The sequence below is a fragment of the Oncorhynchus clarkii genome, unplaced genomic scaffold, assembly GCF_045791955.1.
Source record: "Oncorhynchus clarkii lewisi isolate Uvic-CL-2024 unplaced genomic scaffold, UVic_Ocla_1.0 unplaced_contig_13405_pilon_pilon, whole genome shotgun sequence".
In the NCBI taxonomy this organism is placed as follows: Eukaryota; Metazoa; Chordata; class Actinopteri; order Salmoniformes; family Salmonidae; genus Oncorhynchus; species Oncorhynchus clarkii.
Window position 1 is genome coordinate 5,434 of NW_027258214.1, and position 72,089 is coordinate 77,522.

Below are 72,089 nucleotides of genomic sequence, written 5' to 3' on the forward strand. Positions count from 1 at the left end.
ATTCCAACAACATCGTTGCACTGAAGAATACTGTTATATACACTATATCCTGTTTACCTCACATAATGGGCCTTGTGTAAATTGGTGACTCCAAATGAGAAAGACACAGGGTATATCCTACATGTACTGCTACATGTTGGTTCCTTCAACAAACTCTCACAGTCTCACGTCACAATTAGACTTTCATCATTTTGAAGTTGTTCCAAACGCACAATGTTGAAGTGGTTAAGGTTAGACATGAACTTTGAATGATTAAGGGTAAAGGTTTGAGATAGGCTTAAAACAAAAATCAAAAAAATAACTTTCTATCATTGGATTCGAACATGCAACCTGTTGCACTAGAGGGAGGTTAGTCATTAACTTCAAATGGTTAACGTAAGGGTTAAGGTTTGGGACAGGCTTAAAACAAAAGTCTCAAAAATTACTTTTATCACTGGGTTCAACTTTCTGCAACAGTAGCAGATGCTTACATCCCCATTCACCATCCCCAACACCCAAACAAAACGAAACCTACTTAAAAGGTAACAGCGCAGGGCCTCCCGGGTGGCGCAGTGGTTAAGGGCGCTGTATTGCAGCGCCAGCTGTGCCATCAGAGTCCTGGGTTCGCGCCCAGGCTCTGTCGTAACCGGCCGCGACCGGGAGGTCCGTGGGGCGACGCACAATTGGCCTAGCGTCGCCCGGGTTAGGGAGGGCTTGGTCGGTAGGGGTGTCCTTGTCTCATCGTGCACCAGCGACTCCTGTGGCGGGCTGGGCGCAGTGTACGCTAGCCAAGGTGGCCAGTGTTTCCACCGGCGCATTGGTGCGGCTGGCTTCCGGGTTGGATGTGCGCTGTGTTAAAGAAGCAGCGGCTTGGTTGGTTGTGTATCGGAGGACGCATGACTTTCAACCTTCGTCTCTCCCGAGCCCGTACGGGAGTTGTAGCGATGAGACAAGATAGTAGCTACTACAACAATTGGATACCATGAAATTGGGGAGAAAAAGGTAACAGCGCTCACAATTGCCCCTAGTGGCCTTTTCACGTCATTTCCGGACTTCCTCAGACATGGATGGATGTCGAATACTGACTTGTATCACGGGTGACCTGGTGCCTTCAAAGCAACTCCAAGGTCTGTGTTTGTCTTTCTAAATTCTTTGGTCTTTTACTTTAGTCACACGTAGAGTATATGGTATATGTATATATATGGTATACACGTAGAGTATATGGTTAATGCCTATAACCGAATATAGCCTGGTTTCCCTGTCTATTCGAGGAGCCCACGAAAACGACTAGACGTTTATGCTCTAACTTAGACAGTCCGAGATGAGCCGATTACCATATTTATTTAGCCTCGAATAAATAGCTCACCTTTCAAACGTATATATGGCTTGAGTGACAGGGAGGGAGAGCCTATTGTGGTCCAATGATTTGCATATCTCCTCCTCTTACACACCTTAACCTGTCAAATCGCCCCTTTGGCGGGATCGTCAAAGCCATTTACCTTATATAGCCACGCACGAAGTTGATTGACAGTATGTACACGCCCCTCCACTCGCTACTCTCCTTCCCGTTTGTCTTGCGATGCCTGTAGCCTACTACCATCCTGCCCGAACATTTTCCTACGGAAGCGGAGCGCTGGGGAAAAGCCTAGTGGGGATTATCCAAGGTTACTACCTAGCAATATCCTACGGATACACATGGAGCCTCCATCATCTCTGCAAGTTTGCGTGTATCACCAAGTCTAAACTCGTTCATTAGAGTCTCCAGCAAATAGTGAAACTATATATTTCCTTCTTTCGGATCTGTTTATGTTTTTTTCTATGCATTATATTTCCTGAAAGGACTGGCATGAACGTGGATTTGGACATTTGATTAGGCGCAGCCGGATTCATTTTTTTCGTGGAACAGTCTCCTTTCTGCGCTCCGCATACAGAGCATCACCATGGACGTTTTGGCGAATCACGGTATTTTTCAGGAACTCCAGCTCGTGCATGACACCGGCTACTTCTCTGCGATGCCTTCGCTGGAGGAGAACTGGCAGCAGGTGACTCGAGTTTCGATCGTTAGCTATATTAATCGTTAACTGTAGCTATATTGCTGATGGTGGTTTGGCAAAGCCACCGAAGTGCGCCCGAATCACTGACATAGGCGTCAACTTTCCTCCAATATCTTGCATCACAAGTTCAGAGAGAGAGGTACTATAGCCTAAATATAATAGTAACTTGTAAAATAGATGAGTTTATGAAAGGAAACCGCTGCGCTATTGCAATTAAATCTTCATACTAGGCAATTAAATGTGCACGATGTATTGTTACGCTATTGTTAAGAATATTACCCTGTGTGATTAACTTGAAGCATGTAGTCTAATATTAAGTGTCGCAATGTAAACTTGTACTAAGTATGATTGTGTTATGATATTAGATCATACCAGCGGAGTGCTGTTCTGTGTTGAGCCGAGCGCAGGTTGTTATTCGCTGCCGCTAATGTATCCTTCACCCGTGCGCATGGTCTCAGCTGTCAACAGCAATTAGGGAAAAGCGGTCATAATTTCGACAGGGATGATGTAGATCTCTGAATAATAAAACCAGTGCTTTGTACATAAATAATACATCTGCTTCCGTCGGATTACTTGTTTTGAAACCCTCGGCGGCATGAGGCGAGGAGGTTCCCCATTCAAATGCATAATGTATTAACGCAGATGTATAGGGTTGCCGTTCGAGATAAGCAAGTGGTCTTTTTACAAGATGCTGTGGAAATGGGGAATAGGAAGAGGGGGATTATAATGGGGGAATGATGTGGTCCAGGAGTCAAGCCTCGAGGTTTCCGAGTCACATTGTGTCATAGTTTTTATAAGCACAGGCTCTATGGTGAAATGTCACGCCGGGGGACACATGGTGAAACCAACCTACTCTCCGTAGGGCTGCAGGCGTTATTCAACTCTGGTCTGCTGGGAAGTAAACTGTTTCACTTACTATGCAAGAAAGACAACATATACACGTTCAGTTTTCTCTGTATGCATAAAGTCTCGATGTTTCTTGTTTTACGCGGTGCGTGTAAAGGCATTTAAAGAACCACGCGGTTTCCATGCAGCATGCCATCCACCTGCGCTGATGGAAGCAGTTTTGGATGATCGATTTCGCCACCAGCATCGCTGGGCTGCAGACAACAGCAGTGCGTGGTCATTTGATGCTGGCTACTTGTGCCAGTAGAGTTCTTGTGTGTAAATGAAGGCTAGTGGTCCATGACCATGGCTTTACCCTCTCTAGTCACCTTCTTAATTGGCTTCCTGCTGTCAGCCACTCAAACATCCAGACTTAACTCAAGATCACTGTCCAGTCAAACACCAGATATTACTGCAGGCATTTGAAACACTATGTAACCATTGATAAATGTCATGTTACTGTATTACTGACATGGCTCTGCTCTGGTCTGGAGAATACAACCTGTCATCAATCTGAATCCTGGTCTGGAGAATACAACCTGGCATCAATCTGGTAGAATCCTGGTCTGGAGAATACAACTTGTCATCAATCTGGTAGAATCCTGGTCTGGAGAATAAAACCTGTCATCAATCTGGTAGAATCCTGGTCTGGAGAATACAACCTGTCATCAATCTGGTAGAATCCTGGTCTGGAGAATACAACCTGTCATCAATCTGAATCCTGGTCTGGAGAATACAACTTGTCATCAATCTGGTAGAATCCTGGTCTGGAGAATACAACCTGTCATCAATCTGATTCCTGGTCTGGAGAATACAACTTGTCATCAATCTGGTAGAATCCTGGTCTGGAGAATAAAACCTCTCATCAATCTGGTAGAATGAGTGTTAAATCCAGGCTGACATAGGCCTGGTGTAGTTTCAAAATGTTGTACTCTAGAGACACAGCCTATTGTACTTACAATGTATATGCTTTCAATATTTCCTAGATGTTTGTGTGAGTAAATGAAAAATGTCTCAAGGTCTGGAGTTGACATCCCCAGACCAGATAAGTCATTATAACAGACCTGTCTACCTGACGGCAGCCACTCAGGGACAAGCGACTGGCATTGTCCACCTCCATGGAGAAATATTGCCTGTATAAAACACATCAAACTCTGCCTGGCACATGGAACAATGTTGTCTTAATGCTGTGGCCCACAGTAGACATGTGATGCTTTAAGTGATGCTGTGATAGAACCTTGGTTTTAAAGGGCACTGCATGTTAGTCACCACTGGCATTGTGGTGGTGTTCCCTACTCCCTGTCTACAGGGCATAAATCAGGTGGTTATGGCATCAGCTGCTAGGCCTACACAAGGTGAGACTGCCCGACCATAGAACATGAATAGGACGTGCAATACAATACACAGATTCAGCACCCAACCATAACCTGAATAGGAGCACATTGCCTATTTTGTCACATGACTGACCAGCTGTCTTGATATAATTTTTAGAGTGTTTTGTTATTCCCTGTCTACCCAGTTGGTAGATGTAGAATTATCACTGGCCACATCACATGGACCTCATGGCTACACTGTAATACTACAGCCACAACACAAGGGCTGGCTGACATTGACCTACAGACAGTCTGTCTGCCCTCCAACACACTCACTTTGTCCTTCAGGGTTCACTCACAATAAGGGATGTCTAGTCAGTACTCAGGCAACATGGCCGAATATCACTCTACTGTATCAGAGATGTGCTTGGTTTCTAAATGTAGTGAAAGGGATATAGCATGTCTTTATAGAGGAGCTGTGTGTGTGTGTGTGTGCATGTGTGTGGAGATCTCCAGCAACCTGGCAGGTAGCAGTGGTGGTTGATGATAATGAGAGGAGGGAGAGAGAGAGAGCGCAAGAGGAGAGGAGATGAGGAGAGGGCAGGAGAAGAAAGCGGAGAGGAGAGGAGAAACGAGAATAGAACAGGAGAGGAGAGGAGAAGAGGAGAAACGAGAAGAGAACAGGAGAGGAGAGGAGAGGAGAGGAGAAACGAGAAGAGAACAGGAGTGGAGTGGAGTGGAGTGGAGAGGAGAGGAGAGGAGAGGAGAGGAGAAACGAGAAGAGAACAGGAGAGGAGAGGATGGGAGAAGAGAGGAGAGGAGAGAATTGGAGGAGAGAGGGAGAGAGAGTAGAAGAAAGAGGAGTGAGGATAGGAGAAGAGGGTAGGAGAATAAAGCAGAGGAGAGGAGAGGGAAGGAGAGGAGAGAAACAAGAAGAGAACAGGACAGGAGAGGAGGAGGGGATAGGAGAGAGTAGAAGCAAGGAGAGAGAGTAGAGGCAAGAAGAGGAGAGAAGGGAAAAGGTAGAGAGGAAAAATGAGAAGAGGAAAGGAGAGGAGAGAAGACGAGGAGAGGGAGTACAGGCAAGGAGGAGAGGAGAGGAGGAGAGTAGAAGCAAGGAGATGAGGAGAGAGAGTAGAGGCAAGAAGAGGCTGGGAGTGGAGAGAGTAGAGGCAAGGAGATGAGGAGAGGGAGTAAAGGCAAGAAGAGGCTGGGAGAGGAGAGAAGGAAATGAGAGAAGAGGAGAGGAGGACAGTGAGATAAAGGAGAGAAGTGCCAAGCATGCACATTTGCTACTGCAGGGTTTCACATTTCACAGTCCACTGGGCCAAGCCTGCAGGAGCAGATAGATGTAGAGATGTAGAGATGTAGAGATGTAGAGATGTAGAGATGTAGAGATAGAGAGATAGAGAGATGTAGAGATGTAGAGATGTAGAGATGTAGAGATGTAGAGATGTAGAGATAGAGAGATAGAGAGATGTAGAGATGTAGAGATGTAGAGATGTAGAGATGTAGAGATGTAGAGATAGAGAGATAGAGAGATAGAGAGATGTAGAGATGTAGAGATGTAGAGATGTAGAGATGTAGAGATGTAGAGATGTAGAGATGTAGAGATGTAGAGATAGAGAGGTAGAGATGTAGAGATGTAGAGATGTAGAGATGTAGAGATGTAGAGATAGAGAGATGTAGAGATGTAGAGATGTAGAGATGTAGAGATGTAGAGATGTAGAGATGTAGAGATAGAGAGATGTAGAGATGTAGAGATAGAGAGATGTAGAGATGTAGAGATGTAGAGATGTAGAGATGTAGAGATGTAGAGATAGAGAGATGTAGAGATGTAGAGATGTAGAGATGTAGAGATGTAGAGATGTAGAGATGTAGAGATAGAGAGATGTAGAGATGTAGAGATGTAGAGATAGAGAGATATAGAGAGTCAAAGAAAAAGAAGAGCATGAAGAGACAGACATGGAGCTGGACTGACTGACCGGCTTTCCCTTTGACTGACCAGGGAATCTGCCCCGGAGTGTCTCTTGTGTTATCCTGACCCTGTCTGCAGCCAGCCGGCTGCGTGCGTGAGTGAGTGTGTGTTGTAATCCTCAGTAGGGCCCCAGCTGCTTTCTCACAGCATGCAGACTGGAGGAGGAGAGCACTTACACTCTCCCTCTCTCCCTCCTTCCCTCTCTCCTTCTCTCCTTCCCTCCCTCCCTCCGTCTCTCCCTCTCTCCTTCCCTTCCTCCTTTTCTCCCTCCTTCCCACCTCCTTAGCTCGTTCATATGAAATGAAGAATCAACTCCCAATGGGATTGTCAGACGGCAGCACTCTGGTTAGTGTGTAAGAGGACGTGTACGCACACACATAAACACACAAAAACGCAAACACAAAAACACACACACACACAAAAACACACACTCGTGTGAGGACATGACCTCTGAGACTGTGTTTCTGATAAGCTCCAGTGTGTTGTGAGTGCATGTTCTGAATGGGGAGATACAGGATATATCTAGCTTATTCTATTTCTGTCTTCACCACCAAGCCAGCAGTCCTCTCTAGCTTATTCTATTTCTGTCTTCACCACCAAGCCAGCAGTCCTCTCTAGCTTATTCTATATCTGCCTTCACCACCAAGCCTGCAGTCCTCTCTAGCTTATTCTATGTCTGCCTTCACCACCAAGCCTGCAGTCCTCTCTAGCTTATTCTATTTCTGTCTTCACCACCAAGCCTGCAGTCCTCTCTAGCTTATTCTATGTCTGCCTTCACCACCAAGCCTGCAGTCCTCTCTAGCTTATTCTATGTCTGCCTTCACCACCAAGCCTGCAGTCCTCTCTAGCTTATTCTATGTCTGCCTTCACCACCAAGCCTGCAGTCCTCTCTAGAATGGCCATGTTTCCTTGCTGATGCTGATTGGTTACTGGTATAGGAGCAGTCTTCAATTCAGCCGTTCACTTATGGAGGGATTCATTCAATTCAATTCTAGTATTTTTCCATACATTTTTCCTTCATTTCTCAATTCGTAGTGAGAAAACCCTGAAATGTTGTCAGACGTGCAGTAACTTGTATGATAAATCACTATCGTCATCTGATATGATGCAGATCTCTACATTTCAAAGTAATGAAGCGACGTAATAGCAATTCTATGAATCCACCTCAAAGGAATCGGCCAGAAGAAAGAGGTTGGTGAGCAAAGCTTTGTCCCAGGAATCCAATAGATCATCAGCATGTGGAGGAGAGGACAGAGATTGTCCTGAGATGACATCACTCATGACACACTCTTTATGAAAGGAGCTTCATGTGGTTGAGCGTCATTTCTCAGGAGGGCGTTACGCAGCGCTCAGGAGCCACTATCTTATGACTGAGCGTCATTTCTCAGGAGGGCGTTACGCAGCGCTCAGGACACACTATCTTATGACTGAGCGTCATTTCTCAGGAGGGCGTTACGCAGCGCTCAGGAGACACTATCTTATGACTGAGCGTCATTTCTCAGGAGGGCGTTACGCAGCGCTCAGGAGACACTATCTTATGACTGAGCGTCATTTCTCAGGAGGGCGTTACGCAGCGCTCAGGAGACACTATCTTATGACTGAGCGGCCATTTCTTAGAAAACAGGAGGACAGAATTCAAGAGGAAATAGGCTTTGGTGACCTGGAGCAGAATAAAATAAGAATTTCCATCTCAGATGGACTAATGAAGTTCTATTCTAGTTGCTGTATCTAAGTCTAATACAGTTATATTCTAGTTGCTGTATCTAAGTCTAATACAGTTTATTCTAGTTGCTGTATCTAATTCTAATACAGTTCTATTATAGTTGCTGTATCTAAGTCTAATACAGTTATTCTAGTTGCTGTATCTAAGTCTAATACAGTTATTCTAGTTGCTGTATCTAAGTCTAATAGAGTTATATTCTAGTTGCTGTATCTAAGTCTAATACAGTTCTATTCTAGTTGTTGTATCTAAGTCTAATACAGTTCTATTCTAGTTGCTGTATCTAAGTCTAATACAGTTCTATTCTAGTTGTTGTATCTAAGTCTAATACAGTTCTATTCTAGTTGCTGTATCTAAGTCTAATACAGTTCTATTCTAGTTGCTGTATCTAAGTCTAATACAGTTCTATTCTAGTTGTTGTATCTAAGTCTAATACAGTTCTATTCTAGTTGCTGTATCTAAGTCTAATACAGTTCTATTCTAGTTGTTGTATCTAAGTCTAATACAGTTATATTCTAGTTGTTGTATCTAAGTCTAATACAGTTCTATTCTATTCTAGTTGCTGTATCTAAGTCTAATACAGTTCTATTCTATTCTAGTTGTTGTATCTAAGTCTAATACAGTTCTATTCTAGTTGTTGTATCTAAGTCTAATACAGTTCTATTCTAGTTGTTGTATCTAAGTCTAATACAGTTCTATTCTAGTTGCTGTATCTAAGTCTAATACAGTTATATATTCTGTTCTAGTTGCTGTAGCTAACTCTTGTATCATCGTCGTCAGACACTTGCATGACAATGAATTGACAGAGAGGAGCTGGTTAAACCTAACACAGACTGGACCACTAGGCTAATCTAATGTATATAAACTAACACAGACTGGACCACCAGGCTAATCTAATGTATATAAACTAACACAGACTGGACCACCAGGCTAATCTAATGTATATAAACTAACACAGACTGGACCACCAGGCTAATATAATGTATATAAACTAACACAGACTGGACCACCAGGCTAATCTAATGTATATAAACTAACATAGACTGGACCACCAGGCTAATATAATGTATATAAACTAACACAGACTGGACCACCAGGCTAATCTAATGTATATAAACTAACATAGACTGGACCACCAGGCTAATATAATGTATATAAACTAACACAAACTGGACCACCAGGCTAATCTAATGTATATAAACTAACACAGACTGGACCACCAGGCTAATCTAATGTATATAAACTAACATAGACTGGACCACCAGGCTAATATAATGTATATAAACTAACACAGACTGGACCACCAGGCTAATCTAATGTATATAAACTAACACAGACTGGACCACCAGGCTAATATAATGTATATAAACTAACACAGACTGGACCACCAGGCTAATATAATGTATATAAACTAACATAGACTGGACCACCAGGCTAATATAATGTATATAAACTAACACAGACTGGACCACCAGGCTAATCTAATGTATATAAACTAACACAGACTGGACCACCAGGCTAATCTAATGTATATAAACTAACACAGACTGGACCACCAGGCTAATATAATGTATATAAACTAACACAGACTGGACCACCAGGCTAAAATAATGTATATAAACTAACACAGACTGGACCACCAGGCTAATCTAATGTATATAAACTAACACAGACTGGACCACCAGGCTAATCTAATGTATATAAACTAACATAGACTGGACCACCAGGCGAACTAACACAGACTGGACCACCAGGCTAATCTAATGTATATAAACTAACACAGACTGGACCACCAGGCTAATATAATGTATATAAACTAACACAGACTGGACCACCAGGCTAAAATAATGTATATAAACTAACACAGACTGGACCACCAGGCTAATCTAATGTATATAAACTAACACAGACTGGACCACCAGGCTAATCTAATGTATATAAACTAACACAGACTGGACCACCAGGCTAATCTAATGTATATAAACTAACACAGACTGGACCACCAGGCTAATCTAATGTATATAAACTAACACAGACTGGACCACCAGGCTAATCTAATGTATATAAACTAACACAGACTGGACCACCAGGCTAATCTAATGTATATAAACTAACACAGACTGGACCACCAGGCTAATCTAATGTATATAAACTAACACAGACTGGACCACCAGGCTAATCTAATGTATATAAACTAACACAGACTGGACCACCAGGCTAATCTAATGTATATAAACTAACACAGACTGGACCACCAGGCTAATCTAACGTATCTAACACTGAACAATAGAGTTCAGAGTGCAATTCAGACCCGATACAAAGACTGACAGCAAGGAGATTCTTAATGAGATTCCTATTGCACTGTCAGGGAGAAAAATGACATTCATACAAGCATTAGAAGGCTGTTGCCAAAAGCAAGCCCTCATTATTCAACTGGCATTCAAGCACTCCACTGTGAATCACTTCATAATCATCATTTTGTGTGTGTCTGTCTGTGTCACCCTCTGACCTCAGAACACATCTTTTAAGTGATCGGACCACAATGCACTCTGCCTGCTCCTCCAAGAGGTGAGCTCGTCATTCAACAAGCGAGAAGATGATTGCGAGTGATGGGTGGGTGATGCATTGAAAAGGAGGCGACGGAGAGGTGGAGTGTTGATGAAGTAAAGAAGAGGATGGAGGGAGGAGACGATGCGTTCATTTGTCTGGCTCTTCTCATTCAGAGGAGTGACTGTCACGTCAGTAGCACCCTCTTGGAGAGACGATGAGAGGAGAGGGGGGAAGAGGGGATGAGGAGGAGGAGGAGAAAAGGGAAGGGAAAGCACATCTTTATGTATGGATTCTGTCATCTCCGCGCTGGACGAGCACGTCGAGCATATCTGGCAACCCTGCCCTGGGGGGATTTGATTAACAGTGGGGAGAGGGAGCCAGTCATTTATTCTCACACCAGACTCACACATGGCCAGGCAATGACTTTCACATCATTTGAGTGGAGATGGGAAGCTGTTACAGTGCTTTAGAGTGATCCGACATGCCTCGTCGCAATTCATCCTGACATTGCAACCAGAGCGAGAGAGAGGGCTCAGACATTTCCGACATGTCCTTAAAATTTGGCATTTTGGCAATTCTTATATCCTCTCTCGGTCTCAGTCTGTCTTCCTGCCTGTCTGTCTTCCTGCCTGCCTGTCTGACTGCCTGTCTCTGTTTCGTTCTCTCTCCCTGTCTGTCTCTCACACTCAGCATCGGTGAGGAACTGGAAGACTGAGAAGGTTCATCATTGTTGTTATCTAAGACCATGGAGTTTTGTTCCAACTGAACACAGTGTACCAAGGATACATGGTACTTTACTTGTCTGCCCTATTCTTCTATAACCTTTTACCCCAGACAAATGTCAGTGGAAGGTGTCCTAGCATGCCAAATCAATGATCAACCACTGTTGACAACCACACATAAAATCAACCTCAGATCTCTCTAGTCTAGCAACACCTGTTGCTAAGCAGCCGGCACCGAGCACCAGGCAGGCTTAGGATCATTTGTTTGTTTAGTCTGGAACAATAATCCCACCTACCCATGGAACATCGAGGTCTAGAGAAGGGAGATGTCAAATCTGTTTTCTCCATCCTCGTTTATTCCATTCCTCACCTTTCTGGTAGTGGATTGGAGGAGAGGATCCCAGGACCCTGCCCTCTAACCTCCTCCTCCTATGCTCTTTGAGAGAGAGGAGAAGAATGGAGGAAACAAGGACAGAGGAAGCAAGGATTGACATCTAGTAACAGCCAAAGAGTCCTTTACTGTGACGTGGAAGGAGAGAGTTAAACAGTAGTGCACTTTAGATCAGAAGTAGTGCACTAGATATGAAAAAGGATGCCCTTTCAGATTCCCCCAGAGACAGAATGGGGAAGCCTTACAGACAGGAGCATAGTGCAGGATAAACGTCTGTGGCTTAGGCACGGTTCAGCCTCTGTCATATTGGTAGTTACCCATGGATGATGGTGAGGGAGATTGGGATATAGAGTTACCCATGGATGAGGGAGATTGGGATATAGAGTTACCCATGGATGAGGGAGATTGGGATATAGAGTTACCCATGGATGAGGGAGATTGGGATATAGAGTTACCCATGGATGATGGTGAGGGAGATTGGGATATAGAGTTACCCATGGATGACGGTGAGGGAGATTGGGATATAGAGTTACCCATGGATGATGGTGAGGGAGATTGGGATATAGAGTTACCCATGGATGACGGTGAGGGAGATTGGGATATAGAGTTACCCATGGATGATGGTGAGGGAGATTGGGATATAGAGTTACCCATGGATGATGGTGAGGGAGATTGGGATATAGAGTTACCCATGGATGACGGTGAGGGAGATTGGGATATAGAGTTACCCATTGATGATGGTGAGGGAGATTGGGATATAGAGTCACCCATGGATGAGGGAGATTGGGATATAGAGTTACCCATTGATGATGGTGAGGGAGATTGGGATATAGAGTTACCCATGGATGAGGGAGATTGGGATATAGAGTTACCCATGGATGAGGGAGATTGGGATATAGAGTTACCCATGGATGAGGGAGATTGGGATATAGAGTTACCCATGGATGATGGTGAGGGAGATTGGGATATAGAGTTACCCATGGATGACGGTGAGGGAGATTGGGATATAGAGTTACCCATGGATGATGGTGAGGGAGATTGGGATATAGAGTTACCCATGGATGACGGTGAGGGAGATTGGGATATAGAGTTACCCATGGATGATGGTGAGGGAGATTGGGATATAGAGTTACCCATGGATGATGGTGAGGGAGATTGGGATATAGAGTTACCCATGGATGACGGTGAGGGAGATTGGGATATAGAGTTACCCATTGATGATGGTGAGGGAGATTGGGATATAGAGTCACCCATGGATGAGGGAGATTGGGATATAGAGTTACCCATTGATGATGGTGAGGGAGATTGGGATATAGAGTTACCCATGGATGAGGGAGATTGGGATATAGAGTTACCCATGGATGAGGGAGATTGGGATATAGAGTTACCCATGGATGAGGGAGATTGGGATATAGAGTTACCCATGGATGAGGGAGATTGGGATATAGAGTTACCCATTGATGATGGTGAGGGAGATTGGGATATAGAATTACCCATGGATGATGGTGAGGGAGATTGGGATATAGAGTTACCCATGGATGATGGTGAGGGAGATTGGGATATAGAGTTACCCATTGATGATGGTGAGGGAGATTGGGATATAGAGTTACCCATGGATGACGGTGAGGGAGATTGGGATATAGAGTTACCCATTGATGATGGTGAGGGAGATTGGGATATAGAGTTACCCATTGATGATGGTGAGGGAGATTGGGATATAGAATTACCCATGGATGAGGGAGATTGGGATATAGAGTTACCCATGGATGATGGTGAGGGAGATTGGGATGAATGAGAGAGTGAGGGACTGATCACATGAGAGTACAGTGCAGTAATGGGAACAAGGAGGCATGTGGTTAGGTTCAGAATGTTAAGTGACCTTGGCTTCCTTTACTGAGAAGAGGTAGGATGCTGAAGATGTGGTGGTTTTAAGTTGCCCAATAAGAGGTGTGTGTGTGTGTGTGTGTGTGTGTGTGTGTGTGTGTGTGTGTGTGTGTGTGTGTGTGTGTGTGTGTGTGTGTGTGTGTGTGTGTGTGTGTGTGTGTGTGTGTGTGTGTGTGTGTGTGTGTGTGTGTGTGTGTGTGTGTGTCTTCAGCTCTGTGTCCCAATATGCAAACCCAGCGGTATTTCCATATGCTCTGAGTAATCATTTCCTCAGTTCCAACACGACCTGGCCACTCTCCAGTCAGCCAGTGTGTGTCAGGACCTCGATGTAATGTCCTCCCCCCTCCCTCCCTCTGCTGTCTCTCACTCAGAGCAACGCAGGCTGCTGGCTGGACCCGGCTACTGGAATACAATATGCACCATCAGCTGTAGTGCATCAGTGGTGGTTAGGCTACGGCTATACTATAGACAGTAATGCCAAGGCTTTAGCTCAGAGGGCTAAGTTCAGACCTAGATTCGAACCCTGGTCAGTTACATTGTGGTTCACCACAATAGCAGCTACAGGCTAACTCTGCTGGGATTGGAGGAGAGGAGGGTGGCTGGTTTTACAGAAACTAATGCTAGGCTGCTGAACTGGCAAATGGTCTCTATTTAGTCTGGAGACTATCTTCTCCCCCGGTGATTTGATGAATCCTGGGGCATTTCATTCCTCACGGTCTTCTTCTGACATCAGTGGCCTGGTTTTGATCAGTACTATTGGTCTGTCTCATTGCACTACCAGTATAGACCTATAGAAGGCCTATATTTGGCCAAAGAGGACCCCATTCAAGCAGTTGATCCTATTTACTGTAATCTTGTGACCCCAGTCCCTGTCCTGCAGCCATTGTAGAGCAAATGTATGTCTATGATGTTCTGTCTCCCAGGCAATATACAGTAGACTGCATCCCCCACCTCTCCCTGGCCCACTACTGTAGACTCTTGGCCTAGATAGGCCATAAACACTTGGTTATAAAAAGGAGGAAATTAATTACCCAGTCAAACAAATGGCTTCGGTGTAACGTTGGGCGCCTCCCCCAACAGGGGGAAGTTATTTGGGTCGCTAGATATTTTAGTCCCGGTGATGTTGCCGGGAATACCTTAGGGAACAGACTGGGTTTTATAAGAGAGACCATCAATAATTTTGGACTGTGTTTGTGTGTGTGTGTGTCTGTGTGTCTGGAGGGGGAGGCGGTGTGTGTGTGTCTGTGTGTCTGGAGGGAGAGGCGGTGTGTGTGTGTGTGTGAGAGAGAGTGAATGAGAGAGGGAGCTATAGCAAGGCAGTGATCTGTGTACATTATTACCTGTATGCTTCTACATGCCCTACTGTATGATGATGTGTTCTTGTCGTAGCCGGCTGGGACCACTCTGTCTATGAGGTTCAGTGGAGCAGGTCCCAGGTGTCTGCTGGGACCACTCTGTCTATGAGGTTCAGTGGAGCAGGTCCCAGGTGTCTGCTGGGACCACTCTGTCTATGAGGTTCAGTAGAGCAGGTCCCATGTGTTCACTTAAATCGCAACTAGTCGTATTTATTTAAGCCTGAACTGGTGCAACCAGTGAACCCATAGCCAAGGGACTGTGGGCCGGTGTTTCCCTTCCAAACAGTCCCCCATAGCTCCAACCAACCAGGCAACATCAAGCACAACTCTGCACACAGTCCATTATGGGAAGCGTTCATTCAAACACTACCTCAAGCACATGTGACTGATCTCTGTGTGCAAAGTGAATGGCGCTCTCTCTGTGAGTGGTGAACAAACACAGGTAATACTAGCCCAGATATGGCTCGTAGAAAGGTGAGTTGGGGAAAGGTTGTGTTTGGGTTGAGATGAGGTCGTGTGCTACATGACTAATGTGGGTAACAAAAGATCCCTGTACCATGAAAGAGTTGTTTTGTCTTGAGATGGTTTAGATTGGATGGGGCTCTGGGACGGACTTTTCTACCTATATGATTGTATTAATGGATAGATCCAATCCAAATCAGATCAGATTGTATTTGTCACATGCGCCTGATACAGGTGTAGACCTTACCGTGAAACTCTTACAGACAAGCCCGTAACCAACTATGCAGTTCAAGAAATAGAGTTAAGAATATATTAGCTAAATAAACTAAAGTAACTAAATAAAATAACAATAACGAGGCTATATACCGAGTCAATGTGCGGGGGTACAGGTTAGTTGAGGTACTATGTACATGTAGGTGGGGGTAAAGTGACTTTGCATAGATAATAAACAGCGAGTAGCACCAATGTAAAAACAGGGGTGGGGTGTCAGGACGGTGCAGCTGTAGAAATTATCTTTATAATCTGGGGACCCATGCCAAATATTTTTTGCCGCCTGATGGGGAAAAGGTTTTGTTGTGCCCTTTTCACGACTGTCTTGGTGTGTTTGGACCATGATAGTTTGTTGGTGATGTGGACACCAAGGGGCTTGAAACTCTCGACCCGCTCCACATACGGCCCTGTTGATGTTAATGGGGGTGTGTTCGGCCCTTCTTTTCCTGTAGTCCACAATCGGCTCCTTTGTCTTGCTCACGTTAAGGGAGAGGTTGTTGTCCTTGCACCACACTGCCAGGTCTCTGACCTCCTCCCTATAGGCTGTCTCATCGCTGTCGGCGATCAGGCCTACTGTTGTGTTGTCAGCAAACTTAATGATGGTGTTGGAGTCGTGCTTGGCCACGCAGTCGTGGGTGAACAGGGAGTACAGGAGGGGACTAAGCACGCACCCCTGAGGGGCCCCTGTGTTGATGATCAGTGTGGCAGATGTGTTGTTGCCCTTATCAGATAAACTTCAGTCTCACCTTTCATACTATACTGCACTAATTTCCTTTTAAATGGGACCTGCCTGCCAAGCTTGAACCAATCAAATACGAGCTTACAAAACAGGCTTCCAGGCCTGAACCAATCAAACACCGGCTTACAAAATAGACTTCCAAGCCTGAACCAATCAAATAGAGGCTTACAAAACCGAAATCCAGTCTCTTGTTTATTATTACAGTGTCTGACTCATACTATGCCCTTCGTCCATGTGACAGACAGCTCACGCGTGCACACACACACACTCACTCACACAACACACACACACAGAAGCAAAAGTCTGGTTGTAGTGCTTCTATCTTCACTAAAAAGATACTCAGCTATTATGAAGAGGCTCGGCTATTAGGAAGAGGCTCGGCTATTAGGAAGAGGCTCAGCTATTAGGAAGAGGCTCGGCTATTAGGAAGAGGCTCGGCTATTAGGAAGAGGCTCGGCTATTAGGAAGAGGCTCGGCTATTAGGAAGAGGCTCGGCTATTAGGAAGAGGCTCGGCTATTAGGAAGAGGCTCGGCTATTAGGAAGAGGCTCGGCTATTAGGAAGAGGCTCGGCTATTAGGAAGAGGCTCGGCTATTATGAAGAGGCTCGGCTATTAGGAAGAGGCTCGGCTATTAGGAAGAGGCTCGGCTATTAGGAAGAGGCTCGGCTATTAGGAAGAGGCTCGGCTATTAGGAAGAGGCTCGGCTATTAGGAAGAGGCTCGGCTATTAGGAAGAGGCTCGGCTATTATGAAGAGGCTCGGCTATTAGGAAGAGGCTCGGCTATTAGGAAGAGGCTCGGCTATTAGGAAGAGGCTCGGCTATTAGGAAGAGGCTCGGCTATTAGGAAGAGGCTCGGCTATTAGGAAGAGGCTCGGCTATTAGGAAGAGGCTCGGCTATTAGGAAGAGGCTCGGCTATTAGGAAGAGGCTCGGCTATTAGGAAGAGCCTCTGTTATAAAAACAGGTTTAGTTATAGGGAGGAAATTGGGATTAAAGTGCTTGCACTCTGTTTCAGTATTTCACTGAGGAGGCAGACTCTGGGCAGAGAGGGGTTAGCAGGTTCAAGCAGAGTAGCGTGCTTCCTTCCACGGCACAGTCCTCAATCAGCACAGAACACTAAACAGGCTTTTCTTCCATTCTATCTCTGGAGGAAAGCCCACTGCAGTGGCAACAGAGAGGTATGTTGTTCAATATTTAAGCAGCTTGGCTAATCTGTGTTCCTGAGGTTTGTTTTAAAAGCGTTCCTGTGTGAATGAAGACGGGGGAGAATGACACATTATCTCTTTCTTCTGGCTCATACACCCTCCCAGTTAATTCTGGGGGAGGGAAGTTGCGCTCACACACACACACACGTGTAAACAATTTTGACCTCATGAACTTTAACCCGTCACCTGAGGCCCTAGCAGGGTGTGGTTACCTGCTTTCGAAAGATCCCGCCTTTTTTCCCTATTAAAGCTTAATTAACTTCATTGGAAGCGTATCTCAATGCTGTAATCAGTGGTTGGTGGAGTTGACCCTCTTGACCCCTAGTTAACCTCAGTGGGGGCATATCTCAATGCTGTGGTTGGTGGAGTTCACCTTCTTGACCCCCAGTTAACCCCAGTGGAGGCATATCTCAGTTATAATCAGTGGTTGGTGGAGTTGACCAAATGCCCCCACTGAGGTTAACTAGGGGTATACAGTGCCTTGCGAAAGTATTCGGCCCCCTTGAACTTTGCGACCTTTTGCCACATTTCAGGCTTCAAACATAAAGATATAAAACTGTATTTTTTTGTGACGAATCAACAACAAGTGGGACACAATCATGAAGTGGAACGACATTTATTGAATATTTCAAACTTTTTTAACAAATCAAAAACTGAAAAATTGGGCGTGCAAAATTATTCAGCCCCCTTAAGTTAATACTTTGTAGCGCCACCTTTTGCTGCGATTACAGCTGTAAGTCGCTTGGGGTATGTCTCTATCAGTTTTGCACATCGAGAGACTGACATTTTTTCCCATTCCTCCTTGCAAAACAGCTCGAGCTCAGTGAGGTTGGATGGAGAGCATTTGTGAACAGCAGTTTTCAGTTCTTTCCATAGATTCTCGATTGGATTCAGGTCTGGACTTTGACTTGGCCATTCTAACACCTGGATATGTTTATTTTTGAACCATTCCATTGTAGATTTTGCTTTATGTTTTGGATCATTGTCTTGTTGGAAGACAAATCTCCGTCCCAGTCTCAGGTCTTTTGCAGACTCCATCAGGTTTTCTTCCAGAATGGTCCTGTATTTGGCTCCATCCATCTTCCCATCAATTTTAACCATCTTCCCTGTCCCTGCTGAAGAAAAGCAGGCCCAAACCATGATGCTGCCACCACCATGTTTGACAGTGGGGATGGTGTGTTCAGCTGTGTTGCTTTTACGCCAAACATAACGTTTTGCATTGTTGCCAAAAAGTTCAATTTTGGTTTCATCTGACCAGAGCACCTTCTTCCACATGTTTGGTGTGTCTCCCAGGTGGCTTGTGGCAAACTTTAAACAACACTTTTTATGGATATCTTTAAGAAATGGCTTTCGTCTTGCCACTCTTCCATAAAGGCCAGATTTGTGCAATATACAACTGATTGTTGTCCTATGGACAGAGTCTCCCACCTCAGCTGTAGATCTCTGCAGTTCATCCAGAGTGATCATGGGCCTCTTGGCTGCATCTCTGATCAGTCTTCTCCTTGTATGAGCTGAAAGTTTAGAGGGACGGCCAGGTCTTGGTAGATTTGCAGTGGTCTGATACTCCTTCCATTTCAATATTATCGCTTGCACAGTGCTCCTTGGGATGTTTAAAGCTTGGGAAATCTTTTTGTATCCAAATCCGGCTTTAAACTTCTTCACAACAGTATCTCGGACCTGCCTGGTGTGTTCCTTGTTCTTCATGATGCTCTCTGCGCTTTTTTCGGACCTCTGAGACTATCACAGTGCAGGTGCATTTATACGGAGACTTGATTACACACAGGTGGATTGTATTTATCATCATTAGTCATTTAGGTCAACATTGGATCATTCAGAGATCCTCACTGAACTCTGGAGAGAGTTTTCCGCACTGAAAGTAAAAGGGGCTGAATAATTTTGCACGCCCAATTTTTCAGTTTTTGATTTGTTAAAAAAGTTTGAAATATCCAATAAATGTCTTTCCACTTCATGATTGTGTCCCACTTGTTGTTGATTCTTCACAAAAAAATACAGTTTTATATCTTTATGTTTGAAGCCTGAAATGTGGCAAAAGGTCGCAAAGTTCAAGGGGGCCGAATACTTTCGCAAGGCACTGTATATATCTCAATGCTGTAATCAGTGGAGATGACCCTCTTGACCCCTAGTGAACCTCAGTGGTTGGCAATAATCAGTCCCATGACTGGCTGTAAAATAACCTTTCACAACCCCTTTCTTCAAACACTGCACATCTGTAGACATCACACCTCAGCCCTCACTACCAGACTGTGTTTGACCTTGGCAAATCATTTACATGTTAGTCCTTTAGCAGATGCTCTTATCCACAGCCACTTACAGGAGCAATCAGGGTTAAGTGCCTTGCACAAGGGCACATCTACAGATTTTTTAACTAGTCTGCTCGGGATTTGAACCAGTGACCTTTCTGTTACTGTCCCAATGTTCTTAACCGCTAAGTGCCTTGCCGCCCGTAGCACCGTGCAGCAAACAGAAACAAAACCTAACAGGTCCTATCTGTACAGACCCAGTTTAGCCTGTTCTCCATTCTGGACGACGTGACTTGGGTGCCCATTCTGTATCTGCACCAAGCCTGTATGAAGAGGAAGCTGACTTTTTCCAGTTCGCTGTTCCCTTTATCTCTCCCCTCTCTCTCCTCTGCCTCTGTTATTCCCCCCCCCCCCCCCCTTTCTCTCCCTCACAGCTCTTTTGTTTCGCCAAACTCATTTCCAGCCGAGTGCCATTCTCTCTGCCCTGTCATTGTGTGTGGTAATGAAGATTAGCTAGCTTGTGGCTCACAATGGGGTACCCAAATCCAGCATACAAACGACTCCAAATCCCCCCGCTAACTGTTAACCCTGGTGTAAAACGCTTGTCTCCCACCCAACCCCTATCCTAACCCACTCCAACCCTTTCTCTGAGCGTGGGGGGGGGGGGGGGGGGGGGGGTGTAATACTTTCGGCCGGTTCACTGGTTGAATGGGAATGGCTGTTTCCTGATTAGATTAGCGTGGATTTGGCCGCTGAGAGGGGACCTCTTGGCGAGTCGCTACACCGATAAACAGCAGCTCAACCAAAGCCAGTTAAAGAGACAAGGATCCTCTCCCCAGTGAGCTCCACTGCCGTCACGCTAGTCTCTCCAGTCACTGGGATAATCCACTGGGCTTGGCTCCTCTCCCCACAACTTCTCTATTTCCCCAAAACTATCTCCTCTCCCTCTCCTCTTTTCTCCTCTCCCCCTTTCTCTTTCTTGTCTCCCTCCTCCTCTCCTCTTTCTCCTATTTCGCTCTTCCTCTCCTGTCTTCTAATCTCTCCTCTTCTCTCATGTCTTCCCCTTCTCCTCTCCTCTCATTGTCACCTTTGCCTCTCGTCTCATCTCCTCTCAAGTCCTGACACTCTTCCCCCTATCCTCTCTCTTCCTCTCCTCTCATTTCCACCCTCTGTTCTCACTCGTCTGCTCCTCCCTTCCTCTCATCTCCCCTGTCCTCTCCATCCTCTCCTCTCATTTCCACCCTCTGTTCTCACTCGTCTGCTCCTCCCTTCCTCTCATCTCCCCTGTACTCTCTCTTCCCCTCCTCTCATTTCCACCCTCTGTTCTCACTCGTCTGCTCCTCCCTTCCTCTCATCTCCCCTGTCCTCTCTCTTCCCCTCCTCTCATTTCCACCCACTGTTCTCACTCGTCTGCTCCTCCCTTCCTCTCATCTCCCCTGTCCTCTCTCTTCCCCTCCTCTCATTTCCACCCTCTGTTCTCACTCCTCTGCTCCTCCCTTCCTCTCATCTCCCCTGTCCTCTCCATCCTCTCCTCTCATTTCCACCCTCTGTTCTCACTCGTCTGCTCCTCCCTTCCTCTCATCTCCCCTGTCCTCTCATCCTCTCCTCTCATTTCCACCCTCTGTTCTCACTCGTCTGCTCCTCCCTTCCTCTCATCTCCCCTGTCCTCTCCATCCTCTCCTCTCATTTCCACCCTCTGTTCTCACTCGTCTGCTTCTCCCTTCCTCTCATCTCCCCTGTCCTCTCCATCCTCTCCTCTCATTTCCACCCTCTGTTCTCACTCCTCTGCTCCTCCCTTCCTCTCATCTCCCCTGTCCTCTCCATCCTCTCCTCTCATTTCCACCCTCTGTTCTCACTCCTCTGCTCCTCCCTTCCTCTCATCTCCCCTGTCCTCTCTATCCTCTCCTCTCATTTCCACCCTTTGTTCTCACTCGTCTGCTCCTCCCTTCCTCTCCTCTCCTCTGTCCTCTCTCTTCCCCTCCTCTCATTTCCACCCTCTGTTCTCACTCGTCTGCTCCTCCCTTCCTCTCATCTCCCCTGTCCTCTGCTCCTCTCATCTCCCCTGTCCTCTGCTCCTCCCTTCCTCTCATCTCCCCTGTCCTCTCCATCCTCTCATCTCCCCTGTCCTCTCCATCCTCTCATCTCCCCTGTCCTCTGCTCCTCCCTTCCTCTCATCTCCCCTGTCCTCTCCATCCTCTCTTCATTGCCAGGACACACAGGCGTTTTCACAGCACGTCACAACCAAATTAGACTGCTGATCAGAAGAATACATTTGGTTTGCTTTTCTGAGGCACTGCATGATGTTGCCTCAGTAATTCTCCTAATCTTTAATTACTTTTCTTCTAGAAGGATTTACATCTCAAAGCAGTCTGTCCATTTACTGTAGAATGTGTCAGAATGTATACTGAGTTGTTTACTGACAGTTGTATACTGACAATCGGTTGTTTACTGACAATAGGTTGTATACTGACAATAGGTTGTATACTGACAATCGGTTGTTTACTGACAATAGGTTGTATACTGACAATAGGTTGTATACTGACAATAGGTTGTCAGCAAGGTCCCCCTGCTCAAGAAGCACATATACTTGCCCATCTGAAGTTTGCCAATGAACATCTGAATGATTCAGAGGACAACTGGGTGACAGTGTTGTGGTCAGATGAGACCAAAATGGAGCTCTTTGGCATCAACTCAACTCGCCGTGTTTGGAGGAGGAGGAATGCTGCCTATGACCCCAAGACCACCATCCCCACCATCAAAAATGGAGTTGGAAACATTATGCTTTGGGGGTGTTTTTCTGCTAAGGGGACAGGACAACTTCACCGCATCAAAGGGACGATGGACGGGGACATGTATCGTCAAATCTTGGGTGAGAACCTCCTTCCCTCAGCCAGGGCATTGAAAATGGGTCGTGGATGGGTATTCCAGCATGACCCAAAACACACGGCCAAGGAAACAAAGGACTAGCTCAAGAAGAAGCATATTAAGGTCCTGGAGTGGCCTAGCCAGTCTCCAGACCTTAATCCCATAGAAAATCTGTGGAGGGAGCTGAAGGTTCGAGTTGCCAAACGTCAGCCTCGAAACCTTAATGACTTGGAGAAGATCTGCAAAGAGGAGTGGGACAAAATCCCTCCTGAGATGTGTGCAAACCTGGTGGCCAACTACAAGAAACATCTGACCTCTGTGATTGCCAACAAGGGTTTTGCCACCAAGTACTAAGTCATGTTTTGCACAGGGGTCAAATACTTATTTCCCTCATTAAAACGCAAATCAATTTATAACATTTTTGACATGTGTTTTTCTGGAGTTTTTTGTTGTTATTCTGTCTCTCACTGTTCAAATAAACCTACCATTAAAATTATAGACTGATCATTTCTTTGTCAGTAGGCAAATGTAGAAAATCAGCAGGGGATCAAATACTTTGTTCCCTCACTATATACTGACAAACGGATGTATAATGACAAACAGATGTATACTGACAATCGGTTGTATACTGACAAACGGATGTATACTGACAAACGGATGTATACTGACAATCGGTTGTATACTGACAAACAGTTGTATACTGACAATCTGTTGTATACTGACAGTTGTATACTGACAATCTGTTGTATAATGACAATCTGTTGTATACTGACAGTTGGCTGTATACTGACAGTTGGCTGTATACTGACAATAGGTTGTATACTGACAGTTGGTTGTACACTGACAGTTGTATACTGACAGTTGGTTGTATACTGATAGTTATACTGACAAACGGTTATATACTGACAGTTGGCTGTATACTGACAGTTGGCTGTATACTGACAGTTGGCTGTATACTGACAGTTGGTTGTATACTGACAGTTGGTTGTATACTGACAGTTGGTTGTATACTGACAGTTGGTTGTATACTGACAGTTGGTTGTATACTGACAGTTGGTTGTATACTGACAGTTGGTTGTATACTGACAGTTGGTTGTATACTGACAGTTGGTTGTATACTGACAGTTGGTTGTATACTGACAGTTGGTTGTATACTAACAGTTGGTTGTATACTGACAGTTGGTTGTATACTGACAGTTGTATACTGACAATCGGTTGTATACTGACAGTTGGCTGTATACTGACAATCTGTTGTATAATGACAGCATGTGTCAAGTGGAAGTGTATAACTCCCTGCTGTTTTTATTGGCATTGAATTATGATGTAAGCCTAACTGTGAGATGGGGTTGTGGCAGTCAGAGCACACCGCCCTGTCCCAAATGGCACCCGATTTCCTATATAGTGCACTAGTTTTGACCAGAGTCCTATTCCCTATGTAGTGCACTACTTTAGACCAGAGCCATATTCCCTATGTAGTGCACTACTTTAGACCAGAGCCATATTCCCTATGTAGTGCACTACTTTAGACCAGAGCCCTATTCCCTATGTAGTGCACTACTTTAGACCAGAGCCCTATTCCCTATGTAGTGCACTACTTTAGACCAGAGCCCTATTCCCTATGTAGTGCACTACTTTAGACCAGAGCCATATTCCCTATGTAGTGCACTACTTTAGACCAGGGCCCTATTCCCTATGTAGTGCACTACTTTAGACCAGGGCCCTATTCCCTATGTAGTGCACTACTTTAGACCAGGGCCCTATTCCCTATGTAGTGCACTACTTTAGACCAGGGCCCTATTCCCTATGTAGTGCACTACTTTAGACCAGGGCCCTATTCCCTATGTAGTGCACTACTATAGACCAGGGCCCTATTCCCTATATAGTGCACTACTATAGACCAGGACCCTATTCCCTATGTAGTGCACTACTTTAGACAGGGCCCTATTCCCTATGTAGTGCACTACTTTAGACCAGGGCCCTATTCCCTATATAGTGCACTACTTTAGACCCAGGCCCAAAGAGAATAGGGTGCCATTTGGGACATAAGCCAGGTTTGCAGCCACCTGAAATGAGCTGCCATGCTGGATCATTGGCTGAAGAAAGATGTGTGGGGTAGTAGGGTGAGCAGCTCACGCTGCTGCGTCAGAAAAGCAATGGGAAATGTATTTCCTCTCCGTTGAGACCAGGTCACCAGGTCTGACATCTCTCTGCACCCTGTGAGCGGTGGCCTTTCCCTGGCGGCGAATGGGTTTGTACTTCCCTGTTCCTTCCCTCCATGACTGGTTGTCATAGTTTAGAGATGTTTGGCGGGGTCGTCTCTTTGTGTGCTTCATAAGAGGGCTGGAGTTAGTCTCTGACATCCAAACTGGCCAGAAAATGTGGGGTCTGTCGAGTATAGCAGGAAGCAGTATAGCAGGAAGCTTGACCTCAGCTCCTTCTTTGATTGAAGCTCCCCTTTCTTTACTCAGTGCTGACGGCACTTCACTGTCAACATTTTGGATTGGCTGCACCAGGAAGAGAAGGCCAGGTCACAGGTCACTCCTGTTAACTCCACACGTTGGTCCCTGTCTGACTGGTGGTATAACTCTGTCTGAAATAGATCAGCATGTTGAGGAGGTAGGGAGCATACGTGTGGGATATGATTGGTTCTTGTCTTGTGTTGCTCTGTCTGTGAGCTTCTCTGTGCAGACGTATGATTTCTTGATTAGCACTGAAGTGTCTATGGACATTATTCAGACCTTCCTGGTAAGCAGGTTTCAGGGAGAGGCCACAAATCAACATTTTAATTCCACCAAATTAATGTTTAATGTTGTTGACTGATCCGGGTACATGGGGTGAGCGCTTTGGCTTGAACAGCCGGCTGAAGTGTGTCATCATCAGGAACCATGTTTGCCAAGCCCTTTAAACCTTCCCTGAATGATCTGGGAGCAAAGCCCTTTAAACCTTCCCTGAATGATCTGTGAGCAGATCCCTTTAAACCTGCCCTGGCGGATCTGGGAGCAAAGCCCTTTAAACCTGCCCTGAAGGATCTGGGAGCCAAGCCCTTTATACCTGCCCTGGCGGATCTGGGAGCAAAGCCCTTTAAACCTGCCCTGGCGGATCTGGGAGCAAAGCCCTTTAAACCTGCCCTGAAGGATCTGGGAGCAAAGCTCTTTAAACCTGCTCTGAAGGATCTGGTAGCAAAGCCCTTTAAAACTGCCCTGAAGTATCTGGGAGCAAAGCTTTTTAAACCTGCCCTGAAGTATCTGGTAGCAAAGCCCTTTAATCCTGCCATGAAGGATCTGGGAGCAAAGCTTTTTAAACCTGCCCTGAAGTATCTGGGAGCAAAACCTTTTAAACCTGCCCTGACGGATCTGGGAGCAAAGCTTTTTAAACCTGCCCTGAAGTATCTGGGAGCAAAGCCCTTTAAACCTGCCCTGAAGTATCTGAGAGCAAATATTTTTAAACCTGCCCTGAAGGATCTGGGAGATTATATTGTGAGGGTAATGTCGTCTGATAAGGGCTGTGTGTGTGTAATTATCTCACATCTCTGCTCTGCTTGGCTGCACCGGTCTCTAACGCCTCTTAAGTGGTGGCAGAAGGTGTTAGATCTCGCTGAACCCAACCTCTACCACCCCATGGATCCAGAGTGGCACAGCGGTCTAAGGCACTGCATCTCAGTGCTAGAGGCATCACTACAGACACCCTTGTTCAAATCCAGGCTGTATCACAACTAGGGTTTGCACATTTTGGGGAATATTCAGAGGTGGAAACTTTCCGTGGGAATTAATGGGAATATATGGGAAATAATGGAAATATATGCTAATTAATACCATTTAAATATAGATGTTTTCGCATTGGATATATTTACCATATCATATGGAGAAAGAAACATAAACCTTTTACCTTATAATAAGTAGACATGATTGCAAATGATTAAATCCTTCCAATAGAAATATTAAAAACTGTTTGGTTAAGAATTTAACTTTAATTAAATGAGTTGACTCTTCACATGGGATGATTTCACTTAACAAAAGAAAGGGAATATTGAATGATCCCCAATGATCCTTCGCATCTCCCTAAAAAAATGATAGTCTAGAAACTAAAGCTTTGGTTGTTTTCTTCTCAGGCTTCCATGTCTTCTCCCTGGACCTCCTCAATGTCCACCTCTTGAAAATCAGACTCTGAGGCCTCATCTTCACTGTCACTTTCCAACCTTGTTGAGGATGGCTCGTTGTCAGGCTCAAAAAGCCTCAAATTTGCCCGGATGGCCACCAATTTTTCAACCCTTGTATTGGTCAGCCTGTTGCGTGCTTTGGTTTGTGTTCCCAAACAAGGACCAGTTGAGCTCTGAGGTGGATGATGTTTGTGGGATTTGGAGGATGATGGAGGCAACAGGGGAAAGAGCCTCAGATCCACAAAGTCCCTTCCACCAGGTAGCTGATGAGATATGTTGGCACGACTGTCATATTGCTTATGGCATATCTCCATCCCAAAGCCCTTGCTTGAAAGTGTACTTCGCCAGACTGCCAATAACCTTTCCCTCATCCAGGCCAAGGTGGCGAGATATGGTAGTGATGACACCATAGGCCTTGTTGAGCTCTGCACTAGACAGGATGCTCTTGCCAGCATACTTGGGGTCCAACATCTACGCTGCAGCGTGTATGGGTTTCAGGCAGAAGTCTTCATGCTTTTGATGTATTTCAGACCTGCAGTTTCCTCTGCTTGGAGCAACAGTGAAGTGGGCAGGGCAGTACGGATTTATTCTCTTACATCTGCAAGCAGAGTCTGAACATCAGACAGGATGGCATTGTCTCCCTCAATCCATGCAATGGCTACTGCTATAGTTTTCAGGAGTTTCAGGCTACTTACCACTCTCTCCCAAAATACATCATCCACGAGGATCCTCTTGATGGGGCTGTCCATATCGGCAGACTGTGATATGGCCATTTCTTGGAGAGACTCCTTCCCCTCCAGGAGACTGTCAAACATGATGACAACACCACCCAAATGGGTGTTGCTGGGCAGCTTCAATGTGGTGCTGTTATTCTTCTCACTTTGCTTGGTGAGCTAGATTGCTGCTATAACTTGATGACCCTTCAAATACCTAACCATTTCCTTGGCTCTCTTGTAGAGTGTATCCATTGTTTTCAGTGCCATGATGTCCTTGAGGAGCAGATTCAATGCATGAGCAGCACAGCCAATGGGTGTGATGTGAGGGTAGGACTTCTACACTTTAGACCAAGCAGTCTTCATGTTCGCAGCATTGTCTGTCACCAATGCAAATATACCTTCTGTGGTCCAAGGTCATTGATGACTGCCCATCTCAGCCCATCTGCAATGAAGAGACCGATGTGTCTGTTGTCCCTTGTGTCTGTGCTCTTGTAGAATACTGGTTGAGGGGTGGAGATGATGTAGTTAATTATTCCTTGCCCATGAACATTCGACCACTTCTCAGAGATGATTGCAATATAAGCTGCTTTCTCTATGATTTGCTTGACCTTCACTTGAACTCTGCATCCAGCAAATTAGTAGATAAAGCATGTCTGGTTGGAGGGGTGTATGCTGGGCCAAGAACATTCAGAAATCTCTTCCAATACACATTTCCTGTGAGCATCAGAGGTGAACCAGTTGCATACACAGCTCGAGCAAGACATTCATTAGCATTTCTCTGACTACGTTCCTCCATTGAGTAAAGAAACGTATGATTCCAGGAGGACATGAGCTGTTGTTATCGATAAGGTGTCTGATTCCAGGAGGACATGAGCTGTTGTTATCGATAAGGTGTCTGATTCCAGGAGGACATGAGCTGTTGTTATCGATAAGGTGTCTGATTCCAGGAGGGCATGAGCTGTTGCTATCGATAAGGTGTCTGATCCATAATTTTCACCTCGAATAGAAGTAGAGGGACTTCTGTCAGACGTTGCTTGTTGTGAGCGCTGAGGGAACTTTATGCACTTGGCCAGATGATTCTGCATCTTTGTTGCATTCTTCACCTATGATTTGGCACAGTATTTGCAAATATACATAGCTTTTCCTTCTACATTAGCTGCAGTGAAATGTCTCCACACATCAGATAGTACCGTGGCATTTTCCTGTAAAGATTAGGAAAAAATGAGTTTAAAAAAACCATACAATTCCATGTACAGATAAATAGTTAAACAGTTAGATTAAACAACTCCTTTGTAAGATAAATGTTTTAAATGAAGCCTGTATGGAAACAGGTGAATTAACACTCCTCAGTTAGCAGGCTCAAACAAGCTAAAACCCACATGGTAGCAAAAACTAATTAGCAGAAATTGTTAACAAGTTAGAAATGATTTAAACACACTTTGCTGTAGGCTACTATATACTAGTTAACTAAAAATGATGTATGTCATATAAAATATATTCACCCCACCCAGTATTGTAATCACAATGTACCAGAAAGCATGTAGTCCTTGGCTCTGACAAGGTAGTAGTGTGGGCTCAATAGCATCTCATTAGTGTGCAAGATCTTGAGAATCAGCTGTACATGTGATGGAAGAATGCAATTCCATTGAATTGTAGCATATTTTGGTTAAACTATCCCCAAGAATTTTCCGACCCTTTGCAACCCTAATCCCTTTGCAACCCTAACCGCCATAGGGCGGCACATAATTTTCCCAGCGTCGTCTGGGTTTGGCCGGTGTAGGCCGTCATTGTAAATATACATTTGTTCTTAACTGACTTTCCTAGTTAAATAAAGGTTAAATAAAATTTAAAAAATGAATGTGAAATATTTGTTTAGGCTTGGCTCAGTAGTTTAAAAATTGTAATAAACAGAGGCTATAGTCTAAGTGTTCTCTCACTCAGATCAGTACGGAAAATGAAGTACTGTCTTCTTTCCTGTGAACAGTCAAGTCAGTCAAGCCTGTGCTGCTGCTAGCAAACTATATTTACAAAAGTATGTGGACACCACCTCAAATTAGTGGATTCAGCTATTTCAGCCACACCTGTTGTTGACAGGTGTATAAAATCGAGCACATCGCCATGCAATCTACATAGACAAACATTGTCAGTAGAATGGCCTTAATGAAGAAATCAGTGAATTCCAACGTGGAACCTTCATTGGATGCCACCTCTCCATGAAGTCAGTTTGTCAAATCCTGGCCCTGCTATAGCTGCCCCAGGCAACTGTAAATGCTGTTATTCTAGAAATGTTTAAGAGCAACGTCTAGGAGTAGAAACATCTAGGAGAAACGTCTAGGAGCAACAACGGCTCTGCCACGAAGTGGTAGGCCACACATGCTCACAGAACAGGACTGCCGAGTGCTGAAGCGTGTAGTGCATAAGAATCGTCTGTCCTCAGTTGCAACACTCACTACCAAGTTCCAAACTGCCTCTGGAAGCAACGTCAGCACAATAACTGTTCGTCGGGAGCTTCATGAAATGGGTTTCCATGGCCGAGCAGTCCCACACAAGCCTAAGATTACCATGCACAATGGCAAGCGTCGGCTGCCATTGGAGTGATGAATCACGCTTCACCATCTGGCAATCCGACAGATGAATCTGGGTTTGGCAACCTGTCCCAATGTATAGTGCCAACTGCAAAGTTTGGTGGAAGGCCTTTTCCTGTTTCAGCATGACAATGCCCCCATGTAAAAAGCGAGGTCCATACAGAAAGAGTTGAGATCCGTGTGGAGCCCTGACCTCAACCCCATCAAACACCTTTGGGATGAATTTGAACGCTGACTGCGAGCCGGGCCTAATCGCCCAACATCAGTGCCCGACCTCACTAATGCTCTTGTGGTTGAATGGAAGCAGGAGGGACATTTCTAAGTATTGCTCAGCGAAGTCATAAATCACCCTCTGGGAGGGTCACACACACACACCCACACCCAGGGATGGAGCCAGGCGACCAAACGATTCTGCTTGAGTCAGGCTGCTGGAGAATAGTCATTTGGCTGGTGTCACATCAGAGTGAGGCAGCACATCAAAGCTTCTCATTGGTAGACAGAACAGGCACCTGACTTGACAGATGACCCATGTCGTTGCAGATTTCATGGAGCTAATAGTGATGCCACTATACACTCAGTTTATTAGGTACACCACCCTGTTCACGAAAATGGTTCTCTCCCACGGACTCTCTAGGGTTCACCGAAAATGGTTCTCTCCCACGGACTCTCTAGGGTTCACCGAAAATGGTTCTCTCCCACGGACTCTCTAGGGTTCACCGAAAATGGTTATCTCCCACGGACTCTCTAGGGTTCACCAAAAATTGTGCGACAAACAAAAAACATTCAGTCAGCGGCAGTCCTGTGGGTGAAAACAGCTCGTTGATGAGAGGTCGAAGGAGAATGGCAAGAATCGTGCAAGCTGACAGGCTGGCCACTAACAGGCAAATAATTGAAGCAACAGGATTAAATCTTCACAACATTAATGACCCATATCCACCTTATCTCACTTAAGTGTCTTGTGTTCTGGCCTCAAGTCAGGGGTCTATGAAATCTGTGTGTTTTTATAGGCTAACCTGTGTACCAGCCTCTCCAGCAGTTAGCCAGGCAGCCAACTGTGGGTGGTAGCTTAGCTAGCACTTTGATACTAATGACATGCTGTGTGCTGGGCTGAGGGGAGGGATGCTAAAGGGGGCGAGAGGAGGGATAGCCTGTGTTGGCAGGCTTGCTATCTGCAGGGAGGGCACTAGTGGTGCCCATGTGGGTGGGAATTAATATTGGGGGAAGGCTGTGTTGAGATAGATGAGGTAACAGTTGTACTGCAGTGGTAGAGGCTAAGACAGAGGCAGGATTCGCTACTATATGTATCAGTTAGATAGGATATATATAGGGGAACAACGTTGTTATCTGTATCGTTCACCCCAGCCTGACGATTGGCTCTGTGGTGTTTTGTTCTCGCTGCCTATTTCACTCTGCTATTCTGAGCTGCTCTCACTTCAGCGTGTGACACATGACTCACTCTGTCTGGGTAAACCACTGACTAGCTTGGTGTGAGAAAGGAAACAAAAACTAGTATTGGAGAGAGCCTCTGTCAAGCATAAGAATACTGGATTGCCATTGAGGGGTTTGTTCAACACATTTTGCCATGGGGCAGAGAGAAACAGGTCAGTTCTCCAGCCATAAATAATATCCCTGGTGGCTTGGTGACTAACTCACTAACACACAGCTCAGCTCCGCCCAAAGGCTTTGTTATCATGGCAGCAAAATATCATATCACGGAACGTTTGTTTGCCCAACATGCTGACTCAGACAGGGTCATGGCTGAATCCAACTGTTGGCTGTGGGCATGTCTTCACTGATAGCACTAAATGGACCGCCAGGTTGGAGTGGAAAGATCCGTCTTTGGACAACTTTGCTTGTGCAGCAGGTCATTGGATAACTTCTCCTCAGTTCTGCTCCAACTTAGCGGTCCAAAGAGGGTTTCTCTTTTCTTTTAAGTCATGCATAGAAAAGGAGTCTGCTTTAAACCTGAGAGACTTAAAGACATCTTTGTGTGGAGACGATCCATGTTGACTTTTCAGATCCGTGTCAGTCAGTTACTCTGTCAGTCCAAGTGGCCTGTTAAGTCCTCTATCTTTTGTTTTACCTTTATTTAACTAGGCAAGTCAGTTAAGAACAAATTCTTATTTTCAATGACGGCCTAGGAACAGTGAGTTAACTGCCTTGTTCAGGGGCAGAACAACAGATTTTTACCTTGTCAGCTCAGGGATTCGATCTTCCAACCTTTCGGTTACTAGTCCAACACTCTAACCACTAGGCTACCTGCCGCCCCATCTTGCCCTTTGGGAGGAATCAGCCTCCGAGGGATGCCAGAGCACTGCTTTTAAACCTGACAAAGAGAGGAAAACCACACACATTGCAGAGAAAGATACACAGACAAGTGAAGACAATTCTGAATAACTCCTCTTGAACAACATTCCCTTGGTGAGAGAGAGAGTCTGCTGTCTCTCCCAGCCCTCCATCTTCTCTCCATCTTCTACCTTCCAATAAACTCCTCAGACACCCTGTCTGCATCCCAATTCTCTAGCCCCTTGACTAGTGTGCACTGTTCACTTCCCTTCCTGGGTTTAAAAGGAAAGTTGTAAGAAATATGGTGGAAAGTCCTTCTAGCCCACGCTTATCTCACACCAATCATAATGCTTTTAAACCTCTCCACTGGCATACAGTCTCCTCCTCAACACTGATCACCTGACATCACTGACCTACACTCACATTCAATACATCGAATGTGTTTCATAAAGCCCTTTTTACATCAGCATACCAGGTAGAGAGAAATCAGTCTGAGGGGAGACCAGTCCTCTTCTGGCTGTACCGGGTAGAGAGGAACCAGTCTCAGAGGGGAGACCAGTCCTCTTCTGGCTGTACCAGGTAGAGAGAAATCAGTCTGAGGGGAGACCAGTCCTCTTCTGGCTGTACCAGGTAGAGAGAAATCAGTCTGAGGGGAGACCAGTCCTCTTCTGGCTGTACCAGGTAGAGAGAAACCAGTCTGAGGGGAGACCAGTCCTCTTCTGGCTGTACCAGGTAGAGAGGAACCAGTCTGAGGGGAGACCAGTCCTCTTCTGGCTGTACCAGGTAGAGAGAAATCAGTCTCAGAGGGGAGATCAGTCCTCTTCTGGCTGTACCAGGTAGAGAGAAACCAGTCTGAGGGGAGACCAGTCCTCTTCTGGCTGTACCAGGTAGAGAGGAACCAGTCTCAGAGGGGAGACCAGTCCTCTTCTGGCTGTACCAGGTAGAGAGAAATCAGTCTGAATGGAGATCAGTCCTCTTCTGGCTGTACCAGGTAGAGAGGAACCAGTCTCAGAGGGGAGATCAGTCCTCTTCTGGCTGTACTGGGTAGAGAGGAACCAGTCTCAGAGGGGAGATCAGTCCTCTTCTGGCTGTACTGGGTAGAGAGGAACCAGTCTCAGACGGAAGACCAGTCCTCTTCTGGCTGTACCGGGTAGCGAGGAACCAGTCTCAGAGGGGTGGCCAGTTCTCTTCTGGCTGTACTGGTTAGAGAGGAACCAGTCTCAGAGGGGAGACCAGTCCTCTTCTGGCTGTACCGGGTAGAGAGGAACCAGTCTCAGAGGGGAGACCAGTCCTCTTCTGGCTGTACTGGGTAGAGAGGAACCAGTCTCAGAAGGGTGGCCAGTTCTCTTCTGGCTGTACCAGGTAGAGAGGAACCAGTCTCAGAGGGGAGACCAGTCCTCTTCTGGCTGTACCGGGTAGAGAGGAACCAGTCTCAGAGGGAAGACCAGTCCTCTTCTGGCTGTACTGGTTAGAGACCTACACTTACTGATACTGAACCGCTACAGTGCAGTCTCATCCCACCTTTCCCTGAGGTGGGTATTCAGAGTACAGTCTCATCCCACCTTTCCCTGAGGTGGGTATTCAGAGTACAGTCTCATCTCTCCTTTCCCTGAGGTGGGTATTCAGAGTACAGTCTCATCCCACCTTTCCCTGAGGTGGGTATTCAGAGTACAGTCTCATCTATCCTTTCCCTGAGATGGGTATTCAGAGTACAGTCTCATCCCACCTTTCCCTGAGGTGGGTATTCAGAGTACAGTCTCATCTCTCCTTTCCCTGAGATGGGTATTCAGAGTACAGTCTCATCCCACCTTTCCCTGAGGTGGGTATTCAGAGTACAGTCTCATCTCTCCTTTCCCTGAGATGGGTATTCAGAGTACAGTCTCATCTCTCCTTTCCCTGAGGTGGGTATTCAGAGTGCAGTCTCATCTCTCCTTTCCCTGAGGTGGGTATTCAGAGTGCAGTCTCATCTCTCCTTTCCCTGAGATGGGTATTCAGAGTGCAGTCTCATCTCTCCTTTCCCTGAGGTGGGTATTCAGAGTGCAGTCTCATCTCTCCTTTCCCTGAGGTGGGTATTCAGAGTGCAGTCTCATCTCTCCTTTCCCTGAGGTGGGTATTCAGAGTGCAGTCTCATCTCTCCTTTCCCTGAGGTGGGTATTCAGAGTACAGTCTCATCTCACCTTTCCCTGAGATGGGTATTCAGAGTGCAAGGCTCCTGGACGTATGTTAGTTAGCCTGCTGTGAGGATACCGTTACGGTGAATGTCACAGGCCCAGGATTGGTTTTACTTCCCACTGTGAGAGCCAAGGCAAGCCCTCGCTCTCGGCCTCCCCTTTTTTCACACCCTCGCTCCCTCTCTCGCTCTCGGTTTCCCCTTTTTTCACACCCTCGCTCCCTCTCTCGCTCCCTGTCTCCCCTTTTTTCACACCCTCGCTCCCTCTCTCGCTCTCGGTCTCCCCTTTTTTCACACCTTCGCACCCCCGGTTATTCTCGGTTTTCCTCAGCCACTCCTTCATCCATCTGTTTCTCTTCCATACCTAATTTCTGTCCCTCATGTCTCTCTCTCCATCTCTTTTCCCCTCCTCCCTCTTCAGCAATCTCTCTTCCTCATCCATTTTTACTTCCCCCTCTTTCTTTCTTTACTCATAACCCCATGAGTAGGGAGGGAGGGGGGGGGGGAGAGGGGGAGGGAGGGAGGGAGGGGGGGGGGGGGAGAGGGGGAGGGAGGGAGGGAGGGGGGGGGAGAGGGGGAGGGAGGGAGGGGGGGAGGGAGGGACGGAGGGAGGGAGAGAGGGAGGGAGAGAGGGAGGGAGGGAGGGAGAGAGAGAGGGGGAGGGAGGGAGAGAGAGAGAGAGAGGGAGGGGGGGAGAGAGGGAAATAGCTTGAAATGAATCATGAAAGCTGAACATGTCCACATCATGAACTATACACTGCATGAGCATATTGAGCTCACTAGTGTTAGCAGACTCAGACAGTGACCAATGGCTGTATGGATGATTGTTCTCCCTTTTGAATTCAGTGAAGATTGAAACCATTTTCTTATCACTTCTTAATGTCGCCAACACTTAAATTGCCTCTCTCGTAAATTCAGTTCATTCCAATTACATTTTACAATGACCGCAGCAATCAAGGGAGCAGTAAACCCACGGAAAAGGTTCTTTTTTAAAAGCATCTTAAAATAAGTCCCCATTATAACAGGTAAGAGAGACATTTCCGCAGCATTTCTCTATTGACACACTCTTGGGGGTGCTTACCATTTTACGTGAATATGCTAATTAGTTTAACAGCAAAAAAGTATCACCTAGCAACAGATACAAATAATAAAGAACTGTAGTATTTTTAGAGTGCAGAACACAGAAACAAGAGTTATATGAACTTCATCTGTCAGATGGATGCCGTCTGTCCACCCTCCACCTCCATAATGGAGCTGTCTGTCATTCTCCTCTGGCTCAGTTGAAATGGTTAGTATAAGGGCCCGGCGGCAGGGCTGTTTTCTCCCATTGCCACTGTCAGAGTACTTTAGCCTCTACATGCCAAACACAACTCACAGCTATCAGAGAGAAAGAGAGAGGAGGAGGAGGGAGGGGGGGCCCTGCCGTCAGACAAAACGCCTTTATGGTTTTGTGTGGAGAGCACTGCTGTGCTGAACAGCGTCTGAACAGCGTCCCTACATCTCCAACCCAACACGTCCCCTCTTGAACAGAGAGCCAGGCTTTGTCTGATGGAGTTGGTCTACTAGGTATATGCAGGTGGTTCATGATGGAATATTCCGTTATTTTAGCATACGGCCAAACCAGAAGGAAATCCCTAGACTGATGACTTCATAAATCTGTCCTCTCCCCTATCTGAGGGTTGTAAAACTGCACGCGTGGCTTATCTGTGCTCAATAAAGAGAGACCTGTGTGTGTGTGTGAGAGAGAGAGAGAGAGAGGTTAGTCGGTTCAGGGCTCCTCTCCCCACTCCAGCCATTGTAATCAATCTGTGTGTAATGAGCCATCTCTGCAGAGCTGCCAGGCCTGGTAATGTGGGGCTGGTTCCACCATCTACTATCCTCCCTGGGGTTCTAAAAATACAGCAGCAGTCTTTCTCCATGTATATAAAAAGGTATGATGGGTCCACACTCAAAAAGATGTCGCATAAAATGTGTTTTTTTAAAGGATTTTCACTGCATCAGGGGACAGCGTACACAGACGTTTCGGCTCCGCAGCCTTCAGTGTGTAGGTACAAATCATTTTCATTCACAACAGCATTTGGAGGGAACACAGGTGAACAACCAATGAGCAGCAGGTGCTTCTAATCAGGGTGGTCACTCATCTGCCAATCAGGGATGTGCCTTCTCTGATCTACCTGTATACAGTCACAAAGACATACAGAATGATAGGGAATGGGAGTGGGCTCCACAGGAGGCTGCTGAGGGGAGGACGGCATCAAACGGAATGGCATCCATGTGTTTGATGTATTTAATACCATTCCTCTGATTCCGCTCCAGTCATTACCACGAGCCCGTCCTCCCCAATTATGGTGCTACCAACCTCCTGTGGTGGGCACGAAGGGAAATTGAGGGCATCAGGGGTGAGCTATTCATCAATCAATTGCCTTAGTTGCCCGCTCACTTGGATACATTATATCAGTTGATGAGAGAGCTCCACATATCACCCAGCTCTGACTGGTGTAGTAATTATGGGAGTTGTCAGGTTGTTTTAATTGAATGATGTGATCTAGTGAACCAATCCGAACAGGAAATATCCACTCAGCTTTAGAGGGATGTTCACCATCAGCAGCACAGTATTCCATTATTCCACTGAAATCTGCACTGTAGTGATTCTATGTAGCATGTGCTTCAGCCAAGGTTATGAGTACACCAGTCTGGGAATAGCAGTACCACTATACGAGTACCTGTATATCAGTGTTAAGACATAGGGTTTATGTGTGAGTCTGACCCCTGTCTCTCCCTTCTCCCTTCAGACATGCCTGGAGTTGGAGCGTTATCTACAGACGGAGCCCAAGAGGCTGTCGGACCTCTTTGACGAGGAGCTTGACTGCCTGCTCACCCCTGCCTACCTGAAGGAGGACAGTGAAGAAGAACTACTAGACCCCCTCCTCCCCAGCCTCCCGGACCCCCCCAGCCCTCCTCTACCGCCCCTGCTCTGCCCGTCTCGGAAGCACCTCTCTGGGGCCTTGAAGTCTGCCAAACTTAGAGACGGGATGGTGTTAGGGTCTGGAGGGGGAGGGGTACACCCAGCCCAGTTGAGCGCCGTCACCTCCCTGACGCCGCCCTCGTCCCCGGAGCTGGGACGCCACCTGGTCAAGCCCGACCCCCACCAGACTCTGACAGCGTCCGCGGACGGCACGCTCACTCTCAAACTGGTGGCGAGGAAGGTGGGGCTGAGCTCCGCCATGCTGGCAGCGACAGACGCGCCACCGCTGCCCACAAGGCGTGACACCACAGGCGGGCACAGCGACGGCGAGCAGGGGGGCACGTGTGTGATGGGCGTGGGGGGTATCTCTGAGAACAAGAAGAGGGTCCACCGTTGCCAGTTTAACGGCTGCAGGAAGGTCTACACCAAGAGCTCCCATCTCAAGGCACACCAGAGGACACACACAGGTGACACTCATCAGCACTACTCTGCAGTCTACAGCACAGTCGAAATTGCATTGGTTTTTATTTCAGATACTTTGAGCATCAGATTGAGCCTGCCTTGAATACCAAATGGACGGCACTTTTGGGACTCTTCTGTTCCTTCCCACTGCACTAGGCAAGCTTAATTAAGTATGTGATAGGAAATAAATATTAGGGAAATACTGCTCACTTTTGCTCAGGGAAATACTGCTCACTTTTTCTCAGGGAAATATCAAATCAAATTTATTTATATAGCACTTCGTACATCAGCTGATATCTCAAAGTGCTGTACAGAAACCCAGCCTAAAACCCCAAACAGCAAGCAATGCAGGTGTTGAAGCACGTTGGCTAGGAAAAACTCCCTAGAAAGGCCAAAACCTAGGAAGAAACCGAGAGAGGAACCAGGCTATGAGGGGTGGCCAGTCCTCTTCTGGCTGTGCCGGGTGGAGATTATAACAGAACATGACCAAGATGTTCAAATGTTCATAAATGACCAGCATGGTCAAATAATAGGTCTGGGACAGGTAGCACGTCCGGTGAACAGGTCAGGATTCCATAGCCGCAGGCAGAACAGTTGAAACTGGAGCAGCAGCACGGCCAGGTGGACTGGGGACAGCAAGGAGTCATCATGCCAGGTAGTCCTGAGACATGTTCCTATGGCTCAGGTCCTCCGAGAGAGAGAAAGAAAGAGAGAATTAGAGAGAGCATACTTAAATTCACACAGGACACCGGATAAGACAGGAGAAGTACTCCAGATATAACAAACTGATCCTAGCCCCCCGACACATAAACTACTGCAGCATAAATACTGGAGGCTGAGACAGGAGGGGTCTGCTCAATTTTTCTCAGGGAAATACTGCTCACTTTTTCTCAGGGAAATACTGCTCAATTTTTCTCAGTGAAATACTGCTCAATTTTTCTCAGGGAAATACTGCTCAATTTTTCTCAGGGAAATACTGCTCAATTTTTCTCAGGGAAATACTGCTCAATTTTTCTCAGGGAAATACTGCTCACTTTTTCTCAGGGAAATACTGCTCACTTTTTCTCAGGGAAATACTGCTCACTTTTTCTCAGGGAAATACTGCTCACTTTTTCTCAGGGAAATACTGCTCACTTTTTCTCAGGGAAATACTGCTCACTTTTTCTCAGGGAAATACTGCTCATTTCATCCCAGGGAAATACTGCTCACTTCATCCCAGGGAAATACTGCTCACTTCATCCCAGGGAAATACTGCTCACTTCATCCCAGGGAAAGTCACTTAATCTGAAAACATAAGTATCATTTATCAAAGAGGTAGATCATCTGAGTCGTTAACAGGCAGGGCGAGCTCTCAGACAGACTAGACCACCAGACCAACACCATCAGAACTACTACACATCATACATTACCTTCTTAGACATCCCTCATCCATCCATGTTTCCTGTTTCTTACTTTTAGCTCAGGTTCTCTTTAATCATACCTGGTACTCATCATGGCCTTTTCTGTTAATGGAGCCTCATTTATCAGTTAAAGAACAGATCTTCTTTATCATCCTCTACCTCCTACTCAGCCTCTTCATCCTATTCCTCGTCTAACCCTGACCCTAACCCTAACCCTAACCCTGACCCTAACCCTACTCAGCCTCTTCATCCTCTTCCTCATCTAACCCTGACCCTCACCCTAACCCTCTTCATCCTCTTCCTCGTCTAACCCTGACCCTCACCCTAACCCTAATCCTACTCAGCCTCTTTATCCTCTTCCTCGTCTAACCCTAAACCTAACCCTGACCCTAACCCTACTCAGCCTCTTCATCCTCTTCCCCGTCTAACCCTGACCCTAACCCTGACCCTCACCCTGACCCTGACCCTGACCCTGACCCTCACCCTGATCTTGACCCTAACCCTAACCCTGACCTTCACCCTAAACCCTCACCCTAACCCTCACCCTGACCCTGGGCCAGTGCTCACTGGCTCCTCAAATGTTTAACTGCTAGTATAGTACCAATTACAGAATATTGGCCCTAAAATATAATTACCACCTAAACGTAGAGTGCTGGCACCAGCAGCCAAAATGAGTACTTCAGTACTGTTCAGCGCTGCCAGGGCCCTCAGTATACTCTGCTATCAGTATTCTTTCTCAAGGTTACCACACTACTTCCTCAGCAGATTTCCAGAGGGGGAAATGGCCATAATTCTCACTCTCCTCAATCTCAATCCCAAACCACTCACACCTCTGTCAGGAAACTGTCCGCTGAGTGACTAACTGCCCTGTGATTGATGGATTGACCTGGATAAGCCGTGGTTTCCCAGTTTATTTTAGTCTGCCGCCCCATATCCCTCTACGTACTCTTTCTATAGGCTAAATCTGCCACTTCTCAAACACCTGTATTATAACCAGGTTTGTGGTCAATTCCATTTCAATTCTAGTCAATTCAAAAAGTAAACCAAACCAAAAAAAAATCTTATTGAATGGCATTGAGGAGAATTAGAATTTTAGTTCACTTCCTGAATTGAAATGGAATGGATCCCGACTCTAATGCTCCATGTCAGTTCTACAGCCTCAACTGGTCTGCTCCAATATCCACACTAGCTTCCCATTTAGAATGAAGCTATGCAACGGCCATGCATTTTGAGTAGTATGTGGTCAATGAAACACATAAAAGAGAGTGCGGGATATAGCTGAAACACGTGAAAGAGAGTGAGGGATATAGCTTGAACACGTGAACGAGCGTGAGGGATATAGCTGGAACACGTGAACGAGCGTGAGGGATATAGCTGGAACACGTGAACGAGAGTGAGGGATATAGCTGGAACACGTGAACGAGCGTGAGGGATATAGCTGGAACACGTGAACGAGCGTGAGGGATATAGCTGGAACACGTGAACGAGCGTGAGGGATATAGCTGGAACACGTGAACGAGCGTGAGGGATATAGCTGAAACACGTGAAAGAGAGTGAGGGATATAGCTTGAACACGTGAACGAGCGTGAGGGATATAGCTGGAACACGTGAACGAGCGTGAGGGATATAGCTGGAACACGTGAACGAGAGTGAGGGATATAGCTGGAACACGTGAACGAGCGTGAGGGATATAGCTGGAACACGTGAACGAGCGTGAGGGATATAGCTGGAACACGTGAACGAGCGTGAGGGATATAGCTGGAACACGTGAACGAGCGTGAGGGATATAGCTGGAACACGTGAACGAGCGTGAGGGGTATAACTGGAACACGTGAACGAGCGTGAGGGATATAGCTGGAACAGGTGAACGAGAGTGAGGGATATAGCTGGAACACGTGAACGAGCGTGAGGGATATAGCTGGAACACGTGAAAGAGAGTGAGGGATATAGCTGGAACACGTGAAAGAGAGTGAGGGATATAGCTGGAACACGTGAACGAGCGTGAGGGATATAGCTGGAACACGTGAAAGAGAGTGAGGGATATAGCTGGAACACGTGAAAGAGAGTGAGGGATATAGCTGGAACACGTGAACGAGCGTGAGAGATATAGCTGGAACACGTGAACGAGCGTGAGGGATATAGCTGGAACACGTGAAAGAGAGTGAGGGATATAGCTGGAACACGTGAAAGAGAGTGAGGGATATAGCTGGAACACGTGAACGAGCGTGAGGGATATAGCTGGAACACGTGAACGAGCGTGAGGGATATAGCTGGAACAGGTGAACGAGAGTGAGGGATATAGCTGGAACACGTGAACGAGCGTGAGGGATATAGCTGGAACACGTGTTTTAGTCACTCAGAGACATAAAGCACCAAGACAGGGACCGAGCACTGAGGAGGAGAGGTAGAAACATCTCAGTCCACCTGTACTGTTACGTGACATGCTGGCTCTAAAAGCACAGGGTCACTGTTATAGCTAGCTGAAATAGTTACTTTAGTGACAGCACCAAGACAGGGACCGAGCACTGAAGAGGAGAGGTAGGAACATCTCAGTCCACCTGTACTGTTACGTGACATGCTGACTCTAAAAGCACAGGGTCACTGTTATAGCTAGCTGAAATAGTTACTTTAGTGACAGCACCAAGACAGGGACCGAGCACTGAGGAGGAGAGGTAGGAACACTTCAGTCTGAGACATAGTGCCATGGGCCTCCACTCGTTTAATCATCAGGGCATGACTTAAGAGACGGTGTTACTCAAACCCCTCTTTTCTTCACTTGTTATTCCCATAAATGACTGACAGAGAAGAGATTCACAGTAGAGCTGGAATCAAGCAGACTTTGTGTAAATTACACGTCCCTGCAGTGAGTTTTATGAATGGAGGTTTCAACGCAGATAAGGAATTGTGCAATTCGATTTTGAAGAGGGGAAGAGTCAAACACGTCCCTCTCTGTCCTACCTCCTCCCCTCCTCTCTCTGTCTCCTCCATCTCTCCCTTTCTCTCACACACACCCACACACACTCCCTCTCTGTCCTGCCTCCTCCCCTCCTCTCTCTGTCTCCTCCATCTCTCCCTTTCTCTCACACACATGCACACACATCCACACACTCTCCCTCTCTGCTCATATAAAGGGAGCCAGCATTGACTAGTGTAACAGTAAACGTGTAGGAGTGAGTAGTACTGGTCTGTAAAGTGCTTTCCCAGTGCCCCCATAATGACCTCAGAGACCACGATACCCCGGTCCATCTCCAGCTAATGGAGAAAATGCAGTTAACCACAACTCAGCCACCTGAGAGGCTGGGTTGTGTGTATGTGTGTGTGTGTTGCTAGGCAACCATAGGCTATCAATGGAGGAGTGTGTAGCTGGAGTGGTTATCTGCTGTGTTCTAGGCACTGGTCTCAGCCTGTATCGATGCTGTCTCCACTATGCCTCCCCCCTCACAACCACCACACCCCCTACCCCCATCAAGAATGTACAGCGTTACAGTGCAGGTTGCTAGGCAACTGCATTCTCCTCTGCCAGCGTGAGTGGTAATTGGCTGGTGGCACAGCGGCGTGTGCTGCCAATGCCAGATCCAGCCAGCTGCACTAGCTGCCTCCTCCTCGTGTTTCATCCCTTACCCGGTTGCTAGGAGACTGAGTCAGGCATCCATGCCTCCCGGGACTATAATTGGCCGGTGTGAGGGAGGGAGGGAGTGGGCCAGACCTAAATCTGCCTCTCTTGTTTTTAAGGTTAGAGGAGAGGAGACGGGAGGATATGGCTAGAGGAGAGGAAAGGACAGAGGAGAGGAGAGGAGAGGGGAGGATGGGGCTACAGGAGAGGAAATGACAGAGGGGAGGATGGGGCTAGAGGAGAGGAAAGGACAGAGGAAAGGAGAGGGGAGGATGGGGCTAGAGGAGAGGAAAGGATAGAGGAAAGGAGAGGGGAGGATGGGGCTACAGGAGAGGAAATGACAGAGGAGAGGAGAGGGGAGAATGGGGTTACAGGAGAGGAAAGGACAGAGGAGAGGAGAGGGGAGGATTGGGCTACAGGAGAGGAAATGGGAGAGGAGAGGGGAGGATGGGGTCACAGGAGAGGAAGGGACAGAGGAGAGGAGAGGATGGGCTAGAGGAGAGGAAAGGACAGAGGAGAGGGGAGGATGGGGCTAGAGGAGAGGAAAGGACAGAGGGGAGGATGGGGCTAAAGGAGAGGAAAGGACAGAGGAGAGGGGAGGATGGGGCTAGAGGAGAGGAAAGGACAGAGGGGGGGATGGGGCTAAAGGAGAGGAAATGACAGAGGGGAGGATGGGGCTAGAGGAGAGGAAAGGACAGAGGAAAGAGGAGGATGGGGCTAGAGGAAAGGACAGAGGGGAGGAGAGGAAAGGACAGAGGAGAGGAGAGGATGGGGCTAGAGGAGAGGAAATGACAGAGGAGAGGATGGGGCTAGAGGAGAGGAAAGGACAGAGGAGAGGAAAGGACAGAGGAGGGGAGAGGAGAGGATGGGGCTAGAGGAGAGGAAAGGCTTGGGCTAGAGGAGAGGAGAGGGAAGGATGGGGCTAGAGGAGAGGAAAGGCTTGGGCTAGAGGAAAGGACAGAGGAGAGGATGGGGCTAGAGGAGAGGAAAGGACAGAGGAGGGGAGAGGAGAGGAGAGGATGGGGCTAGAGGAGAGGAAAGGACAGAGGAGAGGAGAGGGAAGGATGGGGCTAGAGGAGAGGAAAGGCTTGGGCTAGAGGAAAGGACAGAGGATAGGATGGGGCTAGAGGAGTGGAAAGGACAGAGAAGAGGAGAGGAGAGGAGAGGATGGGGCTAGAGGAGAGGAAAGGTCAGAGGGGAGGATGGGGCTAGAGGAGAGGAAAGGACAGAGGGGAGGAGAGGAGAGGGGAGGATGGGGCTACAGGAGAGGAAGGGACAGAGGAGAGGATGGGGATAGAGGAGAGGAAAGGACAGAGGGGAGGATGGGGCTAGAGGAGAGGAAAGGACAGAGGAGAGGAGAGGGAAGGATGGGGCTAGAGGAGAGGAAAGGCTTGGGCTAGAGGAAAGGACAGAGGATAGGATGGGGCTAGAGGAGTGGAAAGGACAGAGAAGAGGAGAGGAGAGGAGAGGATGGGGCTAGAGAAGAGGAAAGGTCAGAGGGGAGGATGGGGCTAGAGGAGAGGAAAGGACAGAGGGGAGGAGAGGAGAGGGGAGGATGGGGCTACAGGAGAGGAAGGGACAGAGGAGAGGAGAGGATGGGGATAGAGGAGAGGAAAGGACAGAGGGGAGGATGGGGCTAGAGGAGAGGAAAGGACAGAGGAGAGGATAGGATGCGGCTAGAGGAGAGGAAAGGACAGAGGGGAGGATGGGGCTAGAGGAGAGGAAAGGACAAAGGAGAGGAGAGGATGGGGCTAGAGGAGAGGAGAGGAGAGGAGAGGGGGGGATGGGGCTACAGGAGAGGAAATGACAGAGGGTAGGATGGGGCTAGAGGAGAGGAGAGGACAGAGGAGATGGGAGGATGGGGCTACAGGAGAGGAAGGGACAGAGGAGAGGATGGGGCTAGAGGAGAGGAAAGGACAGAGGGGAGGATGGGGCTAGAGGAGAGGAAATGACAGAGGGGAGGATGGGCTAGATGAGAGGAAAGGACAGAGGAGAGGATGGGGTTAGAGGAGAGGAGAGGAAGGGGCTAGAGGAGAGGAAAGGACAGAGGAGAGGAGAGGAAAGGAAATGACAGAGGAGAGGGGAGGATGGGGCTAGAGGAGAGGAGAGGAAGGGGCTAGAAGAGAGTAAAGGACAGAGGAGAGGAGAGGAAAGGACAGAGGAGAGGGGAGGATGGGGCTAGAGGAGAGGAAAGGTCAGAGGGGAGGATGGGGCTAGAGGAGAGGAGAGGAAATGACAGAAGAGAGGGGAGGATGGAACTAGAGGAGAGGAAAGGACCGATAAGAGCGGAGGATGGGGCTAGAGGAGAGGACAGAGGAGGAGAGGAAAGGACAGAGGAGGATGGGGCTAGAGGAGAGAGGAGGATGGGGCTAGAGGAGAGGACAGAGGAGGAGAGGAAAGGACAGAGGAGGATGGGGCTAGAGGAGAGGAAAGGACAGATGAGAGCGGAGGATGGGGCTAGAGAAAAGGACAGAGGAAGAGAGGAGAGGAGAGGACAGAGGAGGAGAGGAGAGGACAGAGGAGGATGGGGCTAGAGGAGAGAGGAGGATGGGGCTAGAGGAGAGGGGAGGATGGGCCTAGAGGACAGAGGAGGATGGGCCTAGAGGAGAGGGGAGGATGGGGCTAGAGGAGAGGGGAGGATGGAGCTAGAAAGGGGAGGGGAGGATGGGGCTAGAGGAGAGGGGAGGATGGGGCTAGAGGACAGAGGAGGTTGGGGCTAGAGGAGAGGGGAGGATGGGGCTAGAGGAGAGGGGAGGATGGGGCTAGAGGAGAGAGGAGGATGGGGCTAGAGGAGAGGGGAGGATGGGGCTAGAGGAGAGGGGAGGATGGGCTAGAGGAGAGGGGAGGATGGGGCTAGAGGAGAGAGGAGGATGGGGCTAGAGGAGAGGGGAGGATAGGGGAAATGTGAACCTGTTTTGGGGAATGAGTTGGATGTGAGTGATAAGTACTCTGTTACACACCTTGTACCTCTGTTACCTACCACAAAGCTAGCCTCTAAAGATAAGAATGGCCTCTGTTACCAACCACCCAGCTAGCCTCTAAAGATAAGAATGGCCTCTGTTGCCTACCACTCAGCTAGCGTCTAAAGATAAGAATGGCCTATATTACCAACCACTCAGCTAGCCTCTAAAGATAAGAATGGCCTCTGTTACCAACCACTCAGCTAGCCTCTAAAGATAAGAATGGCCTCTTTTACCAACCACTCAGCTAGCCTCTAAAGATAAGAATGGTCTCTGTTACCAACCACTCAGCTAGCCTCTAAAGATAAGAATGGCCTCTGTTACCTACCACTCAGCTAGCCTCTAAAGATAAGAATGGCCTCTGTTACCTACCACTCAGCTAGCCTCTAAAGATAAGAATGGCCTCTGTTACCAACCACTCAGCTAGCCTCTAAAGATAAGAATGGCCTCTTTTACCAACCACTCAGCTAGCCTCTAAAGATAAGAATGGTCTCTGTTACCAACCACTCAGCTAGCCTCTAAAGATAAGAATGGCCTCTGTTACCTACCACTCAGCTAGCCTCTAAAGATAAGAATGGCCTCTGTTACCTACCACTCAACCTAGCCTCTAAAGATAAGAATGGCCTCTATTACCAACCACTCAGCTAGCCTCTAAAGATAAGAATGGCCTCTATTACCAACCACTCAGCTAGCCTCTAAAGATAAGAATGGCCTCTTTTACCAACCACTCAGCTAGCCTCTAAAGATAAGAATGGTCTCTGTTACCAACCACTCAGCTAGCCTCTAAAGATAAGAATGGCCTCTGTTACCTACCACTCAGCTAGCCTCTAAAGATAAGAATGGTCTCTGTTACCTACCACTCAGCTAGCCTCTAAAGATAAGAATGGCCTCTTACCAGCCACTCAGCTAGCCTCTAAAGATAAGAATGGCCTCTGTTACCAACCACTCAGCTAGCTTCTAAAGATAAGAATGGCCTCTGTTACCTACCACTCAGCTAGCCTCTAAAGATAAGAATGGCCTCTATTACCAACCACTCAGCTAGCCTCTAAAGATAAGAATGGCCTCTGTTGCCAACCACTCAGCTACCCTCTAAAGATAAGAATGTCCTCTGTTACCTACCACTCAGCTAGCCTCTGAATTTAAGAATGGCCTCTGGTATTTTAAGTAGTTGAGTAGTGAATTCCTTATGGACAACATCAGAGTAACACCAAAGAAGGCTGGCCCCAGGAGGAAGAGGGGGCTAGTCCTCCTAAATATATCTTCACCTGCCGACACACGTCATCCCATTTGCTTTATTATGGTAATGTACCTTTCCGTTCTTCAGCAGCTCGGTTGGGGAGATAGCAGGCAGGTCATTATAAAAGCACTGCAAACCACAAAATGCTTCCTTCCTTTCTTAATTGCATTCTGAAAGCTGATGAAGCAAGTGTTATGTGGATTGGATGGAGCTCTTGAAGAGAGATATAAAACGTGTGACAACTGCTGGAACAAACCGTGCCTCATTAAACCATCCAAACACCCGGGGAGCTATTATATAGGCTATATTATATAAGTTATATTATAGTATATATATTATATAGGCTATATTATATAAGTTATATTATAGTATACTGTATATATATTAAATAGGTTAGATTATATTATATATATTATATAGGTTATATTATATAAGTTATATTATAGTATATATATACTATATAGGTTATATTATATTATATATATTATATAGGTTATATTATATAAGTTATATTATAGTATATATATTATATAGGTTATATTATATAAGTTATATTATAGTATATATATTAAATAGGTTAGATTATATTATATATATTATATAGGTTATATTATATAAGTTATATTATAGTATATATATACTATATAGGTTATATTATATTATATATATTATATAGGTTATATTATATAAGTTATACTATAGTATATATATTATATAGGTTATATTATATTTTGAATATTATATAGGTTATATTATATAAGTTATATTATAGTATATATATTATATAGGTTATATTATAAAAGTGATATTATAGTATATATATTATATAGGTTATATTATAAAAGTTATATTATAGTATATATATATATATATATTATATAGGTTATATTATATAGGTTATATTATATAGGTTATATTATAGTATATAGGTTATAGTAATATATAAATATATATATATATTCTATAGGTTATATTATAGTATATATATTATAGTATATAGATTTTGATATATAGGTTATATTATATGTTATATTATAGTATATAGATGATTCTATATAAGTTATATAATATAAGTTAATATAATATCTATATACTATAATTTATGTAGGTTATATTATAGTATATATATTATATAGGTTATATAATATAAGTTATACTATAGTATATAGATGATATTATATTATGTAGGTTATATTATAGTATATATATTATATAGGTTATATTATAGTATGTAGATGATACTATATAGGTTATATTATACTATATATATATTATATTATAAAGGTTATGTTATATAAGTTATATTATAGTATATAGATTATATTATATAGGTTATGTTATAGTATAAAGGTTATAGTATATATATATATATATATATATTATTGTATATCTATTATACAGGTTGTTTTATAGTATATATATATATATATATATATATATATATATATATATATATATATATATATATATATATATATATATATATATTATATAGGTTATATTATAATATATATATTATATAGGTTATATTATAGTATTTATATTATAGTGTATATATATATATATTATATAGGTTATATTATAGTATTTATATTATAGTGTATATATATATATCTATTATATAGGTTATATTATAATATATATATTATATAGGTTATATTATAGTATTTATATTATAGTGTATATATATATATATATTATATAGGTTATATTATAGTATATAGATTATATATAGTGCTGTAGACTAGTACAAACCAACAAACACTGACACACATGTCATCAACTACTTAAAAGCATTGCCCTCCTGAGTGGCACAGCGGTCAGGCTGATGCACAGCCGGCACACAATTGGCCCAGCGTCGTCCGGGTTAGGGGAGGGTTTTTTCTTGTCCCATAGTGTGATGTCTCTATGAGACTGTGTTTAGTCTGATGTCTCTATGAGACTGTGTTTAGTCTGATGTCTCTATGAGACTGTGTTTAGTCTGATGTCTCTATGAGACTGTGTTTAGTCTGATGTCTCTATGAGACTGTGTTTAGTCTGATGTCTCTATGAGACTGTATTTAGTCTGATGTCTCTATGAGACTGTGTTTAGTCTGATGTCTCTATGAGACTGTGTTTAGTCTGATGTCTCTATGAGACTGTATTTAGTCTGATGTCTCTATGAGACTGTGTTTAGTCTGATGTCTCTATGAGACTGTGTTTAGTCTGATGTCTCTATGAGACTGTATTTAGTCTGATGTCTCTATGAGACTGTGTTTAGTCTGATGTCTCTATGAGACTGTATTTAGTCTGATGTCTATGTTATGCGGTCTAGTTGGGATGATTGGTGGATGTGTGTGACATCTCCTTAGAGAGGCATGCAGCTGGCAGATTGTAAATATAGAGTAACTCCCATTAAGCAACACCATTGGCCTAATTACTACACACCTCCCACCAGTATCTCTGCCCTTCTCCTCCTCCTCTTCTCCTCCTTTTCATTTCTGCCCGTTCAGCAGGATAAGAGACCACTGGGAACCCCTCCGCATCCATGAAAACACACTACACACACACACCTAACATGTGTGTCTCTCTCTCTCTCTCTCTCTCACACACACACACACACACACACACACACACACACACACACACACACACACACACACACACAGGGGCAGACTGGCACCAGAATCAGCCATGGCGTTTCTAACACAGCGGCTCATGTTTTCCTTAAGACGCCCATTATTTGACAAATTATAATTTTGCGCAAAAAACCCCCCAAGTCAGACAGGCCCAATGGGCAAAAAATGAACCAGCCCTTCTGGCATTTGCCCGAAATGCCAGATGGCCAGTCTGCTCCTACAGACACACACACTCACTCCTAAATGGAAGTCTCCTATCAACTCAGCTGCATGTGAAACACAGTACGGTGGGAATATGCCCCCATCTAGTTGACTGAGCCCAACGTCGATCCTGTTTATCATAAACTCTAATGGTTATATCAGTTTACCGAGGTGGTAATAATCAGACTCTAATACGTGAGATGGGGGCGGTGGGATTGGTGGATGCTTGCTGTAACCATCCGTATGATTGGTGGATAAGTGTTAAACATGCGTGTGATTGGTGGATGAGTACTGAACAGGAGTGTTTGTTTCTGTCCTCAGGTGAGAAGCCCTACAAGTGCTCATGGGAGGGCTGTGAGTGGCGGTTCGCCCGGAGCGATGAGCTGACGAGACACTACCGCAAACACACGGGCGCAAAGCCTTTTAAGTGTGACCACTGTGACAGGTATGTCAAAACACAAACGCATCACACACACAGACACAGACACAGACACACACACACACACACACACACACACACACACACACAGACACAGACACACACACAGACAGACACAGACACAGACACAGACACACACACACACACACACAGAGACACACACACACAGACACACACACACAGACACACAGACACACAGACACACACACACACACACATACACACACAGCAACACAAGCCTGTTAAGTGTATCGACTCTGAAGGTGAGGCATGCGTTACTCAAGCCCAGTGTTTGGCAAGGCAGTTACAGTACTTAACAGACTGATGCAGCCAGCCCTAGTAAGCAACACTGTAGAACAGGGCATATAGTAGTGATGTTAAGTCCAGACCATAAAGATCAGAAAGACACCCGTCAAGTTGGGAGGACTTGAACGCCTTAAAAGAGGCCTAAAAAAAAGATTACAAAAATGAACTTTACTAAGAAATTCATTGCAGGGTCCCGTCTAGATTCCAATGTGTTTGCATTTTGCTCCCAACTGTTTGATTTGTTTTGATAAGGATGAATTTTAGCCCACCAGGAGCTGGTCTTCCAGTCCTTAAGAAATGTAAAGACTTACAGAAATGTAGAAAAACATCAGAAGTGTAGTAAAAACACAGAGATCCACTGTCCAACTGTTCTGAGACCTCAAGTTATACTGTTGTCTCAAGGAGCCTATATTACCATGACAACTGTTCAGAACCCTCAGGTTATACTGTTGTCTCAAGGAGCCTATATTACCATGACAACTGTTCAGAACCCTCAGGTTATACTGTTGTCTCAAGGAGCCTATATTACCATGACAACTGTTCAGAACCTTTAGGTTATACTGGTGTCTATAGGAGACTATATTACCATGACAACTGTTCTGAACCTTTAGGTTCTATATTTGTCTATAGGAGACTATATTACCATGACAACTGTTCAGAACCCTCAGGTTATACTGTTGTCTCAAGGAGCCTATATTACCATGACAACTGTTCAGAACCCTCAGGTTATACTGGTGTCTATAGGAGACTATATTACCATGACAACTGTTCTGAACCTTTAGGTTCTACATTTGTCTATAGGAGACTATATTACCATGACAACTGTTCAGAACCCTCAGGTTATACTGTTGTCTCAAGGAGCCTATATTACCATGACAACTGTTCAGAATCCTCAGGTTATACTGGTGTCTATAGGAGACTATATTACCATGACAACTGTTCAGAGCCCTCAGGTTATTCTTTTTTTATAGGAGACTATATTACCATGACAACGTGTGAGGAGCTTGGGGCACCAGTGTTTACCTCATCTTGTCTTAGCTGTACAGTAATACAGTATGTTGATTTTCACAACAACACCTCATCTGTGTGTCACCTCACCTCCCTGTCCTGTGTGTGTTTAACATCTCCATTCATCCAGACGTATGAGTCAGACAGGGACCTGTGTGTCACCTCACCTCCCTGTCCTGTGTGTGTCCAACATCTCCATTCATCCAGACGTATGAGTCAGACAGGGACCTGTGTGTCCAACATCTCCATTCATCCAGACGTAGGAGTCAGACAGGACCTGTGTTTCCAACATCTCCATTCATCCAGACGTATGAGTCAGACAGTGACCTGTGTGTCACCTCACCTCCCTGTCCTGTGTGTGTCTAACCTCTCCATTCATCCAGACGTATGAGTCAGACAGGACCTGTGTGTCACCTCACCTCCCTGTCCTGTGTGTGTCCAACATCTCCATTCATCCAGACGTATGAGTCAGACAGGGACCAGTGTGTCCAACATCTCCATTCATCCAGACGTATGAGTCAGACAGGGACCAGTGTGTCCAACATCTCCATTCATCCAGACGTATGAGTCAGACAGGGACCAGTGTGTCCAACATCTCCATTCATCCAGACGTATGAGTCAGACAGGGACCAGTGTGTCCAACATCTCCATTCATCCAGACGTAGAAGTCAGACAGGGACCTGTGTGTCCAACATCTCCATTCATCCAGACGTAGGAGTCAGACAGGACCTGTGTTTCCAACATCTCCATTCATCCAGACGTAGGAGTCAGACAGGGACCTGTGTGTCACCTCACCTCCCTGTCCTGTGTGTGTCCAACAACTCCATTCATCCAGACGTAGGAGTCAGACAGGGACCTGTGTGTCACCTCACCTCCATTCATCCAGACGAATGAGTCAGACAGGACCTGTGTGTCACCTCACCTCCCTGTCCTGTGTGTGTCCAACATCTCCATTCATCCAGACGAATGAGTCAGACAGGACCTGTGTGTCCAACATCTCCATTCATCCAGACGAATGAGTCAGACAGGACCTGTGTGTCACCTCACCTCCCTGTCCTGTGTGTGTCCAACAACTCCATTCATCCAGACGTAGGAGTCAGACAGGGACCTGTGTGTCACCTCACCTCCCTGTCCTGTGTGTGTCCAACAACTCCATTCATCCAGACGTAGGAGTCAGACAGGGACCTGTGTGTCACCTCACCTCCCTGTCCTGTGTGTGTCTAACCTCTCCATTCATCCAGACGTATGAGTCAGACAGGACCTGTGTGTCACCTCACCTCCCTGTCCTGTGTGTGTCCAACATCTCCATTCATCCAGACGTATGAGTCAGACAGGGACCAGTGTGTCCAACATCTCCATTCATCCAGACGTATGAGTCAGACAGGGACCAGTGTGTCCAACATCTCCATTCATCCAGACGTATGAGTCAGACAGGGACCAGTGTGTCCAACATCTCCATTCATCCAGACGTATGAGTCAGACAGGGACCAGTGTGTCCAACATCTCCATTCATCCAGACGTAGGAGTCAGACAGGGACCTGTGTTTCCAACATCTCCATTCATCCAGACGTATGAGTCAGACAGGACCTGTGTTTCCAACATCTCCATTCATCCAGACGTAGGAGTCAGACAGTGACCTGTGTGTCACCTCACCTCCCTGTCCTGTGTGTGTCCAACATCTCCATTCATCCAGATGAATGAGTCAGACAGGACCTGTGTTTCCAACATCTCCATTCATCCAGACGTAGGAGTCAGACAGGACCTGTGTGTCACCTCACCTCCCTGTCCTGTGTGTGTCCAACATCTCCATTCATCCAGACGTATGAGTCAGACAGGGACCTGTGTGTCCAACATCTCCATTCATCCAGACGTAGGAGTCAGACAGGACCTGTGTTTCCAACATCTCCATTCATCCAGACGTAGGAGTCAGACAGGGACCTGTGTGTCACCTCACCTCCCTGTCCTGTGTGTGTCCAACAACTCCATTCATCCAGACGTAGGAGTCAGACAGGGACCTGTGTGTCACCTCACCTCCCTGTCCTGTGTGTGTCCAACATCTCCATTCATCCAGATGAATGAGTCAGACATAAATATTACCTTATTTGTAGCAATGAGGAAAGTAAAGAAGAAAAAGTGATGAATATGATTGAATAAAATATACAGATTTAGTACATAATGTGATTTCATGTTTTACTCTGTTGACGTTGGCCTCGAACAAATGTATGAGTCCAATTTCAATATGTTGTACTGATTTAGTTCTAATGTTGTTTGTGTTGCATTTCTTATACAGGCAGACAGCTCAACTAATTGTGCCTTAATGGTAGAACAAACGTTGTTTGTGTTGCTTCTCCACCACTGGTTGAACAGATCCATGTACAGATTCCAGTCCTATTCAGAATGCAGCTGCAGTCATTACCGGCCCTGTTGAAAACGTGGATTGAAATGTTGATTATGAATTCGTCATACATGTTTAATTGCATGTGCATTAGAATTGCCTTGACGCACTAGCGACTAGCTAACAGCAGCAGTTAGACTGTTGACTCAACAATAGTTCCTCCTACTATTGCAACAAGCTAACGACATCATTTCTGTCCGTTCCGCAGGTGTTTCTCACGGTCGGACCATTTGGCGCTACACATGAAAAGGCATATCTGAGGAGGTGGAGGGAGAAGAGAGGGAGAGGAGGAGAGCGAGAAGAGGAGAGGTGAAGATGGAGGTGAACGTCACCGTTGTGTTGAAAAGGGTACTGAGAGAGAGAGTTCAATCAAAATCTTGGTTGCATCAGATCAAGGATCGGATCAGCCTTGGGAGACATGGGAGAGCAAGACAAACGGACAGGGTCTGTGGGGCTGCATTGGGCACGGAATCATGGTGTTTTTGTACAGACAGATAAACAGACAGTCTGGTCTAATGTTGTTCCCAAAGCAGCTCTGCCTCACCCGAGTCCTGGAAATCTGATACTGCCAGATGGGGATTCTGCCTGGAGACAGTAACACAATACCGGCTGACGCTTGTGTCGTATAAAGAGTAGAAGAGTTGTCGTCCCATTTTCTGCAAACAACCACAGGACAAGGCTACTTTGCAAAGCCAACCCAGTCAAACTCCTCTTGTAAGGAGTCAAAGGTCAACTGGAAGACATTGACCCAGTCCCTGGTCAGACAACTGATGACCACATTGAACTATAATATTCATACTCCTATTCTCCAGATGCACTCCTCTCTGCCTCCTCTCTGCCTCCTCTCTGCCTCCTCTCTGTCTCCTCTCTGTCTCCTCTCTGTCTCCTCTCTGCCTCCTCTCTGTCTCCTCTCTGTCTCCTCTCTGCCTCCTCTCTGCCTCCTCTCTGTCTCCTCTCTGCCTCCTCTCTGCCTCCTCTCTGCCTCCTCTCTGCCTCCTCTCTGTCTCCTCTCTGTCTCCTCTCTTCTGTCTCCTCTCTTCTGTATCCTCTCTGCCTCCTCTCTGCCTCCTCTCTGCCTCCTCTCTGTCTCCTCTCTGCCTCCTCTCTGTCTCCTCTCTGCCTCCTCTCTGCCTCCTCTACGCCTCCTCTCTGCCTCCTCTCTATCTCCTCTCTGCCTCCTCTCTGCCTCCTCTCTGTCTCCTCTCTGTCTCCTCTCTGTCTCCTCTCTGCCTCCTCTCTGCCTCCTCTCTGTCTCCTCTCTGTCTCCTCTCTGCCTCCTCTCTGCCGCCTCTCTGCCGCCTCTCTGTCTCCTCTCTGCCTCCTCTCTGTCTCCTCTCTGTCTCCTCTCTGCCTCCTCTCTGTCTCCTCTCTGCCTCCTCTCTGTCTCCTCTCTGCCTCCTCTCTGCCTCCTCTCTGTCTCCTCTCTGTCTCCTCTCTGCCTCCTCTCTGTCTCCTCTCTGTCTCCTCTCTGTCTCCTCTCTGCCTCCTCTCTGCCTCCTCTCTATCTCCTCTCTGCCTCCTCTCTGAGTTCCCCTCCACAGCTGCGCAGCGACACTTTTGAAACTTTTGTAAAAAATGTCATTTGTAAACCCTTCGGTCTTGAACAGGAAAGTCTTGAAACTCAGCAAACGTTGGCTTGGACACATACTGTTCTTGTGTGGACTGCCATATGCACACGCGAAAGACAAGTAGCAAAACAGCTACCGAAGCACAGACTGCAAAGGATATCGTAAATGATGTGTACAGGTTACTTAATTTATTTTCTAAAATCTCTTCTCTTTCCCTATATGTTTTGCTGAGAACAGTTCATTTTGGAGCGCACAGATCCTGAACATCAAAGTACCAAGCCTATGAACTCTTCAACATGCTTGAAATGACACATTGGTCTATGAGAGTACTTGGCCAACCCCCCTACAGAACTACGGAGGGCAACAAAAGCATACAGACAGAGACTTTGTCGGCCCTCACATTTCTAACAGAATTCTGCTCATGTCTACAGTTCATTTCAATAGGCCGAGATGCTTCTAGTCAAGGTGGGATGTGGGAAATGTATTTAATGTGGAGGGAGGATTCTTCTTCTTACGGTTAAAGGTTTTTTGGAGGGTGAGTGAGTGAGTTATTGTGATTGTACTGTTGTCTGTCTGCATGGCATTAGCACCCAGAAAGGTCAGTGGGATTGTTGTGCAGTCATATCGGTGGTACTGGTAAGCACAAGCCAGGCAGTGGGATTGTTGTGCAGTCATATCGGTGGTACTGGTAAGCACAAGCCAGGCAGTCGGATTGCTGTGCAGTCATATCGGTGGTACTGGTAAGCACAAGCCAGGCAGTCGGATTGCTGTGCAGTCATATCGGTGGTACTGGTAAGCACAAGCCAGGCAGTGGGATTCACTTTCATTTTGTCTTCTCTTCATTATTATCATCACCGTCATCTTTCCTCACCCTGAACTGTGTAAGAATTGGAAGGTGCAGAAACGCACACATCACTTGGCGAGAAGACAGACAAACATTAGCTCGCTGTTGACATTTTTTTGCTAGCCCCTTGCCATTTGCCATATAGACATCTGCTCCGTTAGCTGTTAGCATCATCCAGCGCTAGCCTCTCAGAGCTGCCCACTGAATTGGCTGACATTGGCCAATGGGAGGGCACGTTGACAGCAGGGTCATCGAGGTAATGTGGAGTGAATTCTGCTCCCTTAGCAGTGCTGGTCAGCGCCGGTCAGCCCTCTAACGGGACTCAATGGAGTGAGACTTCCCAACTTCTCTCTCTCCTCTCCTCTCCTCTCAATGGAGTGAGACTTCCCAACTTCTCTCTCTCTCTCTCTCCTCTCCTCCTCTCCTCTCCTCTCCTCGGAGTGAGACTTCCCAACTACTCTAGTTTGCCAGAAAGTGTCAGCCTCCTGTCCTGCTACTCGCAAACTCCAGGGTCATGTTCAGTAGGGAGGAAATGAATGTGTGAAACAAGCTACCGTATTGACGTTTTAAAACCTTTTGCTACAGTGGTCCTGGATGAACACAACCCAGACCTCCAGGCCCATCTAGATTAACTGTGCACAAACACACGCAGGGAGGTTGAATGCATTGCACACGACATCTCAATGATTTGTATAAACTACTAGGAAGAGACCAAAAGAGGAACCCGGTAATAATGTTCTGTGTATATCAAACCTTTACCACAATCTCCCTTGAGGCCTACTGTCCAATATCCATGTGTCTGATTGGTTCCAATAAACCAGCATGAAAGACCAAAAAATGCACCGTTGTGGTGGTTGATCAGAATCAAAACCCGTTTTATTGTAGGAAACACAGCAAGAAACAAGCAACAAAGGTTTTAGAGTAGTTGGGACTGTGATTTAATGTTTCCTCTATTGGCAGCTCGCTGTGTTCAGACCTTTCAGTATTCCAGGGTGAAACCGTCAAGACAACAACTTAACTAAATGGTCTCATGTAAGTTCTCTCTGTAAATGCTAGCTACCAGTTGATTACTGAGATGTTGATTGTGATATAATCTTTTTTTCTTATTGTACAACAAGATTCACTGTGTTCTTGAACAGAGTTCACATTTGGGGAGGCTCATCCAAAGCAGAGTCAAAATGAAGCTTCATTCTGGCCTGCCGAGTGGCGCTGCAAGAGGTGTTACTACAGACCCGGGTTCGTTCCCAGGCTGTGCCCGGGAGTCTCATAATTGCACAATTGGCTCAGCATTGCCCGGTTTAGGGGAGGGTTTGGTTTAGGGAAGGGTTTGGCCGGGGGATCTTTACTTGGCTCATCGTGCTCTAGCGACTCCTTGTGACAGGCCGGATGCCTGCAGGCTGACCTTGGTCACCAGTTGAATGGTGTTTCCTCTGACACATTATTGCGGATGTTAAGGAGCGCGGTTAGGTGGGTCATGTTTCGGAGGACACATGACTCCACCTTTGCCTCCCGAGCCTGTTGGGAAGATGCAGCGATGAGATAATATCAAAATTGTAGAGAAAAAAGGGAGGTCAAATTTTAACAATAATGAATCACCTCACATTCAGTCGGTATAATTCAGCACTACAATTTGTTACGACATTTAAAAGAAAGACAGGCATTTGGATTGTTTTACAGTTGTGGGTAGCTATACACTGCATCTTGATGTACTGTATGACAGGTGTTTGCTGTGCACTCGGTCCTCATCTTCAAGCCCACTCCCATGTCAGCTGTCTGACCACCACATGAACTTTGGATGTTACGTCCCAAATTCGTCTCCCTGAAACATCATTATGCACACACCAGTGTTGATGTATTTCCTGTTTCCAGGTTCCGGTCAGAGACGCATCACGTTTCCTGTTTGTGATCAGAGACACGTCAGTAAGTTAGTAAAAACATTCAAAGAACTACTGAAACAGAGAAAACATTTCACATTTACTTTGTGTCTGCAGTCGACACGTCATTTTTAACTTGTCTTTGTGCATCAGAACTTGGTTATACAACAATGGCTTTCACTGCTTTGTGTGGGAGTAAATCACTGCTTTGTGTGGGAGTAAATCACTGCTTTGTGTGGGAGTAAATCACTGCTTTGTGTGGGAGTAAATCACTGCTTTGTGTGGGAGTAAATCACTGCTTTGTGTGGGAGTAAATGACTGCTTTGTGTTGGAGTAAATGAAAATGTATTGTAGACCATCCTTAGTGAAACAGCACCTTTTCCTACCAGCGCCCCCCACCCATATTCCTGACTGTACTCTCGTTCTTACTCCTTTTCTTTGCTGTACAAAGTGTTTTCAAAATTATTATTTCTATGATGTTAGTATGACAATGTTCTTTATTATGGAAAAAGGAAAGATTTATTTTTGTTACTGGTTTGTTTCATAATTCTTTTTTAAATTGGTATTGTAATATCTCTATGCAAGAACTGTTGAGTGAATCATTTGTATTTAAGAATGTAATATGTGTAATAAATAGTAGAATCACACTGGCCAGTGGTCTCTCTTTTCTTGGCCAGTCCCTGTAAATACATTGGGGATTTCTTTTTTCATAGAAGAAAGGTTGCACCCTGTTGGAGTCATGTCTAACCGGGACATCAGGAGGGATCAGCCAATCGAGAAGAAGAAAATGTACTGTCATAGACGTCATAATGGCACAGATACAAAGATCTTCTCTCTATGCTCACACCTTGGCGGCCATTTTGGTTCCTTTTCCTAATCACGTTCTCTCACCTGCTTACAGTGACAGGTTCATTATTTGACCAATCAACCATCAATATGGGAGTAGGCCTACAAGCACTCTTTCATCAGTTCATTTAATTTCACATTCAATGTGGAGACGTTGCATTCCATTGTCTTGTTGAGGCAATGGAAATTAATTTTGTTCTACTTTCAACCCAAGACCCATGATGGATGAATTACAACTGTTAGTAACCAAGGTGATGACATACCTGCCATTTCTTCTCCTTTTGACTGTGACTAAATGATAAAAGGGTACTCAAATAACTAAATGGTTAATTAGGGTGCAATTAACATGCTAGTTAATGAGCCTGTGCAGTGTATTAATTCTGCTTATGTCTGGCAGGGAGCTACTCTATAAGGTTTTCTCATTTAATGTCCTTAATTGAAATGGGCACCCTCATCAAGCAGCCTCCATGTATCTGTCAGACTTAATGTGCCTCTGCGTGTAATTACAGACAATCACCACACACACCCCTCGTACCTACTGCCCATTGTACCTACACGAGATCAATCTATCGGACAGGTTATGAAATTAGAAATGAGAGTCATTTTTCACCCACCGTCCCTTATAGCCCATGAGTAGTTTTTAATATTGAGGGATACCCCGATCACGTCATAAGATTCCCAGTGATTTCATGTTAATGACAATGAATGTGTTCATGTTAATGACAATGAGTGTGTTCATGTTAATGACAATGAGTGTGTTCATGTTAATGACAATGAGTGTGTTCATGTTAATGACAATGAGTGTGTTCATGTTGATGACAATGAGTGTGTTCATGTTAATGACAATGAGTGTGTTTATGTTAATGACAATGAGTGTGTTTATGTTAATGACAATGAGTGTGTTCATGTTAATGACAATGAGTGTGTTTATGTTAATGACAATGAGTGTGTTTATGTTAATGACAATGAGTGTGTTTATGTTAATGACAATGAGTGTGTTTATGTTAATGACAATGAGTGCGTTCATGTTAATGACAATGAGTGCGTTCATGTTGATGACAATGAGTGCGTTCATGTTGATGACAATGAGTGTGTTCATGTTGATGACAATGAGTGTGTTCATGTTAATGACAATGAGTGTGTTCATGTTAATGACAATGAGTGTGTTCATGTTAATGACAATGAGTGTGTTCATGTTAATGACAATGAGTGTGTTCATGTTAATGACAATGAGTGTGTTCATGTTAATGACAATGAGTGTGTTTATGTTAATGACAATGAGTGTGTTTATGTTAATGACAATGAGTGTGTTCATGTTAATGACAATGAGTGTGTTCATGTTAATGACAATGAGTGTGTTCATGTTAATGACAATGAGTGTGTTCATGTTAATGACAATGAGTGTGTTTATGTTAATGACAATGAGTGTGTTCATGTTAATGACAATGAGTGTGTTCATGTTAATGACAATGAGTGTGTTCATGTTAATGACAATGAGTGTGTTCATGTTGATGACAATGAGTGTGTTCATGTTAAAAAAGAGGGGAAAAGATATGTAGTCGCTGGTGAAAGTCTACACACCCCTTTCACATTCTGCTGCCTTAAAATGACATCTAAAAAGGGATTCAAATGTACATTTTTCCTACAGATCTGCACAACCTGCTCCACATTTCCAAAGTTAAAGAAACTTATAGAAAATGTTCCTAAATTAATACACATTAAAATAACATTTATATTAATTTATTTAACTAGGAAAGTCAGTCATTAATAACAAATTGTTATTTACAATGACGGCCTACCCCGGCCAACCCCCGGCCAACCCCTAATGACGCTGGGCCAATTGTGCGCTTCCCTTTGGGCCTCCCAATCACAGCCATTTGTAAATACAGCCTGGAATCGAACCAGGGTCTGTAGTGATGCCTCTAGCACTGAGATGCAGTGCCTTAGACTGCTGCGCCATTCGTCTCTGGTCTCGGATTGCATATGTCTTCATACTCCAGACGTAATACTTGATGGAAGCACCTTTAGCAGCCATTACAGCTGTGGATCATTCTGAATAACATTCTACCAACCTTGTACAACTCTTATGTCAACACACATGTATCCAAGAGGTGTTGAGTGTTCCTGAGGGGTCCAGTCTCAATCCTGACTTAAATTTGCTTGAAAATCTGAAACAAAATTTGAATATTGCTTCCATCAATGACTCCCAACCAAATGTAATGAGCTTGAGCAATTTTGACAAAAACAATGGATGTATGTTGCCATAAGAGTTTGGTAGAATCTTATTCAGAATGATTTCCCAGCTGTAATGGCTGCCTAAAAGACTTTCAACAAGAAGTAACTCTGGGCTGTGAAGACATACGTAATCAAGAGTGGCGCCTCCCGAGTGACGCAGCGGTAGAGATGTCACTACCGATCCGGGTTCGATCCCGGGCTGTGTCGCAGCTGACTGCACTGCACAATTGACCCAACATCGTCCAGGTTAGGGGAGGGTTTGCCCGGCTGGGATGTCCTTGTTCCAGCGTGCTCTAGCGACTCCTTATGGCGGCCGGGGGCATGCACTCTGACTTCGGTCGCCAGCTGTACGGTGTTTCCTTTGACTGGTGCGGCTGGCTTCCGGGTTAAGCGATCAGTGTGTCAAGAAGCGGTGCGGTTTTGCTGGGTCGTGTTTCGGAGGACGCATGGCTTTCGACCTTCGCCTCTCCCGAGTCCGTGCAGGAGTTGCAGCCATGGGACAAGACTAACTACCAATTGTATATCCCGAAATTGGGGAGAAAAAGGGGTAAAAAATAATAATAAAAATAATAATAATTTCTAAATAAAATATGGAGTAGGTTGTGTAGATCTGTAGGAAAAATATAAAATCCCCCAAAATGTGAAGACAAGGTGCAAGGGGTGTGTAGACTTTCACTCGGCCCTGTAGATGTGTGAGATATCCCAAGAAGTAACAAACATGCCCCGGGCTGGACAAGACAACCCGTGAGATAAAACAGTTTGTTCCAGTTGAGAATGCATCAATGTCATTTTCCCACCAACATACATATTCCCTCCCTGCCTCACAGAACAGTCAGATCCTCAACAACAAACACAGAAGCTCCAAATAAGTGTTTTTCACCCCCCAGTTTACCCTGCAGTCCTTCTGCAGTTCTCTGGTGTCTGGTGTCTGGCAGCTTGGAGAAACAAGCTAATGCATCGAGGCATGGAAAGAAACAGAGGTGGATTCCATCTTCAGCTCATTGAATTCGAAGCTGGGGATTCCTAATTGGCATTATCTATACGTACACTACCGTTCAAAAGTTTGGGGTCACATAGAAATGTCCTTGTTTTTAAAAGAAAAGCACATTTTTTTGTGTCCATTAAAACAACATCAAATTGATCAGAGAATCAGTGTAGACATTGTTCATGTTGTAAATGACTATTGTAGCTGGAAACTGCAGATTTTTCTATGGAATATCTACATAGACCTACAGAGGCCCATTATCAGCAACCATCACTCCTGTGTTCCAATGGCACATTGTGTTAGTTAATCCAAGTTTCTAATTTTAAAAGTTTAATTGATCATTAAAAAACCCTTTTGCAATTATGTTAGCACAGCTGAAAACTGTTGTCCTGATTAAAGAAGCAATAAAACGGGCCTTCTTTAGACTAGTTGAGTATCTGGAGTATTTGTTGTTTCGTATACAGGCTCAAAATGGCCAGAAACAAAGACCTTTCTTCTGAAACTCATCAATTTATTCTTGTACTGAGAAATGAAGGCTATTCCATGCGAGAAATTGCCAAGAAACTGAAGATCTCGTACAACGCTGTGTACTACTCCCTTCACAGAACAGCGCAAATTGGCTCTAACCAGAATAGAAAGAGGAGTGGGAGGCCCCAGTGCACAACTGAGCAAGAGGACAAGTACATTAGAGTGTCTAGTTTGAGAAACAGACGCCTCACAAGTCCTCAACTGGCAGCTTCATTAAATAGTACCCACAAAACACCAGTCTCAAAGTCAACAGTGAAGAGGTGACTCCGGGATGCTGGCCTTCTAGGCAGAGTTGCAAAGAAAAAGCCATATCTCAGACTGGCCAATAAAATAAAAGAATTAAGATGGGCAAAAGAACACAGACACTGGACAGAGAAAGATTGGAAAAAAGTGTTATGGACAGACAAATCTAACTTTGAGGTGTTCAGATCACACAGAAGACCATTCGTGAGATGCAGAAAAAAATGAAAAGATGCTGGAGGAGTGCTTGACGCCATCTGTCAAGCATGGTGGAGGCAATGGGATGGTCTGGGGGTGCTTTGATGGTGGTAAAGTGGGAGATTTGTACAGGGTAAAAGGGATCTTGAAGAAGGAAGGCTATCATTCCATTTTGAAACGCCGTGCCATACCCTGTGGATGGCACTTAATTGGAACCAATTTCCTCCTACAACTGGCCAATGACCCAAAGCACAGCTCCAAACTATGCAATAACTATTTAGGGAAGAAGCAGTCAGCTGGTATTCTTTCTATAATGGAGTGGCCAGCACAGTCATCGGATCTCAACCCTATTGAGCTGTTGTGGGAGCAGCTTGATTATATGGTACGTAAGAAGTGCCCATCAAGCCAATCCAACTTGTGGGAGGTGCTTCAGGAAGCATGGGGTGAAATCTCTTCAGGTTTCCTCAACAAATTGACAACTAGAATGCCAAAAGGTCTGCAAACCTGTAATTGCTGCAATTCTTTGACAAAAGCAAAGTTTGAAGGACACAATTATTATTTTAATAAAAAAAACATTATTTATAACATTGTCAACGTCTTGACTATATCTCCTATTCATTTTGCAACTCATTTCATATATGTTTTCATGGAAAACAAGGACATTTCTAAGTGACCCTAAACTTTTGAACAGTAGTGTAGCTACATTACATTGTGTCCCTAATGCTTTGGTGTTCTTGTAAAGATGGCTGTAGCATAACATTGTCCGAAGCGAGCAGTCAGTCTGATGTCAGAGCTGTACATCAGGTAATGCCCACCTTTAACCCAGAACACCAGACCAGGGACGTTATTCAGATTGGTCAATAGGCTACATGATGAATATTTCCTAGTTTGATCCAAGTGAAGAGTCGATTGAAGAAGTGTTTAATTGATGAAGTGTTTTTCACATGGACCCAGGTGTGTGTTCTTCCTTTTCTCTTGTCTCTCTGCCAGGCTGTATAAAATGTGACAGGGAAAAAAAGCTAGCTAGCTAGTGTTTACCTCTCCCAGTCGTTCCTTACCTGCGGGCATGTTGGCTCGTGTGTGACTCATCCTCTGTCTAGACCAGACTATTCAACACACCAACACCCCAGGACTGTATTGGAAATGTTGACATCGATTCAAAACAGGCTGCCTAATTACAGTTCTCAGCCACAGCCATGTGACAAATTAAACTATTCTCTACATAGTGCACTACTTTGGGTGAAAAGGATGCCATTTGGGATGCAGATATAGAAATCTGCAATGTGCATTGTGGGAAATTGTGAATGATCAGAATGAGTAGTGTGACCGTGCTAGAGACAAGCTACAGAAAGAGTCAAATAATACACTACAAATCTACAAAGACATCCCTGGTAAAAACAGTAACAACTGCCCTGATACAAACCCTATTGGCTGTGCAACAGAACAATCATTGAGCGGTGCCAGGTGTCTGCAGGATGTTGGCAGCGCCAGCGGTTTAGGGGACATTATTGTCACATCTGGCAGTGTTGATCAGCCAACCAAGTGGGAGGTGGAGTTGAGATTTCCCCTCCCTGTAGCTCCTTCCAGGTCACAGCTTCATTATGCCCTGACACTGGTGTCTGGTGTTCATTATGTCCTGACACTGGTGTCTGGTGTTCATTATGCTCTGACACTGGTGTCTGGTGTTCATTATGTCCTGACACTGGTGTCTGGTGTTCATTATGCTCTGACACTGGTGTCTGGTGTTCATTATGCTCTGACACTGGTGTCTGGTGTTCATTATGCTCTGACACTGGTGTCTGGTGTTCATTATGCTCTGACACTGGTGTCTGGTGTTCATTATGTCCTGACACTGGTGTCTGGTGTTCATTATGCTCTGACACTGGTGTCTGGTGCTCATTATGCTCTGACACTGGTGTCTGGTGTTCATTATGCTCTGACACTGGTGTCTGGTGTTCATTATGCTCTGACACTGGTGTCTGGTGTTCATTATGCTCTGACACTGGTGTCTGGTGTTCATTATGCTCTGACACTGGTGTCTGGTGTTCATTATGCTCTGACACTGGTGTCTGGTGTTCATTATGCTCTGACACTGGTGTCTGGTGTTCATTATGCTCTGACACTGGTGTCTGGTGCCGAGATGATTCGCCGGTGAAAAGTACCATTAGGCATGTAGGGAACCATAAAGATAGCATTACATGAAAGGATGATGTGCATGAGCTGTCTAATAAATGCATTGCATTAAAAACATGCAACAAACATACGTACAAGAATAAACTTCTTGGCATTCGCATTGTATTGAGTATCGGTAGTCTATTCAGTGGTTGCTTTGCTAGAAGGGTGTATTTTGCCTGTCTGTGACCCCCGCTTGGGAAGTCTGTGAGACGGTCATCCTCCTCACCTCACAGCTTTGGATTTCATCACCGACTCCAATGGATTATTTTGTGCCCCGCTCGGGGCAACGGGAGCTCTTAGACATATCCAGTTATTGGGAATATGTCAGTGTGGCCCTCGGTAATTAAAGCCTAATCATCCCGGTGGTGGTAGCCAGCTGGATGTGCAGTAGGAGGTGGTAGCCAGATGAATGTGCAGTAGGAGATTGTATCCTGCATGTGCAGTAGGAGATGGTAGCCAGCTGACTCTGCAGTAGGAGATGGTAGTCAGATGAATGTGCAGTAGGAGATGGTAGCCAGCTGGATGTGCAGTAAGAGAGGGTAGCCAGCTCGATGTGCAATAGGAGATGGTAGCCAGCTGGATGTGCAGTAGGAGGTGGTAGACAGCTGGATGTGCAGTAGGAGGTGGTAGACAGCTGGATGTGCAGTAGGAGGTGGTAGCCAGCTGAGTGTGCAGTAGGAGATGGTAGCCAGCTGAGTGTGCAGTAGGAGATGGTAGCCAGCTGGACGTGCAGTATGAGGTGGTAGCCAGATGGATGTGCAGTAGGAGAGGGTAGCCAGATGGATGTGCAGTATGAGGTGGTAACCAGCTGGATGTGCAGTAGGAGGTGGTAGCCAGATGGATGTGCAGTAGGAGGTGGTAGCCAGATGGATGTGCAGTAGGTGGTAGCCAGATGGGTGTGCAGTAGGAAACGGTAGCCAGATGGATGTTCAGTAGGAGAGCTGGTGGGTTGGTGGATGAAGACAAGGCAGTGCTGCTGCACTGAGGGGCCGCCTGGCCTTCATGCATTATGTAGGACCCTGTCACCATCTCACCACCTCTCCCTCTGTCTCTCTGCAGTAAATATAGATCAGTGACTGTCTTTTCTCCCACCACCTCTGTGTTGACTCTTTCCCAGGTGTAGCAGTCTATGGTTATTAAGCCTACCTCAAGAGCTAGGTGATTATGGTCATTTCTCCTCTGCATTCTTGTAGCGTTATTAGATAAAGCATGCACACGTTTATGTGTGTGAGTGTGTTCCAAATGCAGCAGATGTGGAAAATTTGACAACAATTTATGGATTTAAGATTTCAAGCATCATCCAAACAATGAAGTTAAGTTATTTTTTAAGGTAAACGTTTCATTTCCTGTAGGCTCCTCTTTTTACAAAGAGTGTACTTTGTGCAATAGGCAAAGTCTATAACAGCACAGATTAGAAGAGCAGACTGGCTTCATGCTGAAGGATACAGTATTGCTGAGTGTTGGAGTGAAGGCTAGAGGGAGTTCACACACGAACACAAACACGCCCTCCTGGAGGAGTTGCACAGTGGGGGGCTCGTCGGAGAAACACTCCAGTCTTCCACTCACTGACAGCTCAAGGTCAGTCACTGTTTGCTGAATGCGTGTGGGGGTGTATAGACTAAATGGTTTGATCGATACATTTATTTTTATTTTTTAAAGCTAATAAAGATGATTGTCATAAATTGGTTTGAAGTGTAAGTTTCCCTTAGGATTTGCAACAGCTGCCAAAGCCGAGGGTTAATTTCTTTTAAAACACAGCTAATTTTGTGTCTGCAATAAAGGGATGTTTTTTTATGGCTTGTGTAAGATGGAGAGGAATACTAGACAGATAAAGCAAATGAAATGGGCATCTTGAGCATTATAAAACGAACAGAAACTCAATAACCCCAACACAGCATTTCCCACAATACAAGATCAGGGTTTTCTCTGTTGGAACACCAAAACATGCCTCCTTTCTCCCTCAACGTGATCACTAATCAGAGATTAAATAAGTGAAAGTACCTAGCCAATAATCACAATAACACTATATTGGGTATTGCTTTAGTGGAGACCTTAATCAAAAACCTATCCCTGTCTTTCAAAAGGGAAGATGGAAGTATGTATTTCAACAGGGCCCAGATTGTAGAAGCTTCTTATTGCTGATTTGTAGCTTGAGTGTGGCAGCAGATCTACACAGCATGCTCACAGACAGTGTTCTACTGCCCCCACCTGGGACTCCCTAAAAACACGCCCCTTCGATACAGCTACGACCGGAAGTGACTTCTCGTAGCAGGTTAGGATGAAAAGTCCTAACCTTAACCTAATTCTCCTAACCTGCTGCGTACGTTCTCTTAATCTGCAATAGCACCCTCATAGATATCATCCTAACCAACCTGCGCTCCAAATACACCTCTGCTGTGTATCTCAGCGATCCCTGCCACATTACCTGCGTCCGTAACGGGTCTTCGGGCCAAACGACCACTCCTCATCACTGTCAAACGCTTCATAAAACACTTCAGCGAGCAGGCCTTTCGAATCGACCTGGCCCGGGTAACCTGGAAAGATATTGACCTCATCCCATCAGTAGAGGATGCCTGGTTGTTCTATAAAAGTGCTTTCCTCACCATCTTAAATAAACATGCCCCATTCAAAAAATGTAGAACCAGGAACAGATATTGACCCGACTGCCCTCGACCAGCACAAAAACATCCTGTGGCGTACAGCATTAGCATCGAATAGCCCCCGCGATATGCAACTTTTCAGGGAAGTTAGGAACCAATATACACAGGCAGTTAGGAAAGGAAAGGCTAGCTTTTATATCCCTCACAATGATACTAAAATATATCTAGCCCATGAGCAAATTGGTTAGGGAACATTTGGAATATACATCTTGATTTATCACTAGTGACAATTATGTACAAAATAGTCTATTTAAGATTCTAGAATCAGTTCTACTGGCAGTACAATGCTGTTTTTAGCATACTGCTCATGCTTCCTAATATATAACAAAGATGTTATAGTTTCTGTTTTATAAGACGTCTTTGATTGACAGCTGTTCATGTTCTCGACTGACACATTTTGCACATGCGCACTTTTATTTAGGCCTACATTTCGTACACTTCCGCCAATGTTCGTCATTCTCGGTATTCTTCGTGTGGATTTCGTCATTTTCCGTTCGAATTCGAGCCCTGTCGATAGAACTGATTTTCGTCGTCTCCCTCGTTCTCCGTGTTGTTGTTCATCTCGGTGACGCGACAGAGGTGTAGCCTGACGCGGTCTCTTACGTGTCGGTCTGAATAAAAGTGGAGCTCGGAGGACCCGGGAGTGACGAAGCGAGTCTGTGTCGGGTAAGCATCCGATGCGGAGAGGGGGATAGAAGAAAGCCCTGGTGTGTTGGAGAAATCGCTCCAAATCTAACAAAGAGATCATGGCGGCGGTGTTGCAGAGCCACACGATGTTGAGTCAGTCTACAAAGCTAGCCAGCCAGCTATGTGAGAATGGTACTGGAAAAATGGGAGTGAGGCTTGAGTCCTTGAGTAAAGATTGCAACCACAGTAATTAATAGCATCAGCATGTTGGCTAACAGACCTAGTTTGGCCATCTAGCTACATAGCCAGCTGGCAATCACAAAAAAAACATGTAGGTTCGAATGCATAACTTGCTAAGCTAACTAGCGGTATAGAATGATAGCCCAGCCCAATAATATCTGGCTTAGCTACAGACATTTCCCTCCCAAAGAACTAGCTAACGTTAGCTTGCAAGATAGTCCGTCTGCAAACACAGCGTGGTTGTCTTGGATAAGCATACTACATTAGCAAACTTAGATAAAGACACCAATTAAAGTGTCATAGCTAGCCAACGTTAAATGAACCATATGCAAATGAATTGATTAAGCTAAAACTTGATTTTTACCGCATGGGACACATTTGTATATTTACGTTAGCTAGCTAGCAGCTATAGCTAGTTAGCCAGGTTGTCGATATTTGCTAGCTACCACAAATATTTAATATAACGAGCAACAATATGAACATGGATACATTTCGTACCATTTGGTTGAAAATGTGTTTTTTCTTATCTATTAGTATAGCTAGGCAAGTGTCAGCTAGCTACTGTTTTCTTTGTAGCTAACAATGCTATATACTTTGCTAGCTAACTACTTGGAAAAGGGCGGCAATAACAGGGTATAGTGTTAGGAAATGATGTACTGCATATTATACTGTAAATTGAAAATACACTTAACTAGTGTTGTCATAAAATCATTACGTTCATGCAATGTTGGAACTTATTACATAAACATTGAGCAACACATTTTTATCTTAGGAACGTTACTTATGGTTTGGGATAGTATCTCCCATACTTTCAGATAGTCACACGTAATACTGCATGTCTGGTGTAGCCTACAATCACTTAAACAAACCTGGTCTGGTATGAATAGACAGAGGCACAAAAGCCACGACCTGAAACATCAGTCAGTGCATAATATCACTTAATCAGGGCTCTCCAACCCTGTTCCTGGGGAGCTACCCATCCTGTAGGGTTTCACACCAACCTTCTTCCTGGAGAGCTACCATCCTGTAGGGTTTCACACCAACCTTCTTCCTGGGGAGCTACCATCCTGTAGGGTTTCACACCAACCTTCTTCCTGGGGAGCTACCATCCTGTAGGGTTTCACACCAACCTTCTTCCTGGAGAGCTACCATCCTGTAGGTTTTTAGCTCCAACTGTAATCCAATGCACCTGATTCTAATAGTTAGCTGGTTGATAAGCTGAATCAGGTTAGTTCCAACACCTGACTAGTTAGCTGGTTGATAAGCTAAATCAGGTTAGCAACTGGGGTTGGAGCGAAACCCTACAGGATGGCATCTCCAGGAACAGGATTGGCGTGAACCTACACAGAACCTACACCGACAACTTTATCTCTCCAGAAACAGGGTTGGAGAGCCCTGAATTAAATCCACCCCCATACCAATATTTTACATTTTGTGTAAAAACGTACATTCACAGGCTCTCCAGAGTTCTCCACCCGCCATTCCAGCCAACTAAATGACCATGGAAGCGGGAGCCGATACACAGCAGGGTGGTGACACAGCTGTTTCTGAGTCTGAGGCCCAGCAGATCACACTGGCCCAGGTACAGTACCCTCATCAACGTTGCCAGACACTTGAATCAAATTAAACTTTATTGATCCTCTGGTGGAAATTCTTTACGAGGCCCTACTTTTGGTGTACATGTATGGTTGTGTTTACACTGGCAGCCCAATTCTGATGTTTTCCCCACCAATTTGTCTTGACCAATCACGTCATATCTTTTTAGAGCTGATATGATTGGTCAAAAGAAAGCTCCGAATTGGGCTGCCTGTGTAAATGCAGCCTATGCGTGTAGGGAGCCTCCATGTGTGGGCTGCATTCAGCAGGGCACAACATTGTAGAATGTTCATAAATAAATATGTTGTGTAGAAGAGCATAACTGTTCACTGACATGAAGAATAATAAATCACTTCTATTCATGGTCTTTGATTGTAACCATTATGTGGATTTTGGGCTCCCGAGTGGCGCAGTGGTCTAAGGCATTGCATCTCAGTGCTAGAGGCGTCGCTACAGACCCAGATTCGATTCCAGGCTGTATCACAACCGGACATGATTGGGAGTCCCATAGGGCGGCGCACAATTGGCCCAGCGTCGTCCGGGTTAGGGTTTGGCTGGGGTAGGCTGTCATTGTAAATAAGAATTAGTTCTTAATGACTTGCCTAGTTAAATAAAGGTTAAAATGATGGACCAGTTTCCCAAAAGCATCTTAAGGCTAAGTCCATCGTTAGAGCCATAGGATCCTGTTGTGCTAAAATGGACTTGGCCTTAAGATGCTTTTGGGAAACCCGGGCCCTGGAACGAGCATGTATAGCCCACACTCATAAGCCGTTTCTAAATCTGCGTCCCTGCTGCAGGTGTCTATGGCAGCAGGACAGGTCTCCTCCAGCGGCCCCACAGTCACCCTGGTGCAGCTCCCCAACGGTCAGACTGTTCAGGTCCACGGGGTCATCCAGGCCGCCCAGCCCTCGGTCATCCAGTCGCCTCAAGTACAGACTGTTCAGGTGAGCCCCATTCCTCCCTCCATTACAGTAGTCTATTGTGATATACATAGTAAGGTACATGCAATAGGCTTTGGTAGTAGGCAGCAACAGGTCTATATTTGACCTGTACTGTTGGAGCTTTAAGAATTTCACTGTACCCTTCAATTACATGTGTGACCCTGTGCATGTGACTAATGAACTGATCTAATCTATAGCAGAGAATCTCTCAGATGGCAGCTATTTGAGGGTTGGTGTGGGTCACATACAGTAGTATAACAGATCAATGGAACATTATTGGATGTTGTATAGGTATTACTGCATTTCCAATAAACTGCAGGGTGTCTATGTGCTTTGGTGATGAAATTTCACTTAATGTTATATCCCTGTAAAATGAATTACTG

At 45.5% G+C, this 72,089-nt stretch overlaps 2 protein-coding genes across 5 annotated transcripts in view; both read left to right on the forward strand.

Moving 5' to 3' along the window:
* The first annotated feature begins 1,718 nt into the window (after nucleotides 1–1,718).
* On the forward strand, nucleotides 1,719–54,475 carry LOC139396103 (Krueppel-like factor 7). Its single transcript, XM_071143311.1, has 4 exons — nucleotides 1,719–2,021; nucleotides 37,338–37,977; nucleotides 50,323–50,446; nucleotides 54,358–54,475. Exons 1-4 carry the CDS (start codon nucleotides 1,920–1,922, stop codon nucleotides 54,407–54,409), a joined length of 918 nt encoding a protein of 305 aa, XP_070999412.1. The 5' UTR covers nucleotides 1,719–1,919; the 3' UTR covers nucleotides 54,410–54,475.
* A 14,309-nt stretch (nucleotides 54,476–68,784) lies between these two features.
* The window catches only part of LOC139396101 (cyclic AMP-responsive element-binding protein 1-like), a 9,371-nt gene continuing 6,066 nt past the window's right edge, over nucleotides 68,785–72,089 (forward strand). Inside the window, exons 1-3 of one of the 4 annotated variants that reach the window (XM_071143306.1) lie at nucleotides 68,785–68,968; nucleotides 70,626–70,751; nucleotides 71,563–71,709. In XM_071143306.1, coding sequence (XP_070999407.1) covers nucleotides 70,665–70,751; nucleotides 71,563–71,709 — 234 coding nt within the window. In that variant the 5' untranslated portion in view covers nucleotides 68,785–68,968; nucleotides 70,626–70,664. Of the gene's footprint in view, nucleotides 70,063–70,562; nucleotides 70,752–71,562; nucleotides 71,710–72,089 lie in introns of all 4 variants that reach the window. The other 3 variants (XM_071143305.1, XM_071143307.1, XM_071143308.1) reach the window with 3 other exon arrangements.

Coding starts and splice junctions, on each gene's coding strand:
- LOC139396103 (XM_071143311.1), top strand. CDS start 1,920: ATGGACGTTTTGGCGAATCACGGTATTTTTCAGGAACTCCAGCTCGTG. Junction 37,978..50,322: donor ACACCAGAGGACACACACAG/GTGACACTCATC, acceptor TTCTGTCCTCAG/GTGAGAAGCCCTACAAGTGC. Junction 50,447..54,357: donor AAGTGTGACCACTGTGACAG/GTATGTCAAAAC, acceptor TCCGTTCCGCAG/GTGTTTCTCACGGTCGGACC.